Source organism: Lynx rufus, unplaced genomic scaffold (genome assembly GCF_022079265.1).
Source record: "Lynx rufus isolate CCGP_SWC_20201006 ecotype Redwood Valley unplaced genomic scaffold, mLynRuf1.p SCAF_6, whole genome shotgun sequence".
Taxonomy (NCBI): domain Eukaryota; kingdom Metazoa; phylum Chordata; class Mammalia; order Carnivora; family Felidae; genus Lynx; species Lynx rufus.
In genome coordinates, this window is record NW_025814878.1 from 99,650,246 (window position 1) to 99,722,334 (window position 72,089).

The following is a 72,089-nucleotide window of genomic DNA, read 5'->3' on the forward strand; positions in this document are numbered from 1 at the left end:
TCTTTCATAAATGTTCTCGTGTTGGGTAAAATATGACAAGTGATAAATTTGTTATTAAGACATGCATGCCATCAACACAACCTCTTTTCAAATAGTGAGATATAACTCCAGCTGCTTGGAAATTTTCTAAACTTATCACAGAGAAACTGAGAATAACTATGGTAGATCTGTTAAATATTTCATAAAGACAAGGCAAATAAATAGAAATTACCTACTGGAAATATAGGATACCCTCAAACTGCCAGAGGTTCTCATCAATATCTGCTTTGAATAATTTATTTTTCTGAAATCATCCAGAATATAAAAATATGTTCAAAGTCTCCAAAACATTTTAACCTTAATAAAAGCAGATCAAAAATCAAGCTTTATTAGTGAGTACTTAATTTTGGTTTAACAATGTACTGCATAAATTTAAGGTAATATCTTTTAATTCTTCCTTTCAATTAAATTCAATTCTTTCATCTTCTTCTACAAGGTAAAATATCTTCTACAATACAACATATTCAGAACCTTGTTCTGTACACAATTTTTTTTAATTCCCGAATAATAATAATTTGTTTCAGGTGCAAAGTGTTCATATTTCAGGTGCACATTGTATATATCACACAGTTTGGCTTAGGTTTTAAAAGACACAGTCTCTTAAGACATCTTTTTTTTTTCCTTTTATAGTTTCTTCTTTGTTGTTGTTGGAACACCTTATCTATTTCTGCCTTTTGCTCCCTCTCTTTCTCTCTCTTTGTCTCTTTCTTATACACACACACACACACACACACACACACACATCTAAGATCCATGTAGACACTGGATCCTTTCCTGTGACAGTTTCAGGTTTATTCCAAGTTAACCTCATCCTCTAACTACACAACTAATTTGTTCATATCTCCTGAGCTCTTGTCCAGTGTATAGTTGACCCTTGAAGAGCACAGGTTTGGACTGTGTGGGCCCACTTATACATAGATATTTTAGGTAAATACAGTTCAGTATTTTAAATATATTTTCTCTTCTTTAAAGTTTTCTTAGTAACTTTTCTTTATTGTAAGAATACAATATATAATACACATCACAGCTAAGATTAATTTATTCTTGGGATGAAAGTTTGGTTTAACATTTGAAAATCAATGTCGTTCTCCACATTAACATACTCAATGAGAAAAATCATGATAGCATATTTAGAATAAAAAGTCTTTGATAAAATTTAAAGTCCATTCATGATAAAAAAAAGTTTTAGTAACTTTGAAACATAAAAGAGCTTTCTAATTTGGTGAAGTAAAGGATATTATAAAAAAATGTTGTTAGCTTAGAAATGAGACAATAATGACAGCTTCTTCATTTCTACTCTGCAATACAGGGGGTTACTAACTAATTTACTAAGTCAAAGGAAAGGAATAAAAACTATGAAAGACCAGAAAGCAAGAAATATCATATTCACCTATAACATAAATGTGTATGAATAAAATCTAAATTATCCACAGATATATAGAATTTATAGTTTAATAAGACTGCTGATGGGGTGCCTGGGTGACTCAGTCGGTTAAGCATCCAACTTCAGCTCAGATCACGATCTCACAGTTCATAAGTTCAAGCCCACATCAGGCTCTGTGCTGACAGCTCAGAGCCTAGCGTCTGATTCTCTCTCTCTGCCCCTCTCCCACTCGTGCTCTGTTTCTCTCTCTCTCAAAAGTATACATTAAAAAAAAATTAAAAACACAAGCAAACTAAGACTGCTAGATTTAGTGTAAGACAAGAATCTATTTAGATTAGCATAAATAATTTTAAAAAATTAATCTCAAAATTACTCACAATATCAAAAAAATTGAGTAAAAACGAATCTGTTGTAAACAACACTTACACCTAAAACTATGAAACACTATTAAGAGAAGCTAAAGATTACTTAAATAAGTGAAAGAATGTGTAATATTTATAGTTTGGAAGACTCAATATGGTGATAAAGTCAATTCCTCCTAAACTGATCTATAAAACTAATAAAATCCTAACCAATATTTCAGCATGTTTCTCTTTATCATAATTGACATGCTGACTCCAAGTTTATGAATATGCAAGGCAATTTTGAAGAATAAGGTAGGAGGAATCACTCTATTGGATATCAAGCTTTATCATACAGTTACAGTGAGAGTGTGATAATTGTGTAAAAGTTGCAAAGCAGACCAGTCACAAGAACGGAGCTTCCAAATATAGACTCATACAAATATAATAGTCTGATTTGTTACAAAGTTGGCTCTACAAATCTATAGCAAAATAATGGTGTCTCAACAAAAGTGGTTGTTCAGTTGGATATGCATAGGGAGAGGGAAAAAAGCTTCTTAAACTCTCCTTCATACTAGAAGCAATTTCAGGTGCATTGTAGATCTTAATTTGCATGACAAAATAATATGTATGTCCTATAAGAAAATATTTTTTTAAATCTTCAAGATGTTTAGTTTTATAAACAAAGTCTTAATCATAAAGGATACTTGATATTTTGGTCTATATTAAAATAAGAATTTATGGGGGCGCCTGGGTGGCTCAGTCGGTTAAGTGGCCGACTACAGCTCAGGTCATGATCTCACAGTTTGTGAGTTCGAGCCCTGCGTTGGGCTCTGTGCTGACTGCTCAGAGCCTGGAGCCTGCTTCAGATTCTGTGTCTCTCTCTCTCTCTCTCTCTCTCTCTCTCTCTCTCTGCCCCTCCCCCACTCATGCTCTGTCTCTCTGTCTCTCAAGAACAAATAAACATTTTTAAAAAACTAAAAAAAAAATTAAAAAATAAATAAAATAAAATAAGAATTTATGTTCATCAAAAGACCACTTCAGCTGAGTGAAAAGGCACAACATCTGCAAAACATACAGCAAACAGGATTCGTGTTTAGCATATATACAGATTTCCTACACATCAGCGGAAATAATTTGGGAATGAAACTTGATTCAGTGCTTAAATAAAGAATTTATTTAATGACCATGAAAAATAAAAAAGTACTCAATATCATTAGTCACCCTAGAAATACATATGCAAACTAAAACCACAGTGAGAAAACACTATGCACTAGTCAGAATATTAAATTATTTTACTATATCTAGTATTGGTGATAATGAAGAGAAATTGGAATGATTAGCTTAGAGGTCTAAATTGTTCCTACTAATTTGGAAATTTGCCTAGTAGTATTTACCTCAGCAATACCACTTCTAGTCGCATTTACACAAAAATACATTCATATGCCCAAGAAAGACCATGCATGCAAGCAATATTCCTAATAATCCTAGATTGAAAACTACCTAAATGTCCATCAAGAGAAAAATGGATGAAAGTTGTGAAATATTTGCACAATGGCATATTATAGAGCACAAAAATACACTATTGCTAACAATAAAATGAATCTCATAAACATTCTTTTGAGCAAAAATGGCCAGACCACAAAATATGTATGCTAGGTGATTCCACTTTTACAAAGTTAAAAGAGGTATAAGAATATTTAATATAGTATAAGAAGTCATTATATTGGTAACCATTGGATGATGAAGAGAAGAGGGTAGAGATAGAGAGCTTGACTGAGGTTTTGGGTTGGCAGTGCTATTCCCTTCTAGATCTGTGTAGATGTTACATAGATGTGTTCTTTTTATGTGAAATGAACCAAAAAGTGAATAAACAAAAAGCAGAATGAGACCTATAAATACAGAAAACAAACTGATGGTTGCTAGAGGGGAGGGAGATAGAGGGAAACAGGCTGAATGTGTGAAAGGCAGTGGGAGATACAGGTTTCCAGTTATGGAATAAGTAAGTCATGGGAACAAAAGGTACAGTATAGGGAATATAGTCAGTGGTCCTATAATAGAGTTGCATGGTGACAGGTGACTTGTGAGCATAGATTAATGTATACAGTTGTTGTGTACTGAAACTAACACCATGTGTCAACTATACTCAAAAAAATAAAAGCAAAATTAAAACCAACATTTCACCTACCTCTGAAAACAATTTATTAAAGAAGTAGTTATTTCTTCTTATCCCAAGAAAGTTACTTCCATTGAAAATTTTAAGATATAAATGTTCCCAGATGATTATAATATGAAGTCAATGTTGAAAACAGCTGCTCTGGGTAATAGTGCCTCTCTTGTCAGTCTTAATGACACTGATCATAATCAATTGATACTAAGTTCAATCTACATAATTTTGTGAAAGCTCTGAAAACCAATAAGTATTAATCTGTGTGGCTTATGTCCATCTTTGTGGTCAACAGTTAAAATAGCTTTGAGAAATCCTCTGACTTCTTCTGATTCTCTTGCTCCCTCTGAAAACTTACTGTGTCTCCTCTCCATTCCACTGTTCTTTCTATGCTCTATAACCCTGTGTTTCTAGCTTCACTCAGCCCTACCTCCCCAAACCATCCCCCTTTATTTACTCCCTGCCTAAATATCTCCACACCTTTTGTTAATTTTGTGTCTCCTAAACTATAACATAATCTGTAGTATAGTTCCTAGCCAAGTAGAATATTTTCTTCCCCGTTTCCCTTGCAGCAAAACCTAATTTCCTATGCTTAGTCTTTCAGACATAGGTGGGTGAATGATTATGTGGTACACTAATTCCAGTCAGAGTTTATAATCTTTTTTGGTGATAATCTTTTATTTTATATTTTCTGTCTCAATCAAAATCAGTAAATAGGAGTAGTAGTAATTCCAAATAGAGTTAGAACATTGGGAAAGAATTTCTACAGGAGAACCTTTTGATAAGAATCAAATCATATTTATTAGAGATCTTTTAAGATAGGTCTATCCCTGTATCTGGAAAATGGACAGGTACAAAACATATTCAAACTGTCCCCCAGAATTTTACAGGCTAGGTTAGAGAATACTATAATATGTCTTGTAATATTGGATCCTAAAGTTTAAAGTATGATTAGATTTTTGATGTGTTATAGATTTTGCTGAACTTGTACAGCTCACATTCTATTTATATAGAAATAGTTTTAGAGTGAGATTTGCCTAAGCCATCCTTTTCTAAAATATGGCTTGGGGTACCTGGGGGCCATATCGGGCTCTGCACTGACAGCACGGAGCCTGCTTTGGATTTTCTGTCTCCCTCTTTCTCTGCCTTTCCCCCCTCTCTCTTTATCTTAAAAATAAATAAACATTAAATAAAGAATGCATAACTCTTTTACCCTAAAAACATTGACATGGAAATTAAGTGCATTTCGTGTTCTTGGTTCAAAAGCCATTTGGATTACCAATTTGTATCAGTAATAACATTTGCCTGTGGATTTGTCAATCAATTTTAGAAAACAGGGTGGCTTTTATGGTAATTGAAATATGGATCATCCTGAGAGAAGTATTCTAAGATTATTTATAGTCCATTCTCTCATATGATTTTGTGAGTTACTGCTCATGGTAAAAGCGAGCTAGCATTTACACTGATCTTAGACCTGGTCTAGGTATTTTATGAACCCTCAAGACAACCTGTGAATTAAATACTATTATCACTTATTTTGCAGATAAGGAAACTGAGACAAAGACAAGGCATATAACTTGTTCAATTTTGCACAGATGGTAAATGCTGAGCCAGGGCTCAAATCTGCAATCAGTTTTTGAACATCAAGTGCATTACTGCTTCAAAACACTGTTCATCTGATACCTGATAGAACCTCCATGCTCTTTGGAAGCAGGTTGCTATTTAAGCTTATGTGCTGACTAATAAGAAGGCGATACAGCAGAAAAATCCAAAACTGAAATAGACAGAGTAGATGAGTTAACTGTAAATCTCACTTTGGGGGGAAAAGACTTAATGTACAAAATCATAAAACAGTATAGTGTTAGGAAAGCATCTTATACGTTTTCTTCTTTTTTCTATAAAATAACATATGAGAACATATTTATCAGTTTCCTTCCAAAGACATTTCCTAAATTCTTACTTACTTCTTTTGGAGATAAGAAGAAAAGGCCTGGAAGTCAGAAACATGAGAACCTACTTGACACCTTAATTTAATTGTGTGCATGTGATACACTTGTCATGCAGAACAAACACTGGCCATGCCTACACTCTATCTGGCAATATACTGAGGAAGGTGTAGGACAAGGAATGACACGGCATGGTGGTGGGTTTTCTATGACATAAATGTTTTATTACTCCAGAAAAAATTCAATTGTACAGTGTAAGAGAAGCCCGATAACCATTATCTTCATCTATTCCAGAAGGTAGTTAAATTTACAAATTCATTTTCATAGCTTAAACTCTTCTCACTCAGTGAAAGAACATATTTTCCCAACCTGATTCTATATATATTTTTTTACATTTGCTTCATAAAGTTTATAGATTTGCCTTTTATATTTAAGTATTATAAAAAATAGTTAATTGCATGTAATTAAATACACATTTAATAAAGTTAATAATTTTAATAATGCATTTTAATAAAAATCTATTACAGAATCAGTCATTCAATAAATTTTGGTGGCTGCTCAGCTTTAAATTAAGCTTTCACATGTACAAGCATCAGTTTCTAGGTTATATATTCCTATAGTTTATCTTCATGTCAAAAGTCTCTATGTTTATTACCATAAATCTTGTTATAGGAGACAGAATTCTACTCACATTTAATATTCATTAGGAACTGAATTAGCTATTGTACCTACTCTGATATTAAGATTGCTGCCTTGGGGCACCTGGGTGGCTTTGTTGATTAAGCATCCGACTCTTGATACTGGCTCAGGTCATGATCTCATGGTTCGTGAGTTCAAGCCCCTCCTTGGTTTCTGTGCTGACAGTGAAGAGCCTGCTTGGGACTCTCTCTCTCTTTCTCTCTCCCTCCCTCTCTCTCTGCCCTTCCTGTGCTCTCTCTCTCTCAAAGTAAGTAAAATAAACTTAAAAATTATTTAAAAACAGGATTTCTGCCTCTGCTTTACTTAAATATGCATTTTCTTGGAGTACTTCCACTTACTTTCATTTTCAACTTTTTTGAATCATGCTGCTTAGATTATGATGCTTGTTTATATAAATAACTGGGCTCTGCTTTTTGGTTCAGTGTTTAATTAGGGAGATAGGCCCATTTATATTAGATGAGATAACATATGGGGCTTATCTCCATTCTGACATTGTGTTTCTTGTTTGGATTTTTTTTTTAAATTCTTTCCCAAGTGGTTTTTGTTTTTTTTTGTTTTTTTTTTTTTTTTTAATGTGTGTGTGTTCAGGTGCATGTATATAATAGGTGCTTGGTTCCTTGGACATTTAAGAAAATAAGTATATGGTCAGAAGAGTTAAGATGGCAGAGGAGTAGGGGGTACTGGGATTTCCCTTGTCCCTCAAACACAGCTATATTGAAGTCAGAACTCTTGAAACACCCAGGAAATCGACTGATTTCCACAGGTGGAAGTGTGTGACAGAATGGAATGTGGACAGACAGACAGAATGTGGAAGTGTGTGACAGAGTGACAGAATGATTTCCACAGGTGGAGGGAGATAGCTTGGTAGGACAGAGGTGCAGGTATATGAGTTGTGGGAGATAAAACAGCATAGGCATGGAGGAGAGGGAACCCCTTCTGTGGAGAGACAAAAAGGAGAAAAAGAGAGGCTGTGGATTGCAGTATTGAGTTAGTACAAGACAAACACCTTTCCAGACCACAGACTGGGGAATGGGAAATACGGCAAGTGCCAGTTTCTACTTTGCAAACAGCTTTAGGAGCTGAAGATTGGAATTTTCAAAAGTGCATGACTTTCTCCAGAACCAAGCCTGGCCATGTGCATTGTGCCTTGGTGGGAAGGAGCCAGCCCCTGGGCATGGTAGCAGTCTCAGGGGCACACTGGGAGAGAACAGTCCCCTCCCTCCAGTACTATGGGAAGAGGGTTTATTGTCCTCCCTCCCCCAGGACAAAAGACCATTCAGACACCAGCCAAAGGCCCTTTATTGGCAGGGCTGAGTGGCACTACACCAGAACAGAATCTGCATGGTGCTGGGCCCCTTAAGACCTCCAGTTTTGAATCCCAACCAAATGCCTAAGAGGTGAGGGAGACTGTGGAGCAGGACAAGCGCTACTCTGTGAGGATTGCCTGAATAGCATGGTTTGAGACACCCGCTCTGGGGAGGAGAGAATGGGGTGTCACCATTTTTCTCCCCATCACCAACACAGTGGGGTTTCAGTGAAGAGGATAGCAGCCCCCAGTGGAGGCGGACTTGCGTACACCAAAACCTGCCCTTCCATGCCTAGTAACTGCTTATCTACTGGAGTGAGATTGACACTGACCAAACCAGATGACTCCTCTTCCAGACCAGCACAGCCACCAGTCCCAGGCACCAATAGACAACTGTCCTGTGGTTTTGTGTTAATCTGTTTCTCTTTTTTTCCTCTCCCTCTTTTCTTCTCTTTTCTTTCTACCCCCTTCTTCTTTTTTTTTTTCCTTTGAAATCAGACTCATAGTTTATGATTTGATTATTGGTCAATTCTTACCATATATATGTATTTTTTTCTCTGTTTTGCTTGTTTGTTTAATCAGGCATTTTTACTCTATTCTTTTTACACCTTTTCTATATCTCTTCCTTCTTTATTTTTCTTTCTTTCTCTCTGGATTAAGCCTTAGAGTTCCTTTGATTCCCTGCTTGGTCTTTGTTTTGCCCCTTTTGTTTTTCTCTTTGTGTGGGATCAGGCTCCCTGCCCCTTTTTTTTCCCCCAGGGTTCCTCAACAAACAAATCAAAGCACACCTGATGGGAGATCCAAACAATCCACCATTACAAGCAAGGAGAGGCTTTGTAGAGGACTGACCAGTGGGATAGAGCAGCCAAATATGCACCAACAGAGTGCACATAAAACACTCCAAAAACACTTCCTGAAGTACCAGGCCCTGGACAGTGCATGATCCTTTTAATATAGTAGTACTGGCAGGTGCAAGACACATAACAAGCTATTAAAGCAGATAAAAGACAGAAACCTAGCCAAAATGATGAAACAGGAGAATTATCCTCAAAAGAAAATCCAGGAAGAAATCACGGACAGAGAATTGCTCAAAACATATATAAACAATATATATGAACAAGAATCTAGAATAACAGTCATAAGACTAATAGCTGGGCTTGAAAAAAGCATAAAAGACAACAGATAATCTATGGATACAGAGATCAAAGACCTAAGAAATAGTCACAATGAATTAAGAAATGCTGTAAATGAGATGTAAAATAGACTAGATACATTGACAGCCAAGATGGAAGAAAAAGAGGAGAGAATAAGTGAAATAGGAGATAAAATTATGGAAAATGATGAAGCTGAAAAAAAAGAGGGAAAGGAAATTACTAGACCATGAGGGGAGAATGAGAGATCCAAGTGATTCAATCAAATGAAATAATATCCATATCATAGGAGTTCCAGAAGAAGAAGAGAGAGCAAAGAGCAAAGGGTTTATTTGAATAAATTATAGCTGAGAATTTCAATAATCTGGGGATGGAAGCAGACATCCAAATCCAAAAGGCACAGAGAACTCCCTTCAAAATCAACAAAAACAGATCAACATCATGACATATCATAGTGAAACTGACAAAATACAAATATAAACAGATAATTCTGAAAGCAGCTAGGGAAAAATGGTCCTTAGCCTACAAGGGTAGACACATAATGTTGGTAGCAGACCTGTTCACTGACATTTAGCAGGCCAGAAGGGAGTGGCAGGAAATATTCAATGTGCTGAATGAGAAAAATATGCAGCCAAGAATTCTTTATCCAGCAAAGCTGTCATTCAGAATAGAAAGAGAAATAAATGCTTTCCCAGACAAACAAAGCTAAAGGAGTTCATGACCACTAAACCAGCCCTGCAGGAGATCCTAAAGGGATTCTGTGAGTGGAAAGCAGAAAGACTACAAAGCACTAGATATATCAACACAAGCAAAAAAACCCCAAAACTACAGATAACACAATGACCCTAAATCCCTATTCAGTAATCACTCTGAATGTAAATGGATTAAATGCCCCAATCAAAAGACATAGGATATCAGAATGTATCAACAAACAAAACAAAACAAAACAAAACAAGATCCATCTAAATGCTGCCATACAAGAGACTCATTTTAGACCTGAGGACACATGCAGATTGAAAGTGAGGGGATGGAAAACCATCTATCATGCCACTGGAAGTAAAACAAAAACAAAATAAAACAACAAAAAAATATCTGGAGTAGCCATACTTATATCAGACAAATTAGATTTCAAAACAAAGACTGTAACAAGAGATGGAGAAGAGCATTATATATCATAATTGAGTGGTCTATCCATCAAGAAGAGCTAACAATTGTAAATGTTTATGCCCCCAACATGGCACACCCAATATATAAGTCAATTAATCATAAACGTAAATAAATGTATAGATAATAATACCATGATTGTAGGGGACTTTAATACTCCATGTACAACAATGGACAGATCATGTAGGCAGAAATCAATAAGAAAACAATGTTTCTGAATGACATATTGGACCAGATGGACTTAACACATATATTCAGAACTTTTCATTCTAAAGCAGCAGAATACACATTCTTCTTGAGTGCGCATGGAACTTTCTCCAAAATAGATCACATACTGGGTCACAAAAGAGCTCTCAATAAGTATAAAAGGATTGAGATCATACCATGCATATTTTCAGATTACAATGCTATGAAACTTGAAATAAACCATGAGAAAATATTTGGAAAGCCCCCAAATACATGGAGATTAATGAAAATTCTCCTAAAGAATGAGTGAGCCAACCAGGAAATTAAAGAAGAAATTAAAAATTATATGGAAGCAAATTAAAATGAAAACATAACAGTACAAACCCTTTGGGATGCAGCAAAGGCAGTCCTAAGGGAAAAATACATTGCAATTCAGGCCTAGCCCAAGAATCAAGAAAACTCCCAAATAAACAACCTAACCCCACACCAAAAGGAACTAGAAAGGCAGCAGTGAAGAAAACCCAAAGCCAGAAGAAGAAGAGAAATAATAAAGATTAGAGCAGAAATAAACAATATAGAATAAACACACACACACACACACACACACACACAAACAAGAACAACAACAAACCAATAGAACAGATTGATGAATCCAAGAACTGGTTATTTTAAAGAATAAACCAAATTAATAACCCCCTAGCCAGACTTCTCAAAAAGAAAAGAGAGAGGATCCAAATAAATAAAATCACCAGTGAAAGAGGAGATATCACAACCAGCACCATAGAAATACAACAATTATTACAGAATACTATGAAAAATATTGTGCCAATAAACTGCACAATATGGAAGAAGTGGACAAATTCCTAGACACCCACATACTACAAAAACTCAAATGGGAAAAAATAGAAAATTTGAACAGACCCATAACTAGTGAAGAAATTGAATCAGTTATCAAAAATCTCTCACCAAATAAGACTCCTGGCCAGAGGGCTTACCAGAGGAATTCTACCAGACATTTAAAGCAGAGTTAATACCTATTCTTCTCAAGCTGTTCCAAAAAAAATAGAAACTGAAGGAAAGCTTCTGGACTCATTCTATGAAGCCAGCATTACTTTGATTCCAAAATCAGACAAAGCCCCCGCTAAAAAGGAGAATTACAAGCCAATATCCCTGATGAACATCAATGCAAAAATTCCCAACAAGATACTAGCAAATCAAATTCAACAGTATATTAAAAGAATTATTCACCATGATCAAGTAGGATTCATTCCTGGGATACAGGGCTGGTTCAATATTTGCAAATCAACCAACATGATACATCACATTAATAGAAGAAAAGATAAGAGAAATATGATTCTGTCAATAGATGAAGAAAAAGCATTTGACAAAATACAGCAGCCTTTCTTAATAAAACCCTCAAGAAAGTTGGGATAAAAGGAACATACCTTAACATCCAAAAGCCATATATGAAAGGCCCATAGCTAATATCATCCTCAATGTGGAAAAACTGAGAGCTTTCCCCCTGAGATCAGGAACACAACAGGGATGTCCACTCTCACCACTGTTGTTTAACATGGTATTGGAAGTCACAGCATCAGCAATCAGACAACAAAATGAAATAAAAGGCATCCAAATTTGCAAAGAATTCAAACTTTCACTCATCACAGATGACATGATACTGTACATGGAAAACCTGAAAGACTCCACAAAAAAAAACTGCTAGAGCTGATCCATGAATTCAGCAAAGTCACAGGATGTAAAATCAATGTACAGAAATCTGTTGCATTTCCATACACCAATAGTGAAGCAACAGAAAGAGGTATCAAGGCACTGGTCCTATTTACAATTGCACCAAGAACCATAAAATACCTAAGAATAAACTAGCCATGGAGGTAAGGGATCTATATGCTGAAAACTATAGAAAGCTTATGAAAGAAATTAAAGAAGATACAAAGAAATGGGGAAACACTCAATGCTCATGGATTGGAAGGATAAATATTGTTAAAATGTCGATACTACCCAAAGCAATCTACACATTCAATACAATCTCAATCAAAATAGCACCAGCATTCCTTACAGAACTGGAACAAACACTCCTAAAATTTGTATGGAACCACAAAGACCCTGAATAGCCAAAGTAATGTTGAAATGAAACCAAAGCTGGAGACATCACAATCCCAGACTTTAGCCTGTATTACAAAGCTGTAGTCATCAAGACAGTATGGTATTGGCACAAAAACAGACCCATAGATTAATGGAATAGAATAGAGAACCCAGAAATGGACCCACAAATATATGGCCAACTAATCTTCAACAAAGCAGGAAAGAGTATCCAATGGAAAAAAGACAGTCTCTTTAGCAAATGTTGCTGGGAGAACTGGACAGCATCATGCAGAAGAATGAAACTGACTACGTCCTTACACCATACACAAAAATAACTTCAAAATGGATGAAAACCTAAATGTCAGACAAGAAACCATCAAAATCCTACAGGAGAAAACAGGCTGCAACCTCTTTGACCTCAGCCATAGCAACTTCTTACTTGACGTGTCTCCGAAGGCAAGGGAAATAAAAGCAAAAATGAACTATTTGGACCTCATCAAAAAAAGCTTCTTCACAGCAAAGGAAACAATAAAACCAAAAGGCAACTGATGGAATGGGAGAAGATATTTGCAAATTACAAATTGGATAAAGGGTTAGTATCCAAAATCTATAAAGACCTTACCAAAGTCAACACCCAAAAAAACAATCCAGTGAAGAAATGGGCAGAATACATGAATAGACACTTTTCCAAAGAAGACATCCAGATGGCCAACAGACACATGAAAAGATGCTCAACATCGCTCATGATCAGGGAAATACAAATCAAAACCACATTGAGATACCACCTCACACCAGAGTAGCTAAAATTAAAAACTGAGGAAACAACAGGTGTTGGCAAGGATGTGGAGAAAGAGGAAACTTCTCGCACTGTTGGTGGGATATAAACTGATGCAGCCATTCTGGAAAACAGTGTGGAGGGTTCCTCAAAAATTTAAAAATAGATTTACCTTATGACCCAGATATGTATGTATGTATGTATGTATGTACATTGTATATATACATTGTATATATACATACATATATAATTTTCCATTGTATGTATGTATGTACATTGTATATATACATGTATGTATGTACATGTATACATACATGTATGTATGTACATTGTATATATACATGTATGTATGTACATGTATATATACATGTATGTAAGTACATGTATATACACACGTATGTATGTACATTGTATATACATGTATGTATGTACATGTATATATACATGTATGTATGTATGTATGTACATTGTATATATACATTGTATATATACATTGTATATATACATACATACATACATACAATGGAAAACTACTTGGTAATGAAAAATAATGAAATCTTGCTATTTGCAACAATGTGGATGGAACCGGAAGGTATTATGTTAAGAAAAATGTCAGTCAGAGAAAGACAGATATTGTATGATTTCACTCATATGTGGAATATAACAAACTTAACAGATGACCATAAGGGAAGGGAAGGAAAAATAAGATAAAAACAGAGAGGAAGGCAAACCATGAGTCTTAAATACAGAGATCAAACTGAGGATTGATGGGGGTGGGGATTTGTGGGGGTGGGGGAAATGGGTGATGGGCATTGAAGAGGGCACTTGTTGGTTTGAGCACTGGGTGTTACGTGTAAGTGATGAATCATAGAAATCTACTCCTGAAGCCAAGACTATACTGAATGTTACATAACTTGAGAATAAATAAATAAATAAATAGGAAGTATATTTATGCTAGTGGTTAACTTTAAGATTCCCTTTATATTGTGGAAGTACCTGTGTACATATGTGTGTGGGTATGTAATTTATATTAACTCTTTTATATAACATATGTATGCATGTATATAGTAACATGCATATATTATCCTTTTTGTATTATATATGCATTTATATATTTCTTACTCTATAGTTTTTCTAAGGATGTTTCATATAAACAATAATGAAATGAGACTTTCCTCCTTGTCCCCTCTCTTCTTTCCTCAAATCTTAGTACTAATGGCTAAAGTTATATTATATATATTTTTTAAATTTTAATTTCAGTATAATTAATATACAGTGTTATATTAGTTTAAGGTGTACAGTATAGTAATTTGACAATTCCGCATATAACTCAGTGCTCATTATAAGTATACTTCTGATCTCCTTCACCTATTTCACCCATCCTGCCACCTACCACCCCTCTGGTAACCATCAATTCTCAAGAGTTAAGAGTCTGTTTTTTGGTTTGTCTCTTTTTTATTTGTTACTTTGTTTTGTTTCTTAAATTCCACATGTAAGTGAAACATATGTTTGTCTTTCTCTGGCTTATTTTACTTAGCATAGTGGTCACTAGTTCCATCCATGTTGTTGCAAAAGACAATATTTCATTCATTTTTATGGTTGAGCAATATTCCAGTGTGTGTGTGTGTGTGTGTGTGTGTGTGTGTGTGTGTGTGTGTGTATCTTACATCTTTATCCATTCATCTATTGATGGGCAGTTCAGCTGATACATAATTTAGCTATTGTAAATAATTCTGCAATAAACATCAGGGTGCATATATTTCAAATCAGTGTTTTTGTATCCTTTGGGTAAATACCTAGTAGTGTGATTTCTGGATCATAGGATAGTTCTATTTTTAAGCTTTTGAGGAATGTCCATAATGTCTTCAGAGGGGTTACACCAGTTTGCATTCCTACCAACAGTGCATGAGGGTTCCTTTTACTCCGTATCCTCACCAACACTTGTTTCCTGTTTTTATTTTAGCCATTCTGAAAAGTGTGAGGTGATAGCTCATTGTTGTTTTGATTTGCATTTCCCTCATGATCAGTGATATTGAGCATCTTTTCGTGTGTCCGTTGGCCATTTGCATTATTATGTGTCTGTTGGATTATTTGTATATTGGGTGTTGAGTTGTAGAAGTTCTTTACTTATTATGGATACTAACACTTTATCAGATATGCGATTTGCAAATATCTTCTCTCATTCAGTAGGTTGTCTTTTTGTTTTGTTGAATGTTTTCTTTGCTGTGCAGAAGGCTTTTCTTTTGATGTAGTCCCAGTAGTTCATTTTTGCATTTGTTTCCCTTGCCTCAGGACACATACCTAGAAAAATACTGCTATGGCTGATTTCAAAGAAGTTACGTTCCATGTTCTCTTTTAAGATTTTTATGGTTTCACGTTTCATACTTAGGTTCTTAACCCATTTTGTGTTTATTTTTGCATATGGTGTGAGAAAGTAGTCCAGTTTCCCCAACACCATTTGTTGAAGAGACCATCTTTTTCCCTGTTGTATGTTTATTCTTTCTTCATCCTAACTTAATTGACCATATAATTGCGGGTTTGTTTCTGGGCCAATTATTCTTTTCTATTCTTCTATGTGTCTCTTCTGTGCCAATTCCATGCTGTGTTAATTACTACATCTCTATAGTATATCTTGATATCTGGGATTATGATACCTCTGGTTTATTATTCTTTTTCAAGATTGCTTTGGATATTCAGGGTCTTTTCTGGTTCCATACAAATTTTAGGATTATATTTTCTAGTTCTGTGAAGAATGTTGTTGGTATTTTGATAGGGATTGCCTTAAATGTGTAGATTTCTTTGTACAGTATAGACATCTCACAATATTTGTTTTTCCAACCCATGAGCATGGAATGTCTTTCCATTTCTTTGTGTCATTTTCAATTTCTTTAATCACTTTTTTATAGTTTTCAGAATACAGGTCTTTCACCTCTGGTTAGGTTTATTCCTAGGAGTCTTACTGTTTTTGGTGTAATTGCAAGTGCATTTGATTCCTTATTTTCTCTTTCTGCTGCTTCGTTGTTGGTGTATAGAAATACAACAGGTTTCTCTATGTTGATTTTATATCCTGCAACTTTATTGAATTCATTTATCCGTCTAGCAGTTTTTTGGTGAAGTTTCTTGAGTTTTTTATATCTTGTTTCAAATCTGCAAGTAGTGGCTTTAGCTGCGGGTTTTTCATATCTGTGTTTGTTATTATGTTGAAGTATGTTCCCTTTAAACCTGCTTTATTGGGGGTTTTTATCATGAATGTATGCAGTACTTTGTCAAATGCTTTTTCTGTGCCTATTGAAATGATCATATGGTTCTTTTATTAATGTGATGTTTGATATTTATCGATTTGCAAATATTGAACCACACTTGAAATCCACGAATAAATCCCACTTGTTCATGATGATTTTTTGAAATATATTGTCAGATTCAGTTTGCTAGTATTTTATTGAAAATTTTTTCATCTACTTCTTGGTTGCCACTTTGGATGCCTTTTTTTTCTTGTTTTTGCTGTAGGTAGTACTTCCAATACTATGTTAAATAATAGAGGTGAAAGTGGACATCCTGTCTTATGTATGACCTTAGGGGAGAAGCTCTCAATTTTTTCCTATTGAGGATGATATTAGCTGTAGGGTTTTTTGTATATGTTCTTCATTATGTTGAGGTATGTTCCCTCCAACCCTATATTCTGTTGAGGATTTTTATCATGAATGGATGTGGTTCTTTGTCAAGTGCTTTCTCTGCATCTATTGAGAGGATCATACAGTTCTCCTTTCTTTTATTAATGTGGTATATCATATTGATTGATTTGTGAATATTGAGGCACTCTTGCAGCCCAGGAATAAATTCACACTTGATCATGGTGAATGATTCTTTAATGTAGTGTTGCCTTCATTTTTGCTAGTATTTTATTGAGAATTTTTGAACCCATGTTTATTAGGTCTATTGGCCTGTAGTTTTCTTTTTTAGTGAAGTACTTACCTGGTTTGGGTATCAAGGTAATGCTGGCCTCATAGAATGAATTTGGAAGTTTTCCTTTCTTTTTTTCTTTTACTTTTCTTTTTTGAATAGTTGAGATGAATAGGCATTAACTCTTCTGGAAATGTTTAATACAATTCATCTGTAAAGCCATTTGGCCCTGAACTTTTATTTGTTAGGAAATTTTGATTACTGATTCAATTTATTTGCTGGTTATCAGTCTGTTCAAGTTTTCTGTTTCTTCCTGTTTCAGTTTTAGAATTTATACATTTCTAGGAATTTATCCATTTCCTCCAGATTGCCCAATTTCTTGTCATATAGTTTTTCATAATATTCACTTATGATTATTTGTATTTCTATGGTGTTAGTTGTTCTTCCTCCTATCTCACTTGTGATTTCATTTATTTGGGTCCTTTCTCTTTGTTTTTTTTTGTTAAGTCTGGCTAGGGATTTATCAATTTTCTTACTTTTTTTTTTTTCAAAAAGCCAGTTCCTTGTTTCATTAATCTGTTCTGTTTTCTTTTCTAGTTTCTATATCATTTATTTTTGCTCTAATCTTTATCATTCCACCCTTCTGCTGGTTTAGACATCATTTGTTTCTTTTATCTGGCTCCTTTAAGTGTGAGGTTAGGTTGTTTATTTGAGATTTTTCTTGCTTCTTCAGGTAGGCCTGTATTGTATATACTTCCCTCTTAGAACTGCTTTTGCTGCATCTCAAAGTTTTGGACCATTGTGTTTTCATTTTCATTGTATCCATGTTTTTTTTTAATTTCTTCTTTGATTTCCTCATTGACCCATTCATTTTTACTGGCATGTTGTTTATCCTTCATGTATTTTCATCTTTCAATATTTTTTCCCCTTGTGGTTGACTTCTAGTTTTGTAGTGTTGTGGTCAGAAAATGTGCATGGTGTGACTTCAGTCTTTGTGTATTTGTTGAGGCCTGTTTTGTGACCTAATATACAATCTATTCTGGAGAATGTTCCATCTGCACTTCAAAAGAAAGTTCAGTGTATTCTGCTGTTTTAGGATGGAATGTTCTGAATATATCTGTTAAGTCCATCTGGTCCAGTGTGTTGTTCAAAGTCCTTGTTTGCTTGTTTCCTTCTTTATTTTCTGTTTAGATAATCCTTCTGTTGATGTAATTAGGGTGTTATAACCCTTTACTATCATTGCATGATTATCAATTAGTTACTTTGTTTGTTATTAATTGTTTTAAATATTTGGGTGAATCCACGTTGGGTGTGTAAATATTTACAATTGTTAGATCTTCTTGTTGGATTGTCCCCTTTCTGATTATATAGTATCCTTTTTGTTTCTTTTTACAGTCTTTCTTTTAAAATCTAGTTTGTCCAAATAAGTATTGCTACTCCATCTTTCTTTTCACATCAATTTGCATGATAAATTCTTCTCCATCCTTTCACCTTCAGTCTGCATGTATCTTCGGGTCTGAAATGAGTCTCTTGTAGGCAGCATCTTGATTAGTCTTGGTTTTTTCATGTATTCTGTCACACTATGTCTTTTGATTGGAGCATTTAGTCAATTTAAGTTATAGCAATTATTTGTAGTTATGTATTTATTACCATTTTGTTACTTGTTTTATAGTTGTTTTTGTAGCTCTGTTCCTTTTTTGTCTTCTTTCATGGTTTGCTACCTTTCTGTTACCAACTTTTGATTTGTGGTTACCATTAGGTTTGTATATAACATCTTATCCATCTAGCAGTCTATGTGAAGTTAATGGTAGCTTAAGTTTGAATCCATTCATACCCACCCCCCATTTTACATATATGGTATCATACTTTATATCCTTTCATTTTATAAACTCCTGGAGTCATTTTTATAGATATACTTAATTTTACTGCTTTTTGCTTCTTACTTTTCTTACTCCCATGCATGCTCTTTTTTTTTCCACTCAAAGAGTTACATTTAACATGTCTCATAGAGTTGGTTTACTGGTGATCAATCCCTTTAACTTTTGTTTGTCTAGGAAACTCTTTATCTCTCGTTCTATTCTGAATGTTAGCTTTGCTGGATAGTGTATTCTTTTTTTTAATGTTTATTTATTTATTATTTTTGAGAGAGAGAGAGAGAGAGAGAGAGAATGAGAGAATAAGCAGGGGAAGGGGAGAGAGAGAGAGAGAGAGAGAGAGAGAGAGAGAGAGAGAGAAACACAGAATCTGAAGCAGGCTTCCAGGCTCCGTGCTGTGCTTTTAGTGTAGAGTACAATGCGGGGCTTGAACCCATGACCCATAAGATCATGATCTATGCTGAAGTCAGATGCTTAACTGACTGAACCACCCAGGCGCCCCTGAGTAGAGTATTCTTGACTGCAGGTTGTTTTCTTTCAGCACTTGACTATATCATGCCACTCCCTTCTAGCCTGCAACGTTTCTGCTGAAAAATCATCTGATAACCTTATGGGGTTTCTCTTGTCTTTCCTATTGTATTTTTCTCTTACTGCTGTAAAATTCTCCCTTTATACTACTTTTTGCCATTTTAATTCCTATGTGTCTTGGTGTGAGCCTCCTTGGTTTGATTTTGGTGAGGGCTCTTTATGCCTCCTGGATCTGGATTTCTGTGTCTTTGTTAAGGGTCTCACTGAGGTCCCCACTCTTTTCTCATAAAGAAAATAACCCAAAGGCTGGCAGAACCATTATGACCAATACTTTGGGTTTTCTACCAGGTATATTATTCATCTCTGATTCATTTAAGTCTCTTGCTGTGATTTTGTCCTGTTCTTTCATTTGGAACATATTCCTTTGTCTCCTCATTTTGTCTAACTCTCTGTGTCTGTTTCTATGTGTTAGAAAAGTCAACTATGTCTCCTGTTCAGCTGTCAGCACAGAGTCCGACACGGGGCTAGAACTCACGAGCCATGAGATCATGACCTGAGCTGGAGTGAGACTCTTAACTGACTGAGCCACCCAGGTGCCCCACTTCCCAGATTATCTTGAGACTTTCCCTAGTTTTATCAGAAAATATTTCCCATACTACACACACTTAAGAACTTTGTGTGTCAGTGTTTTCTTCTTATATCCTTTCCTTCAATGAAGTATTAATTGGTTGCCTACTATATATAGAACATTATTCTAAGTATCAAATGTAATTGAGAACCCAAAGAAACAATTCCTGAACACAGAGTGCATATTATTTAGTGAGGGAAATAAATAATTAGCGATTATCTCATTGTCAAGACATTTGAAGAAAACAGTGAGAAGGAAGAAAATAATTGTTTTAGTGTATATATTTTAGGGGATGTGTGGGTAAATTGACCTAAACAGTGTGCTAGTTTAGAATACCATATCTTATCCACTAGTTTATGTGATGAACATTTCTTTATTCCTCAAGACTCAGCTTATGTTACCTGCTCTATGTACCCTTTCTTAGTCCTAGAAGGACATTTCTAATTACAGTTTTGAGGAAGAGAGTGAGTGTGTGTGGACATATAGATAAATATATATTCTTGTATTAAAACTCTTTAGGTGGGGGGAAATCCAGATGATTAATTGTAAGCACTCACTGCAAGCCCAATATCTAGTAGACTATAAACTCATGTAAAATGTCCGTTAGTATATCTATAAAAGACAGAAATACGAATAGAATTTTGGTGTGTGGTAAGAACATTCTGCTAGGAAGATCTATGGTAAGTCCAGGCAATAGAAAATAACTCTATGTGATTAATTTATAGTATGTGTGGAAGTGTAATAATAATTTAGATAGAAAATTTCCTAACAGCAAACATATCTCATTGGTTGATTCAAAGGCACCTCAACCTCAGTCCATCTTCATACTCATGATTTTCTCCCACAAATATGATCTATTGTTAATGTTCTCTTTTGCAGAACAAGGCCTGCTAATCCCTCCGGTTGCACTAGCCAGATACCTAAGAATCAATCTTAACCCTTCTTTCCCTTTCACCTTTTATATTCAATCTATTATCAAGTTCTGTAGAATTTATTTTCTAAATCCTGCAGGTATTTCCTTTCCTACTAAATTAATTTCCTGTTGAATGAATCCAATATTCTATCTTTACTACCAGCAACCAAGATGTTGGTCCTGTGTCCTTATCAGCAATTGTTTCCTAATGGATACTTCCCTGTCTGCCCTTTAATCTGAACCAAACATCCTTAATATGGCCCCGAAGGCAACCCACATATCAATCTCTTGCTTACCTCTCCAGCCTCATCTTTACCATGTCCTTACCCCTCTTGTTCTCCCCATTCCAGATGAGATGAACCTCTTTCAGTTTCTTGTCCTTAAGTACCTGTGTCACAGGGCTTTTGCACCCACTCTTTTTTCTGCCTAAATGAAGGTACTCCTAACTTATTTAATTTCTATCAGTTATTCTTACCTGAGTTCTGGTTTCACTTTCCCAGGGCAGGCTTCAGTTGGCCCTTGAGTGCATAATCTCTCTCATAGATATTCTCAGAGCACTACATGCTAGTTATTTTCAGCAGTTATAATAATTGAAACTTCCTATTTTTTTTGCATCTGAAATTAATGACTGTTTTCCCTTTGGAAATAAACTCCATATAAGTCAGGATTTTATCTATGCTTACCATTATGTCCTTGGAGCTGAGACATAGAGGTGCTCAAGGACTTGTACTAATAAAATTAAGTTTTGGAGTCAAATTTGGGAGACAACATTAAATACCAAAATGAGGAATTTAAATAGTTATCAAATCATCTGCTTTGATAAGTATTAAAATTATTTTAAGTGTTTACAGCTGTAACTCTCTTGATTGGGTAAAATGAATTGGAGAGGTGAGATTTTGCTTTCAAGTACAAGCTAGGGCATTATCTGGAAAACAAAACAAAACAAAACAAAACAAAACAAAAGAAAACTATGGGAGCCTGAAATAAAACTGCTAGAGTCATAGCGAAACAGGTGGGAATGATGTGAGAGGAGTTGTCAAGTAGAAACCGCAGACTTTGTTGACTAATTGAATATAGAAGGAAAAATTTTAAAAGAAAGGACTAAAAATGACTCCAAACAGGTTTAGTGCATTTTACGAATAGAACAATGATGAACCTGTAACGTACATAGAGACTGTTCTTCTTTGGAACTTCATGCATCCTCACGTTTTATTTTCCTTTCTCATGCATTGTTCTGGTAAAAAGAGACTGCGAATCACCTAAAGCAAGCACCTGGTCTTTTGCTAAATTCCACATTCAGCAAGATTATTACTTCCCTGAGTTTGGATGGAAACTTGCTTAAGTGTGTAATTTAATGATGACTTAAACATATCTGAGTTTTATTTCTAAAATTAAAAACACGGTAAGCCCAATTAAGGATCTTGCCCTAAAGTGATAGATACGATTAATAGAGCACAAAATGTATCACCTAATATTTTCAAAAAAGATTTTTAAATTCATCATGTATATGAATAGTGTATAATTCTGTAAAGTCTAGAAATTAATATTGGATAAAGCAGAACTGGGATTAAACATTAGTTCTGGAGAGTATAATTCCTTCTGTGGTCTCAGGTCTGATCTCTTTCTACTCAAAGGTTCCTGAAATTTTCCCATTATCTGATTGCATATAGGGATTTTTAATTCAGTGACCTAGAGGAAAGAGGAACATTCAGCTTTGTGACCTGGGATACCATTAACAATATTTTCTTTATTTTTGTGGCCTACTGGTGATTAACTGCTGATTTTAGGAAGGAAGGAAAAGGAGGGAAGTGAGATGATTAATTTTTTTTTAGATTTATTTATTTTTGAGAGGCAGAGAGAGACAGAGCACAAGTGGGGGAGGGACAAAGAGAGAAGGAGACACAGAATCTGAAGACACAGGCTCCATCCAGGCTCTGTGCTGACAGCACAGAGCCCCACGCATGGCTTGAACCCACAAACTGTGAGATCATGACCTGAGCCGAAGTCTGATGCTTAACCGACTGAGCCAACCAGGCACCCCGAGATGGTTGATTTTTAATTTCCATTAGTTAGAACATAGAAAAAAGTCAACAGATTAAACTGGTAACATAGGAAAGTAGAGGGAAAGACATGGAGAAACCGCTACTCAAATATAAAGGTGGATTGTTAAAGGTGATTAGATCGATGCCTCAGGAAGAAAATGGATGAGCACTGGGTGTCATATGGAAGCCCATTTGACAATAAGTTACATAAAAAATAAATTAAAAATAAAATGGAGGCAAAGGGAGCAATTAGAAAAAAGGTGGGAGAAAGAGTGAGAGAGATGGAAGGAGGAGATTGGGAGAGGAATTGAGAGACTAAGAGAAAAGAGGAACCATTTCAGTCTCAGCTACTGTGCTGTTATGGATGTGCATCAGTGAAACGAACTTGCGGGCTTCATGCGTGACTAAGAGTCATCCCTAAAGAGATGACAAATAAATCAGTTTACGCTCCACTTGAAAAGTAACAAGTAAGCCCTTATTCTTTCTGGGTGGTCGTTACTGGTTCTAACTGCGTTATGGGTAATTATTAAAGAAGTGACAGTATTTTAGGAAAGATGGGATTGTACATTTCAAATAAGACAGTGGCTCTAAAGAAGAAAATGCCTTATGTGACTAGGGAATGTCTGTTGTATTCCTAGGTGAGGCATAAGGTGACTCTTTTGAGAATCAAGTGCCCCGTATCTTTTTAGGAATGTAGTCCAAGGTCCATGTTCACTTGAGGTTGTAACATGGGATCATAACCCACTCTCTCTCATTAAGTGATTTGTTATGTGATTAATGTATTTTCCAGGTCCTTTATTTTCAAAGCCCTTCTTAATCTTGAGCTTCTAAAACAGTAGGAGTAGACTCCCAGTTATGTGTAACAGAAAACAGAGGGACCAGGGACTGAGGAACTTTTGGCAATTCAAATACAAATTCTAAAATTACCCAATTTAAAATTTTATCAAATCAAATTATTTGTGGTCATTGTTACCTGAAAGTTCTACCTCAGAAAAAGTCTTAGTCGTTGTCTTAGAATCTCAGCAACCAAAAGGAGGAGCCTAATTGAGCCACTAGTAGCAGAATCATCTGTCAGAGTGTAAAACAGAATCCTGTGCTCAAGCATGGCTAACGAAGAGGAATATCAGGGAGCAGGACTAGAAATATGCATTTAAAAAAAAAATTTTTTTTCAACGTTTATTTATTTTTGGGACAGAGAGAGACAGAGCATGAACGGGGGAGGGACAGAGAGAGAGGGAGACACAGAATCGGAAACAGGCTCCAGGCTCCGAGCCATCAGCCCAGAGCCTGACGCGGGGCTCGAACTCACGGACTGCGAGATCGTGACCTGAGCTGAAGTCGGACGCTTAACCGACTGCGCCACCCAGGCGCCCCGAAATAATGCATTTTTTTAAAAAAGTACAAGAGGGTTTTGTTTTGTTTTGTTTTCTTGTTTTTTTTTTTTTTTTTAATTTTTTTGTAAATGCTTCTTTTGTTTAGGAACCAAGGTCTCAAACTGGAACTCTCTAAAGCTTTGGTTTTCACTTTTTAACAATTTTATTAAAAGCCTTTTCCTTCTATTGAACTCCTGTCTTTTCCTAATGTCCTGCCCTTTTCCTTCATTCTGTAAAACAAAAGCAAATAGAATCCCTCGTTAGCAAGATAATTCTTGAAATAATCACAACAATGTGATAATGTATCTTCTTCATTACTCTCACCTTCCAAACTGCTTCAATTATTCTCCATATGGCATGATTTATAGTGCCTTCAAGATTGCTTCTGACAATGTGAAAAGACTATACTTACCAATTTATGTTATAATCACGAACGTAGTTTGGTATACATGTTGGGAGTATGCTATAAATCTTCAATTTCCAATCTCAAATCCCATTAAATTATGCTCCTTCCACTATAATTTTCTTTTTTTTATTTTTTTTTTAATGTTTAGTTTTTATATTAGCGAGAGAGATAGAGAGAGAGAGAGACAGAGTGTGAGCAGGCGAGGGACAGAGAGACAGAGACAGAATCTGAATCAGGCTCCAGGATCTGAGCTGTGAGCTGTCAGCAAAGAGCCTGATGCAGGGCTCGAACTCGTGAGCAGTGAGATCACGACCTGAGCTGAAGTTGGACGCTTACAGGCACCCCTATAATTTTCTTTTTATATCATTTCACCACATTTGCATCTGGGAAACAAACACAGTTTTGCTGTATTCTATATTAAAAAAAAAAAAGTGTGGGGCACCTGAGTGGCTCAGTCAGTTGGGCATCTGAATTCATGTCCGGTGGTGATCTCACATTCCTTGAGTTCGAGCCCCATATCGGGGTCTGCACTGATAGCTCAGAGCCTGAAGCCCGCTTCAAATCCTGTGTCTCCCTTTCTCTCTGCCCCTCCCCTACTCACACTCTGTCTCTCTCAAAAATAAAAGAAAAACATTAAAAAATTAAAAAAAAAATAAGTGTGCTGTATAACAGTTTCTTTTGACACTTATTTTAAAGTATATGTTTGTCATTTTTGAGAATTAAAGGGGGAGTCATTCACTTCCTTTTTTATAAAACAGAGGCATTATCTAATTTTAAATAACGTTACACCTTCAAATACTCGCAAGTCACAAGGCTCTGTCCAATGTATAAAACATGATGGACCTAGATTGTAATTTTTAAATTATCACAAAACAGGGGCGACTTGGTGATGAGATGGAGCCTCTTATCGGGCTCCACGCTGACAGTGCAGAGCCTGCTTGGTATTCTCTCCTCTCTCTCTATCCCCACTCATGCTTGCTCTCTCTCTCTCTCAAAATAAAGAAACTTTAAAACAATCACAAAACAAATCACCTTATATATGTTTGTGGCCATAGTCTGAATGTTTGTGTCTTTCCCACATTCCTGTGTTGAAAGCCTAGTCTCAAACATGATGGTATTTGGAGGTAGGACATTTTGGAGGTGATTAGGTTATAAAGGCAGTGCTCGCGTGGATTAGATTAGTGCTGTTATAAAAGAGACCCCAGAAAGGAAGCCTCCCCCTTCCCCCATGTGAAGACACAGTCACCTATGGACCAGGAAGCAGGCTTTCACCAGGTAACAAATGTGCCTGTGCTTGGATCTTAGAATTTACAGCCTCCAGAACTATGAGGAATAAATTTCTGTTGTTTATAAGCAGCTACCCAGTCCATTCAGACTGACTCCATTTGTCAAATCAATCAATCTATCTATCTATCTATCTATCTATCTATCTATCTATCTATCCATCTATGTATCTATCTATGTATCTATCTCTCCATCCATCTATTCATTCATTCGATAGACATGTCTCAGTCATAGATAAGGAATTAGAAAAAGTTGTAGTTAGAACTATTAACAAAGTGACTTGGATTCTGTTTTCTATGTTTAGGGCATAGAGGGAGCACTTTAGTAAAATAAGGGAGAATAATAATTGTTTTGCTAAATATATACATACACACACACACACATATATATATATATATATATACATATACACACACATATAAATACACACATACATATATACATGTATACACATACATATATATATATATTTTAGTGAAAGGTTTTTTGGCCATTAATATGCATATTTTTTAAAATGATTATTATTCTTTTCTTCTGAAAATGTTTGATTTCTGCTAGACACTGCAGCAGGCAGGTAGCTAAGACTGGTATGGCAAATTTTCAGTCAGATTTTGTCACTGTAAATGTTTTGCCTGCGAGTTCATTAATAAATAAGGGAGCTGGATGACATCAAATGGATGCAAATATTTGTAAAGTAGTTAATCATTTTGTACTCCCGTTGCTCTCCAACCAGGAAAGCACTTTTAGGATTACTATAAACCACAAAAGTGGGAAGGGAAAATTACATAATGCATAAATTGGTTAAAGCATTTTTTACAGAACTACAGCAATTAGCTTTGTTCCCATTGTTTCAGTTTCTGGCCTAATTAGCCAAAGTGGCTAAAGAAAAAGAAATTATCATCAGTAGCCCTGCATCAAATAAACACAATAAATTCTAAAAGCTTTGACAGAGAGCCCTATATTTAGGGAAAGCCGAGAAAAGGAGAGGTGAACTGGAACTCACACTTGGGCAACCAGTGTTTCCCTCACCCTAATCATAACTTTGACCTGAAAGCTAGATTCCCCAATCTCCACCCTGAGATTTGGATTTTATATGGTAGAGCCAGGATATTGGAATCTTTAAAAATCTCCCCAAGAGATCGTAGAGTACAGCCACATTAAATGAACTGACAAATGATTAGTTATTTAGCTTAGGGATTCCAGAAGGAAACAAATAAATAACCACCTCACAGCACTTGTCATACATCAAATTACAAATATGAAGTATCTCCACATATTTAGACATATAAGCAATCTTGGATACTTTTATCATATCAGTAATTTTTATTGGTTAGTCATGAAGGGGGGGATCATTACTATTTCATAGGATGACTTGAAAATCAAGCTTTTCTGGGGCCCCTGGGTGACTCAGTTGGTTAAGCAGCCAACTCTTGGTTTCAGCTCAGGTCATGATTTTGTGGTTCCTGAGATTGAGCCTCATGTCAGTCTTGCCCTGACAACAGGGAACCTGCTTGGGATCCCCTCTTTCCTCTCTCTCTCCCACTCCCCCTGCTAGTGTGTGTGCTCTCTCAAAATAAGTAAGTAAATAAATAAATAAATAAATATTCTTTAAAAATAAAATTAAATTAAGCTTTTCTTATTTATATAATTCTGTGGTAAACATAGATTTAGTTTATCTCAAATTATTCCAGTTATTGTTGGGAAGAAAAGAGGGCATGTTAACCTGGAAGGTATTTATGACTCTGTCCAAAGCAATTTATATTAAAATATAATGATGTTAGAATTACATTAGATAAAGATACTAATAGAATTTAAAAGTTAGGCCCGTCTTCTATGGTCTACATCAAGAGTTGGCAAATGTTTTCTGTAAAGAGCCAGAGAGTAACTGTTGTGTGTTTTGTGGGTTGTAGGGTCTCCATCACTGATCAGCCCTGCCATTGTAGCATAAAGTTGGCATAAATGAGTGAGCATGGCCATGTTCCCATTCAGCTGTATTTATTATTTATAAAAAAACAGATGGTGGACTGGTTTTGGACCACAGGCCAGGCCATATTTTGCCAAACCCTAATTTACATTAGTTGAACTCTCCCTCATTTTTGAGTCTGGTAGTAAATGTTTAAATAGCAGAAATGTGTATTGAAGGCATCATTTGTGATCTTTTGGGGCTGGTCCAGCTAGAGTGACACTGGTGAGTGGAGTGGGGCACTGGCATCAGGCACAAATTTCAGGAACACCCCCTCAAAAAAAAACTTAGTAACTAAGATAGGTAATATTTATGCTATATTAAAACAAAGCAAAACAGAAAGACAAAAAATGGCAAGCTGCAGCCCAAAGGTCCACTGTCTGCTGTTGTAAACAAAGTTTTTATTTGAACCAGGGCTAGGATTAAGTTGAGGTTAGAGGAGCAGGGTCGTGCACGTGAAGAGTGAGATCATGTCTTTATAAAATTTTGATATTTTGTACATTATGGCTTTTTTGCATTGATGTTGATTAATCTTTTTAAGTTTATTTTTTTTTTATTTTGAGGTGGAAGCAGATAGAGAAGGAGAGAGAGAGAATCCCAAGTAGACTCCATGTTGTCACCACGGAGCCTGACGTGGGGTTTAGTCTCATGGTTCATGTGATTGTGACCTGAGCTGAAATTAAGAGTTGGATGCTTAACTGACTGAGTCACCCAGGAGCCCCTTGTTTTTTTTTTTTTTTTTTTTTTTTTTAATAGAGCAATAAATGTTATTTATCTTAAGTACTCAGTTTGGCTCTTCAGATTTTGTTTCCAAGGCAAGTTCTTCACTTCCATTACCCTGCTTGCGACCCGGTTTTGGTTGACATACTTTAGTATCACCAACATAATTTCTTAAAATATTTACAAACGACCTTAATACATTTACTTATGATCATAGTCTGTGATAGTTCTAGACTATTTAAAGTATTTCCCTTCTAATAGGTCTTGATTGAGAGGTTCCCAGTGTGCTGAAAATGAGTTGCAGGTTTGCCTTTGAGAAAGTTAGATATTGCCTGGCATACAAACAGTATAATGTTGTTACGTGCCTGCCACAAAATATGTTAGAAAACTCAGGCTACGTGACTGATTTGACACTTCCACTAACCACTACTAGCTTTATGAGAAGATCTGGTTTTTTGTTACATTTTGTTTTAACTTATTTTTTAACTTACTTGTATTCTATTTTCAATTGATATATCATGTGTTCATTGATGTTCAAAACTCTATACCTAATACACTTGTTAAATCTCTGTGTTGTACAACTGAAACTAATGTAACATTGTGTCAACTATACTTCGACAGATCATATATATATGTATATTTATATATATATACTTACCTATATATACATATATATAGGTATGTGTGTGTGTGTGTATATATATATATATATGTGTATATATATATATATATATATATAATACATTATGTATAATCTATACCTAGATATTTTTAGGTACCCAAAGAAGGAAAAGATCCTCATTCTTGGTTCTTACACTGTGTTTACTGTGTAGAGAATATGTATTCAGTAAATACCTGAGTCAATTAACAAACGTTTATTCTGTGGCCACTATTGACTGGGCAAGATACAGTGCTGGGTGACCTCTAAGAAGAAGAAAAACTGTTCAGTAGTCATAGTGAGCATTACATTAAAGAGAGAAATGCCTATTAGTAGGTAAATACCATAAAAAAAAAGCCTATTGCTATACTTGATTTTAGGAGGGGGGCATGAGAGGGCTATAGTTGGTGCCAGTCCATGTTCACCAACCACACTGGGGAAAGATAAAGAAGGTAAAAGGTTCTAATACCAATTCAATATGTGTGGGGGTAAGCATTTTCCCATGTCCAACAATTCTCATGAAATCAACTGGGTGTCCTAGAATTCAACTTAATTTTGACACTAACTACCTGGAGATAGCATCAGAGTCCACAGGTTAAGGGTTCAGTCCCTCAGGGAATCCTCCCTCACGCCCCGCCCTCCAGCCACACACACAGGCCCACGTGCACGCGCGCGTGCTCACGCACGCACACACACACACACACACACACACTTAAGAGGCCAATTGCAAGTCCAGGTTATAACCTCTGCTTCTGACCCAATGTGCTAGAGATGACCAGTTCCAATTACCCCCTCCTTAGATTCAATTAATTTGCAAGAACAGCTCATAGAATTTAAATAAACATTTTACTTGCTAGAATACTGGGTTTTTCTAGAATTCTGGGCTATATACTGGGATATAATTCAGTAACACTCAGATGAAAGAGGTCATAAGGCAAGGTATGGGGAGAGGGTAGGGAGCTTCTATGCCCTCCCCAGGTGTGCCTTTCTCCCCAAATCTACATGTGTTCACTAACTGGGAAGCCCTCTGAACCCCGTCTTTTTGAGTTTTTAAGGGAGGCTTTATTATATAGGCATGATCACTTAGATCATTGGTCATTGGCGATTCAATCTGGAAATCAGGGAATGAGACCGAAGGTTCCAACCCTCTATACCAAATACCATCTGGTATTCAGGGCGGGATCCCTTGTCAATAGGCCTGCATGCTTAGGTGCTTTCCAAAAGTCACCTCATGAACATAACCCGGTTGTGGGGTAGCGTGGCTTGTTATAAATAACAAGACACCTATTTCACCTTTATGGTTCAGAAACAATTTCAACTGAGGACAAGAGACCAAATATTAGGACTGTCAACCTTAAGAAACAGTACAGTCATTTTAGCGGCAAAATGAGTTTCTTTGGGAATAGCAGAAGAATGGCAACTTGGGAGAAGCAAGCTGTGATGAAGCATAGACATGTCCGAAGAGACAAGGGGAAGGTCGGCTTTTATTAGATTTTAGGAGGAAATTGATGAGAATCCTTTGAACAGAAGTTTACTGCAGAAGAACAAGAGTTTGAAGTTCTGATGGTTTCTCACTGGCTGCCAGCAGTTGTTAGCAGGAGATACAATTCTTATGGAAAAATATCCTCCCTTTGTAAAATAATTTTCTGCTTCTCTTCCTTCCGGTGGTTGTCCAGGCTGCAACGAGAGGTATGTGCACTTCTTCGGGCCTCCCCCGCTCCATTTTAAATAATGTTTCTTTTACACATTTTGATAAGACAAAAGATGCTCCCAGGCTCAGGAAGTTCCAAGGATTTGGGAGTTGTGAGCCAGGAAGCACAGACAAAGACCAAATATATAAGAAATATACTTTGGTCATCTGGCCAATGATATCATTGCTATAAACCACAGTATTTCAGAAGGGCACACACTTACTGCATACCTGACTCTACCATCATTTCTTTTAGCTGGCTTCCCGAAAAGGGCAACTCTTCTCTTTATAGACTCCTTGAGGAATTGTGGCTTCTTTATGCCACATAAATTGTAGTAGAGTTGTCAGTATTATGTTTTAATTTATTTCCCTAAATATAGAAAGAAAAACCCAGGGAAGTTAGGAGAACTGGCAATGCCACTAAAATATAAACTACCGTTTTGACTCTAGTGGTGACTCAGGTAAGTCTCCATGCTAGTATAGTGACACGATTTTGTGCAGCTCATAGGAATGAGTTCTGAAGAATGTGAATCTTCCTAATTTTCTCCACCAAGACTAAGACCCGTATATAATTTCAAGTAGACTTTATTAAAGGTTAGGCATAAAGTAAGTAAAACAGACAACCTAATGGAAATAAAACAGTTGCTAGAGTTTATTCTAATATTCCATAGACTGAATTCAGAATCTCTTACCAATTCAGTTTCTGGCTTAGCAATTACTTGCTCCTGTTTCAATTGCTAACTCACTTCCATCACCAGAAATGTTCCCACATTGCTATCCCTCAGAGTTCTACTTCAACTTGACCTACCCTTCAGAAAGATTTTCTTTCATACTTGAGTTAGCATTTTATATCCGGCTCCAGGATTAAGATATTCTGAGGAAGACAAACAGTGGATTATCCTTCCCATTCTTTAGAATGTTTAATTCTCGAAAGTGTCAGTTAGTGCTCTATCTTAAATCGTAATTAATCAAGTATCTTAATTATAACAGTGCATTTCACATTATTTGGACATTTTACTTAGTCTTTGAAAACAGCAAGAGGATAGTCTAGATTCTGATGCACCAAATACCATCTGGCTCTTATATTCTTTTTTCCAGTGTCAGTGACTAGAATTCCCAAGTCTTTCCTTTATAGATCAGTCTACAAGAATAATTATAAAAACATCTGGATTAGATTAAGAAAATAAATTCACCATCTTTGTAGAGGGGTACATCTGCCACAGTAACATTCAATTTACACCACGAAATAGAAAGTATTCCTTCATTCTGAATCATGTACTTTTGTAGGACTTCTGTGAATTCATGGTTTTCATGAAAATAGTGATAGATATATAACTGCATAACCAAAATGTTCACTAAAGTGTTGACTATAAAGTAGACTAAGAATCAGCTCCAAGGCAAATTTCAGTTTTTTCACTGAATGCATAAATGGTACTAGTAGAAAAACATATGTTTTTTTTCCAGTGTACCCAACAAAAAGTTTGGTATTTCTATATCTTACACAGATTATAATTAGGTTATGATGACTGGCCTGTGTCCCCTCTATGCTATATCCTTGAATAAATTTTGATGATTTTTAAAAAGTGTTTATTTATTTATTTTGAGAGAGGGGAGGGGCAGAGAGAAGGAGAGAAAACCCCCAAGCAGGTTCCATGCTGCCAGTGCAGAGTTCCCCGGGGCTTGACCTCACAAACCATGAGATCATGACCTGAACTGAAATCAAGAGTTGGATGCTTAACCGACTGAGCCACCCAGGTGCCCATGATGATATTTTTAAGTAAGAATGAAGAGATAAAATTTAATTTGGATGTTAATACTTTACTTACACAATGTTAATGATATTTATTAGAACTTAAATTACAAAATCTAGTAAAATAAAGAACTCTAAAGTAGAGTTTACTGCCTCTAACATTTGGGCTGTAATATAATCTTTGGATGTGGATATATTTTTTTCCAGATTAATTATGGTTTATGTCAAATGCCTTCCCCACCCAAAATAATATATTTACGAGATAGATGTTTTTTAATAGCCCCTATTTAAACGTTAGAGAAGAAATCTAGAAAGAAAAATTGCATCCTTTATGTTCTTAAATTAAATAATAAATAGTGCCTGTTGTAGTAATTTATTGCTGCATAAAACACTACCCCAACTAAGTGGCTTAAAACAGCAACAATGACTTATTTTGCTCATAAATCTGCAATTTGGGCAGAGCTCACCAAGGAAAGCTCTCTTCTTTTCCATGCAGAAGCTGCTCAGAGGCTGGTGGTAACTCATTTTGTAGGGGCTGAAATAATCTGAAGGCTCTTTTATTCACATATCTGGCAATTAATGGTAGCTATTGGCTAGAACCTCAGCTGATACATGAGGCTTTTCCTTGTGAACATGACCTTCTCACACCACAGTAATTGGGTTCTGATAGTAAGTGTCTGTAGAGGAGGAAAATAATTTTTCCTCTACATTTCTAGGTTCTTGGCTAAGCTCCCCCCCCACCCCTGTGTAATAAACAGATTAACAGGAAAAAAAATAAGTTTAATGACATGTATACCTCCTGTGTACCTGGGAGGTACCCAGGAAAATTGAGTAACTCTCCAACTTAGCTGAAGCCACCACCATAAATAGCATCTCCAGCTAAAGACAAAAGAAGATGTTGGGAAGTGGGGAGGACAGTTATGGGAGGGTACCAGGAAAAAACACAATAAACACAGGTAAGGTTGTTAAGCAGATCTAAGTTGTTGCCTTCTTCATAATTGTTGATAAATCTTTCTAGAGAGTTAGTTATTCTTCTCTTCCTAATACAGAGAAGGAGACATCCTTAGACATGGAGATTTCCCTTATAAATGTAAATGTGTCTTATAAAAGGCTAATTTGTATTGTTTTCTGAGCTTCTCCTGTGTTTGCAGTTTCATAAAAATGATCATCTTGGAATAATTCTTGTGTCAAAGAGAGACTTGGGGGTGGCAAATTCTGCTCCTCTTCTCGTCCTAAGAGGAAAAACTAGAAGCGAATGGGAACCACTTCTGCCATATTCTATTGGTCAAGTTAGTTACAAAACTCAACCTAGTTTCAAAGGCAGGGTAGACAGACACCACTACTCTATGGTTATAGAGCTCCCCCTAATATTTTAACACTACAGTAAAAAAAAACAAAAACAAAAACAAAAACAAAACACACTCCAAATTCCCAGAGATGTCAAGCAACCATTGTAGAAGTTATTTCGCAATAAAAAATAGCAAGTAACGATCATCTTAAGACTAACCATCTAAGATTGGTGCTAAAATAACTAGCCATATCATCCAAGTTTTGGAAAATAAAATATATGAATTTTTTTTACAAATATTACAATATTATGCGGGATGAAATTTTTAGATGGTATATACATAAAATGTGAAATAGTTGTATTTTGTTAAATGTGATTGAGGGAACTCAAAATTCAGCTGATAGTAGTGCCTTTTACAACTTCAGCAGCTGACCCCTATAAAGAAAATTATCTTTTGACCGTTAGAGATTATTATATTTGACTAAGAGTTTTTACATTTTCATTGGTCATTTCATTATTCAGAGCCATTGTAATCTCTGTAATATTTGAAAACTACTACAAAAAAACCACGTGCAATTATTTATTTATTTTTAATTGAAGAGACAAAATGAATATCACTTAATCATGGCGAGAAACAAGAATTTGATGGTCACATGGCTGCATCCAATCTAGATTTTTCATTAAACTGCTAAAGAAGAGAATAGAAAAGAAAAATATCACTGCCTAAAGAGATCTAAGTTCTGAACCAGGGATACTATTTTTCCTAGTCACTAATGTCAAAGCAAAAGAAGTAATTATTTATTTATACTACTCCAAAGTTTCTGTATTCAGTGCTTCTTAGTTAGGATTTGTGCTGATTCTTCTTTTCTCTCTGTCCTTGTTTTCAAAAATGTTCATGCCACATGTCAGATAAGAGGAATAAGACTTTGAAAGGAGTAGAAAACATAATGTATAAAAATGTTGGTTTCCTATCACTTATATCTATCATTTATTATTCCAAGAATTCAAAAAATATTTTTGAAACGCTTTTATATGCTAAGCCTTGGGCGCATGTTGAGTAACAGTAAACAATACAGCCATAATCTCTGCTCCTTGGGGTTTATGCTTTAGTTGAAAAAAAAAAAACAAAACAGGTATTACACAAGAAACAACTTGTCCTACAAGCAAGTGATTGATGATAATTAAGGAAAGGGGCAATGAACAAATAATATCCCATAACAAAGATCTTAAAGACTTTTCCTGTTTTTCAACCTTTAATTCCTGCCACTGGTGCAGGAGATTGAATGGATTAGCAAAAAATGGTACTGCTCTTGTCTATTTTCTAAAGAGAAACTTTTATGGAAGCAACTTTTCTGAAGGGTAGAGTATAGTAACATACATCTTTGGCCAAAACAAGAACTGGGAGCCACATTTAAAGAGGGGCTTAGATTTGTATTGCAGCACAGAGGATGTCACTCAAATTGCTTCGAAAATGAGGTCCTCTGAATTTATGCTGAGGTCCTAAGGGATATCTAGCACCATTATAAAAAAGGACGAATGACCTCTGAGATTCATGTATGAAATACAACGAGTAGGCCATACTTCAACGTGAGCCCATTACACAAGTAAGCCCTGTTAGCCCTGTTTGAGTTAATTGAACTCCGTGGTAATTTGCAAAGCAGTGAACTGCTCCATAGTAGCCAGAACATTGTGCTAAAGCAATGTACAACGTAGAGACAACCTTATATTCTTGGCCTTCAGGAGAAAAGATGAAAAAAAGGTGGTTATCATGGAGTGGCTAGAAGGTCTATGTTAACCTATGGGACATCTCCAACTAGTTTGTGACACTTTGCTGCCCCCATTTGTAATGTTATAATTCTATAAGAGTTACATAAACATGTTTTCTAGGAGAAAAGAATGGGGTTTGTTAATTAATTTGAATATAACATGTAAAAGACAAGGTAAAAATTGTATTGACAATTACGTATATTTCTAAGCAAATACGTGTTTATTATATACGATTAAGAGGGAAGGACTGAATTAAACATAAATGTATATTGCTAATGCTTCTCTAACACTGAGCAACAAAAAGTGAGAGCTAAACATGCATAAATAGTTTAGGGGTATAATAAAGTATACATAAAGTTAATATGACATAATATACACATCATGCACTACCTGCGAATTGGCATTGCTGGTATGCAATTCACATTAATGATAATTTGTTTTGCTTTTGCAAATCAAAAGAAATTTCTTTTTGTATTCTCTCTATGGTAGGTCAAAATCAGCATCTCTATCAGTTCTCTTTTTTTGGTTCACATCACATTTACAATTTAAGTATCTACCCATTATTATTATCAGATAGAAGATATTTATTTGCCTCTGACCTTCTCCCAGGTCACAATCCCTTCCTCACCATAGAGACACTTTATGGATCTTCGAGTGCATGCTCCTTGTTTCCTATGTGTCAGTATCCTGTTTTTAGAGGACTTGAACATGAAAGATTAAGCCATAATTACATTCCTGTTATTTTCTTTTAGAATTATAGCACACTTAAGCATTTTGTACATGTGCAGTTTCTGTTCTCTTTATCACTGTATCCTTAATTTTATTGTCAATCAGTGTCCAGTTATATATATGCAGGTTTATAGTTCCAACTGAGATCATGAGTCAATATATAACCTGTTCTCATCTAGACAACCAACAAAGCCTCCACATAATTTTATACTTATGATAGTAGCAAAAGGAAGTTCTGTGGTTTTTTTAAAAAAATTTTTAACCTTTATTATTATTTTTGAGACAGAGAGAGACAGAGCATGAATGGGGGGAGGGTCAGAGAGAGAGGGAGACACAGAATCAAAAACAGGCTCCAGGCTCTGAGCTGTTGGCACAGAGCCTGGCGCAGGGCTTGAACTCACAGACCCTGAGATCATGACCTGAGCCAAAGTCGGATGCTCAACTGACTAAGCCACCCAAGCACCTTGGAAGTTCTGTGGTTTTATCAATACCAGTGTCTCCCATTTCCATGGGGAAGGGTTCATACTTATATGGACTCTCTTCTGCTTGGGTCTTATGGTAGGCTCAGTTTCTTTGAGTCCCCATCCTTTGATGGCACTAGAGCCTACTAGGGCACCTCTGATCTGTACCAACAGCTGTTTTTCTACTTCCATACTTCTAGATACATCCTATAATTGGTTCCCAATTCCTCTGTTCTTCTGCTTTGGTTTCAGATTAAGAGAAAACTTTGTGGGTGCCTGGGAGGCTGAGTTGGTTAAGCCTCTGACCTCGGCTCAGGTCATGATCTCGTGGTCTGGGAGTTCGAGTCCCACGTCAGGCTCTGTGCTGACAGCTCAGAGCCTAGAGCCTGCTTCAAATTCTGTGTCTCCCTCTCTCTCTCTGCCCCTCCCCCTCTCACACTCTGTCTCTCTCTCTCTCTCTCAAAAATAAATATAAATTACTCAAAGACTAGGAAATTTTTTTTGAACCTCTAGCCATGTATTGATTCATTCATTTATTTATTCAATAGATACTTATTAAGGAAACACTTAAGAGGGTAATAATGGTACTGGGCGAAAAAGATAATGTTAAAAATGTTATACATTATGTCCACATCCCTAGAATAATACCTAGCAAATAAAAATCAAAAGAGTTTATCTTAAATCTTCCCTCTACTAATAGTGAATTAGTGTTCACTGTTGATACTGATTTATCATCAATCATGTATATGGATTATTGTTTAGTCAATAAACAGAAAGCTCCCTAGATAGTTCAAGCAGGGGAATTGAATGCAGGAAATATAGGGAAGGAAAAAAAAATGGGATAGCTGGTACAGAAAAGGGAGCAACAGCTCAATATCAGGAAGTTTCTATTTCTCCAGGAAAGAAGGAAGAAAGAGAGATGATGGCATCCATCAGAAAATACAGTGACACTATCTCCCCTTGAAATAAATGCATGAGTCACACTTGCCCTGGCTGCTGCTGCAACTCCAGCCCCTGCTACTCAGTAAGAAGCTCCATGGCTGCTTTCGACTGTGTTGGGCTCACTCCCACCAAAGCTACTGCAGGATCGGTTCTCATCTGAACGATCTTTCCACAGAGATCAACCATAAACGTATCTATGCACAAACCCCAAAACAAATACAGCTACCTGAAAGCCCTGGAGAGTGAACAGAAATAGGCAGATACTGGAGGAGAGTCAACACTTAGAAGAAAGAAACCACACGGGGTAAGATTCCTATTGGTCACCTTTTTGGCCAGGGCAGTGCCACATGTGGCAGCTTTGACTCTAGCATAAAAAACACCTTCTTGCTGCTTTGGAGAAACTAGGGGGCAGGTCAGGGCGGCCACAACTGCTGGAAAGTAAGGGGAAAATGGAAGAAAAAGAGAGCACTGCAGAGCTTCAAAGTATGTAAATAAACACCACCTATATTTCTGGGGAACCCTGAACTAGACACATGTGAGGCAAATATCAAGCAGCCCAGCTAAGTCTAAAAGAACAACTAAGATTTCAGCTGCTGCTCAAAAGTGCAGAAGCAGAGTTTGCAGGTTGGATTTAATGGCATGAACTGCCTATTGCCTATGTGGTTTTTGTTGTTGTTGTATACAGAAACATAAACCACAGAATATCATCATTACTGCCCCAGGATGCAATCCAAAATTACTCAGTAAGTGAAAAAAATAGAAGCATAAGCACAGGAGTTGGGAAACTTTTTCTGTGAAGGATGATATAGTGGATATTTTAGGCTTTGAGACTATGCAGTCTGTCTTGCAAATATTTAACTCTGCCGATTGTCGTGTGAAAGCAGCCATAGACAACAGGTAAATGAAGGGGCATAGATGTGTTCTAATAAATATTATTTAGAAAAGCATGTGGAAAATTGAATTTGACCTGTGGGGTACAGTTTACTGGCACCTGGTTGAGAACTCAATGGAGAGACCCAGAGATGACAGAGATGTTAGAGTTTGCATACAATGGTTTTAGATGGCTTTTATAATTAGGCTAAAAGACAAAGAAAAAACATAAGCATAAGGAATTAAAAGTAGAAAATTTCAGCAAAGGAATAAAAGCAATTTTTAAAAGAATCAAGTGGAGATACAAAAAGTTATATATATATATATATATATATATATATATGTGTGTGTGTGTGTGTGTGTGTGTGTGTGTATATATATATAAAATCTGATATTGGAAGCAAATCACCTAATGGGTTTAAAAGCAAAGGGGAGAAACAGAAGAGTTCATAATCTTGAAGACAGATTAACAGAAATTATTATCTAGTATGAAGAAAAAAGATTGAAACAATAATTAATAAAGCCTCAGGAAACAAATGGACAATATCAAGCAGTAGAACATATGGTTAATTAGAATCCTGGAAAGAGTTGGGGAACTGTAAGTTGCTCACATACAAAAGAAACAAACAAACAACAAGTAAACAAAATGCCAAGGTACCATCACATCAAACTGCTATAAACCAAAGACAAAAAGAAAATCTTGAAAGTAGTCTTAGAAAAATAAGCCATTATATTCAGGGTAATATTTTTTTTTCTTCCAATATTTTATTTAAATTCAAATTACTTAACATATAGTGGAGTATTGGTTTCAGGAGCAGAATTCACTGATTCAACACTTACATATTAAAGTGCTCATCAAAACAAGTGCCCTCCTTAATCCCCATCACCTATTTAGCCCATCTGCCATCCACCTCTCCCTATCAACCCTCAGTTTGTTCTCTGTATTTAAGAGTCTCTTATGGTATGTCTCACTCTCTGTTTTTTTGAAGTGTGTTTTAATTGATTTTGAGAGAGAGAGAGAGAGAGAGAGAGAGAGAGAGAGAGAGAGAACACACAAGCAGGAGAGAGGCAGAGAGAGATACAGACAAAATCCCAGGCAGGCTCCGCACTGTCAGCACAGAGCCCGGTGTAGTATTTGAACTCAAGAACTGAGATCATGACCTGAGCTGAAATCAAGAGTTGGATGCTTAACCAACTGAGAGCTACCCAGGCATATCTCTGTTTTTATCTTATTTTTCTTCCCTTCCCCTATGTTCATATGTTTTGTTTCTTAAATTCCACATATGAGTGAAATCATATGGTATTTGTCTTGCTCTGACTGACTTATTGAACTTTTTCCACCCATGTTGTTGCAAGTGACAAGATTTAATTCTCTTTTGATGGCTGAGTAATATTCCATTATATGTACAGACACACACGCTACCTCTTCTTTATCCATTCATCAGTTGATGGGAATTTGGGCTCTTGCCATACTCTGGCTATTATTGATAATGCTGCTGTAACCACTGGATGCATGTACCCCTTCAAATCAGTATTTTTGTATCCTGGATAAATACCTAGTAGTGCAGTTGCTGGATTGTAGGATAGTTCTATCTTTAAATTTCTGAGGAAACTCCATACTGTTTTCCAGAGTGACTACCAGTTTGCATTCCTACCAACAGTGTAAGAGGGTTCTCCTTCCTCTGCATCCTTGCCAACATCTGTTGTTTCCTGAGTTGTTAATTTTAGTAATTTTGACAGATGTGAGGCAGTTTTGTAGTTTTGATTTGTATTTCCCTAATGATAAGTAATGTTATCCCAGTGACTACTAAATTCATACCGGAAACAATAGAAAGAATAGAGTAAAACACATATTAAAATGCTGACAGAAAAAAAAAATCCTTTCCAGAATTTTGTATCTAATGAAATATCCCTCAAGGATAAAAACAAAATAAGACTTATTTACAAAATAATCTTGGATAATTTGCTAGCTGTAAACTTTCAATATAAGATATGATCACAGCAATTCTTCAGACTCAAGGGAAATATTACCAGGTAGAAATTCACAGTCTCAGGAAGGAATAAAGGGCATCAGAAATTACAAATTTGTTGATTAACATAAAATATTACTTTCCTTTTAATGTTTTCAAATGCAGATGATATTTTAAAACAAACTTTTAGGGATGCCTGGTGGCTCAGTCAGTTAAGCATCCAACCTCATCTCAGGTCATGATCTCACAGTTCGTGGGTTGGAAGCCCACACCAGGTTCTGTGCTGATAGCTCGGAACCTGAAGCCTACTTCAGATTCTGTCTTCCTCTCTCTCTGCTCTTTCCATGCTCAAGCTCTCTCTCTCTCTCTCAAAAATAAACATTAAAAAAATAAAACAAACTTTTAGCATTTTACTATAGAGTTGATAATGCTTATAGATGTCATACATAAGAAAATCATTGCATAAAGAATGTGGGTTATTGAGTAGACCCACATCTCTACATTTTGCATATTAATTGTAAGTAGAATGTAAAATTTAGGAATGGATATTGTAATCCCTAAAACAATCACTAAACATAATCAACATGGTTTAGCAAAAAAGAACAAAAAGCAGAACATAAAAAGAAAACAAATAGTAAAATGGTAGACCTAAGTTCAGCCATATGATAATTACAATAAATATTAATCAACTAAATACCCCAATTCAAAGATAGAAATTATTCAAATTGAAAATAGAAATAATTCACAACTGTATGCTCTCTACAAAAGATGTACCTTTAATAAAAATATATAGATAAATTGAAAATAAATGGACAGAAAAATAGATATTCAAATAGTAAGCATAAGAATTCTACAGTGTCTATATTAGTATCAGATCAACTGACTTTTAATAGAGAATTATCATTAGAAATAGTTTCATAATGGTAAAAATATCAATCTATCAGGGTGACAAATTATACATGTGTATGTTCCCAATAACAGTGTTTAAGAATACATGTTTCATATATGCTTTCCTCACCTATTTTTTTTTTTAATTTATTTATTTAAATTCAAGTTAGTTAACATACAGTGTAGTATTGGTTTCAGGAGTAGAACCCAGTGATTCATCACTTACATGCAACACCCAGTGTTCATCCCAGCAAGTGCCCTCCTTAATGCCCATCACCCATTTAGCCCACCCACCTCGTGGGTCTCAGGGATGATTCAATATTCACAAATTAATCAGCATGATACACCACATTAATAAAAGAAAGATTAAGAACCATGTGACCTTTTCAATAGATACAGAAAAAGCATTTGGCAAAATACAGCACCCTTTCCTGATAAAAACCCTCAACAAAGTAGGGATAGAGAGAATATTCCTCAACATCATGAAGGCCATATATGAAAGGCTCACAGCTGATATCATCCTTAGTGGGGAAAGACTGAGAGCTTTCCACCTAAGATCAGGAACATGACAGGGATGTCTGCTCTCATCACTGTTGTTCAACATAGTACTGGAAGTCCTAGCCTCAGTGATCAGACAGCAAAAAGAAATAAGAGGTATCCAAAATGTCAAAAAAGTCAAACTTCTGCTTTTTGCAAATGACATGATACTCTACATGGAAAACCCAAAAGACTCCACCAAAAAACTGCTAGAACTGATATGGGAATTCAGCAAAGTCACAGGATATAAAATCAGGGAATTCAGCAAAGTCGCAGGATATGAAATCAACATACAGAAACCGGTTGCATTTCTATATACCAATAATGAAGCAGCAGAAAGAGAAATCAAGGAATTCATTTTATTTACAACTGCACCATAAATTATAAGGTACCTAGGAATAAACCTAACCAGGGAGGTAAGAAAACTGTAGAAAGCTTATAAAAGAAATTGAAGAAGACACAAAGAAATGGAGGAGTATTCCAAGCTCATGGATTGGAAGAATATTGTTAAAATGTTGATACTACCTAAAGTGATCTACACATTCAATGAAATCCTTATCCAAATAACGCCAGCGTTCTTCACAGAGCTGGAGCAAACAATCCTAAAATTTGTGTGGAACCAAAAAAGACTCCAAATAGACAAAGTAATGTTTAGAAAGAAGACATCACAATTCTGGACTTCAAGCTGTATTAATAAGCTGTAATCATCAAGACAGTATGGTACTGGCACAAAAACAGATACATAGATCAATGGAACAGAATAGACAACCCAGAAGTGGACCCACAAATATATGGCTAACTAATCTTTGACAAAGCAGTAAAGAGTATCCAATGGAAAAAAGTCTTTTCAGTAAATGGTGCTGGGAGAACTGGACAATGCAGAAGAATGAAACTGGACCACTTTCTTACACCATACACAAAAATAAATTGAAAATGGATGAAATACCTAAATGTAAGACACAAAACCATCAAAATCCTAGAGGAGAAAACAGGCAGCAACCTCTTTGACCTCAGCTGTGGCAACTTCTTACCAGACATGCTTCACCTATTAATACTTTAATTGACAGAATTAAAGAAAGAAACAATTCCACAGAATTGAAAATTTAATTCTCCTGTCAACTACTGATATTTCCCCCAAAAATAAAAAAGCAGGGTGAAATCCTAAAATATCAAAACAACACTATCAACCATGTTGACCTAAGGAGCATTATGGAACACTAAAGCCAAGAATTCCATAGTTCACATCTGTTTCAAGTACACATGTACATTCACCAATGCTACTTAGGATTGTAGTAGCTGCTTCTGTGCATAAACTACCACTGCCACTGCTAGACTAGCAGTTTCCTTCTGCGTATGGTGCCAGAGCCTCCATTGCCAGCATTGGTGCATCCCTGAGCCACTGCTGCTAATGCGACTGGAATCTCAGCCACCAAAGCAGAGTAACTACTGCTGCTTTCATAGATGACCCCTAGAAACAAAACAGCATGACTTCTCTCTTCAGCCTTCAGATATGTCTTGAGTTATTCCCCTTGGTAGAACCTAACCAGAATCCAAGTGGCAGGGGAACCTACATAATACAGCGTGTCAGCCTCTGTGTTAGACGTCCAGAGAAAAAATACGTAAAAACAAATTGTTCCGGTAAATTACAGTTCCATTAAATTACAACATCTTTTTACTTGCATTTATTTATTTTTTGTTTCTTATTTTTTGAGAGAGACAGATCAAGACAAAGAGAAAGTATGCATGAGTAGTAGAGGGAGAGAGAGAGAATCCCAAGCAGGGTCCATCCCACGACCCTGAGATCATGACCTGAAATCAAGAGGCTGACACTTAACCAACTGAACCCCTCAGGTGCCCAATATCCGTTTTATTGCTGGTGAAGCTTAATGGAAAAATATGACTTAGCCAAAAAACAAAATTTGACTTTTAACCCTCTCTCATTTCCTGTCCCCAAACTAGAACTTAAAACTCACTCTAGGGAATAGTGGATCTTAATGTAGAAATTTACCTGGCCAGCTCCTTTGAAGAACGTGTCCTGACTCATATTCCTTGAATGCAGGATAGAAAAAGCCAATAAGAATGTCAGTCTTATAAGTGAAAGACACATACCTGCACCTGTGAGCTATACACACACATACGTCAGGAGGAAAAAGAGCTGAAAGTCCATAATTTGACACATTGCAAAACATGGCAGCAACAGTTTTGACACTTATCCCAGCAAAAAGTACAGACGACATTTCCTCCTCTTGGATTATGAGCAGTTTTATGACTTCTTTGGTTATTAGAGAATGGCAGAAGTAATGCAATATGTCTTCTGAGGTGAGGTCATAAAAGTCCATTCAGGTTCCCTTTTGTTCACTGGAAACTCACTTTTAGAGTCCTGTTATGATGTGTAAGAATTCTCGCTATCCTGGGGCACCTGGCTAGCTAGCTCAATTGATAAAGCCCACGACTCTTGATCTTGCGGTTGAGTATTGGAGCCCTGCGTTGGGTGTAGACATTACTTTAAAAAGCAGTTCCAGCTATCCTGTGGCCAACGTCGTGTGAGAAGTCCAAATTACATAGGCTTGTTAACAGTGCCAGCTGAACTCAGCTTTCAAGAATCCTCTCCTAGGCACCACATATGTGAGCAAAATAGCTTCTGTATATCCAAGTTGTCCTCAGCCCATTGGGTCTTTCTGGCTGGAGGCCCAAGACCTTGTAGAGCAGATACAAACCATGACCAACAGAACCAGCACACGTGACAAAGTAGTGTTGTTTTAAGTCACTAAGTGTGAAGTCTGTTAAGCAACAATAAATAATGGGAGGGATAGATGAGTTAGAGAGTTTGAGCTAGAGGGTGGGCCAGCAGGATCAATAAGCTTTCCTTCAGTTTTCTCAATCAGATGAATGATTTCCTCCTGTGAAAAATAGCGGAGCTATCTTCCCTTGTACCTTAACACAGGTTCCTTTTCTAAGGGCTGAGCAAAAACTCAAGGCGGAAAAGATGACAATCTACAAATGGGAAGATAAAATGAAGGAAGGAATGTGTAAAATGTAAATTCTGTGTTCTTAAGATATTAAGCATTATTTTAGTGAATACTTACATCTGGCTAAAAATGCATATATTTAGGGGCACCTGGGTGGCTCAGTCAGTTAAGCATCCGACTTCAGCTCAGGTCATGATCTCACAGTTCGTGGGCTAGAACTCCACGTGGGGCTCTGTGCTGACAGCTCAGAGCCTGGAGACTGCTTTGGATTCTGTATCTCCCTCTCTCTCTCTGCCCCTCCCCCGCTCTTGCTCTGTCTCTCTCTCTCTGTCTCTCTCAAAAAATAAGCATTAAAAATTTTTTTTTTAAAATAATTCCAACGGAATGAAGCAAATCTCTTTGGGAGAATGCAAATCTGGATAAATGTTCAAGAAAGCTCAGAGAAACATAAACATGTTGAGTTCCTCTATGTCATGTTTGTTTTTTTCCATATACAAATGTATAATCATTTAGATTCTTGACATTTTTTTCAGATTCTTCACTTTTTAAAGAAACAAAATCATTGTCTATACATAGCACGAACAATTTTATTGTAAATGAAAGTATTTTAATTGTCTATTTTTATTGCCCTTTGTAGAAAAAAATATATTTTTTAGACATGTTGTGGGCATTTTCACATTATGGCAGTGCAAGAAAAAAGCCCATCTACATTTTTTATGAAATGGTGTTGGTCTATCTACCACAACCGTACATCTTTTTAACTTGTTTTTCAACTGCTTCAAATTATTGGTCTTCAAGCTGCTGCCTCCCTTAATAGTCCTATTAAAATTAAACCACCTGCTTTCCTATGACCAAGTGAAGCTCATATTTAATAATTATGACCTCATTCCAAATGGCACCTTCTTGAAAGAAAGACTTTCATTGAAACGGAAAAATCAAGTGTTAGCAATAATGGAAATGTCTCCTGTTTTTCAATTGCTAGTTTATTTTTCTATTCAAGGTTACATGGTAGGTGTTAAAAAAATAGCACAACAAATCCCCAAATATTGAATACATATTATAAACAAAGCACTAATCTAAGGTGTTATCTTAACTAAGAAGCCTACAGGACAAAAAAATACTGTCATTACCACTTTGCAGGTAAGGAACTGAGGCTCATGTTCTTAAGATGATTGGTCAAAATCACTCACATAGCTGGAAGTGCCAGGTCCAGGATTCAAATTTAGGTATTCTGGCGACACAGTCTGCAGTCCTAATTGCCATGTTGATATCCTGTCGTATTATAAAATTCAAATATGTTTCATTATAGAGCACTGAGTGCCTAGGTTGGTTGATTTGAGCTGAAATCTTGATCAGCTCAGGTCATGATCTCAGGGTGGTGGGATCAAGCCCTGTATCAGGCTTGGCACTGAGCATGGAGCCTGCTTAAGATTCAATCTCTCTCTCTCTGCCCCTCTCCCCCACTCCCAAGTTCATTGTCTCTCTTTAAAATATATATACATATGTATATATGTATATATATACATAAATATACACATATACATATATATGTGTGTGTGTTTCATTATAATTATTATATTTTATATTTATAATAATTATAATTATTAAGTACAAATGTAATACTACTACAACTATTTATATATGACCTTCATAAGTGTGCTCATTTTGGAGCAAAGAAACACCTGATATAATTGGAGGGCATGATCTGAATCACAACGGCTCTGTGACAATATTAATAAAATATATTTTAAAGCTGTTTTATATTTATACATGTACAGTTCATTGGTGAAGTTTTGAATGAACAAAGATACGTGTTTGACTTTAAGTAGACACAACTCAAACTTTTCTTGGAATGCACAGAAATTAAACAGCTTATCACTCATTCCAAATTTAATTCCCCAAGAAGCTTGCTAATGTTCAGATTATGAGATGAAACAAATATATGTTGAAAGCGTAGTGTCAGTATTCTACTTAAATACATAATATGCTCATGCCACATCAAGGATAGGTATGTATTTAGGAAATTCTCCAGAATACTGATTATCACAGTAAGAAGTTACATAGTTACAAATAAAATGTTTCTGATTTAGTACAAATCTTTCATGAAACCAATATTAATTTCTCTATAGAATTTAACTATCATCTCATAGCTCCTAAAATGCCTCATCAAATGATTTACAACATTTTCCTGGTTCTTGTGTTATTTATTCATTTGTGGTATTTGCTCATTTACCTATTCTTACATATATTTACATACATCATCTCTGTTACTAGGACACAAAGGGCCTAGAGGTTAAGATTATATTTGCGTTCCCAGCACCAAGACATAGTGCCTGACATAAAGCAAGTACTTAGGAAGTCTTTTTGAATCAGTTTTTGGTATTTCCTTTGTAGATGATAGACACTGCTGATTATAAGCCAAGGAAATACCTTGCAGAGAATATTCCAGGCAGAGGAAAGAGGAAGTAAAAATTCTGGAGGAAGGACTGAGCTTGAAGTATTCAAAATCATCAAGGAGTAGGGAGTATAATTAGTGAGAGGGTAATATTTGGCATTGAAGTCCAAGAATTAGCCAGGGTCACTCTTGTGCATGGCTTTGTGGATCCTAAAAAGAACACTGGATGCCATTCCAGAGTTTAGAATGTAGGAAAACATATGGCAAAAAATGATATGTCTGCATATCTGCTTTGGGAATATATATATATATATATATAACCACTTAAATATGTATGTATATATACATATGCATAGAGAGAGTATGTACGTACATATATGTACATATATATATATAGAGAGAGAGAGAGGGAGGGGGAGAAACAGTGGGACCAAATATAAGACCTTCGTATTATTTCAAGAGACAATTAATTAATGGTAATATAGTCTAGGATGTTAAAAGTGGATATCATAAGAAATATTTATTTTCTAGTTATATTTCAGAAGTAGAGTACTACATGGGTTTATTGATGGAAATAGCGAAGCTTATAAAATGATTTAGAGATAGCTTCTCATTTTTAGAGTTGTGAATCTGGGTGGATTGAGGTGCTATATCATGAGATAGAATAGAGATCAAATTTAATTTTAAACATAGTTTTGTGGTGGCAAGAAAACCCATATGTAAGATAGATTAATTACAGTAGTAAACTCCACTGATTTCCTAATAAGGCTGCCATTTATTTAAAAATAATCTATTTTAATTTCTTCTGAGACTATTTTTTAATTTTTTTTAAGGTTTATTTATTTTTGAGAGAGACAGAGACAGAATATGAATGGGTTAGGGGCAGAGAGAGGAAGACACAGAACCTGAAGCAGGCTCCAGGCTCCGAGCTGTCAGCACAGAGCCTGATGTGGGGCTTAAACCCACGAGCTGTGAGATCAGAACCTGAGGCGAAGTTGGATGCTTAACCGACTGAGCCACCCAGGCACCCCTGAGATTATTTTTATTAGGGGTTTGTTAGAATACTGCTGGAAATTCTATAGTTAAATCATATAGTGGAATATTGCCATAATTACTCATTTACTGTTTTATCTGTAATATTTATTAAACAGTTATTTTAACCTGACCCTGTATTAGAACTTCCTGAAGTAGTTCATTATGCTGTGTATGATTAATAATATAGGAAAATTGCAAGTGTTTTTTGTTGAGCAGATTATCACTTATCAATCCTAAGGGAGTAGGGCACTGTGTCCCAGTTACATATCCCAGGGGAGATATGTACATGGGGGATAGCAAAGATTGTCAAATACCAGGAATGTAGTCCAAACACTTCTGCCCACTGTATCTTAGTATTGAAGCAACAAGAACACAGTCAAGTACTGGATGGAACAATGCTTTACTCATATAGAGAAGAAACAGGGTAAGATCATCTTCAGTAGTGAGCATTAGTCCCCCTTGGCCGGTGAGTCAATCCTAGCAGCCAACAAAGAACAAATTGCCTATGCACACCCCTCTTGTGCCACAGTACAAGGATCCTACCCCCTTCTCTTTGAGGGCAGATATAACATCGGGATTGGCTAGGTTTCATATGGCACATATGCTTTGAGCAAAAGAACATTTATTGAACCCAAAACAGGCAAATATATTCCCATGCATGTGCTAAACCTGGCACAGGCTGAATGGTCTCCCTACTTTGGGGAAACTGTTCCAAGTCACAGGCCCATGCTTATGTGGTCAAATGGGGGCAGAAAGACTTGTAGGCATGAGACTGACTTTCCCGAAAGTTTTCTATAGGCTTCTGTAGGAAATAGATTAAATCAGGTAAGAGGTCCAGTGGAGAAAGGGTAACTTGAACTGAACTAGAAGGGCTAAGTGAAACTGGAGCCTGATGAAATGTAAGGAAGGAACAATGGAATGAAGAGACATACTGGGAAATACATTATAACATGTAGGAAGAGAAAATTTAGGACATATATGGTGTATATTTTAATGGTGGTTAAAGATAAGACAGAAAGGATAAGCTGAGAGTGGCATTTTGAATGCCAGGAGAAGAAAGTTTATCTTTTGTTGTTGTTATTGGTGCCACTTGTTAATTTTGCTTAAAAAAGAATAAGAAGGTAATAATAGTTTAAAACTATCCATTAGAAGAGGGTATACAGACACTAGCTAAAAGACAAAATGGATAATTAAAATCCAGAGAGTCTCCAGGAAATCTGGTACTGCAATGCTTTTCTGCTCATGATTTATGAAATATTTAGTTAGTTCCTTTAAGCTCTTCCCATAATTCTTCCCATAGCTGCTACAGAGATAGAAGGATTTACTGAATTAAATTACTTCAGCTTCATATTTCTGCTAAGAATGAGGGACATCATCAATAAACTAAAAAACACAAGAACTACGACCAAAATATATTTGAAGTAATTGTTTCATTGTCGTTGCTGTTGTTTTATTGTTTGTTTTTTTTTTTTTTTTTTTTTTTTTTTTTTTTTTTTTTTTTTTACTGAGATACTCCATTCTTCAAGCAGAATGCACTTGTTAGGAGACTAAGTACTTTTAAAACATAATTTTCAAAACAAAGTAAAATCATGACTTTGATCATGATTTTGAACAATGTAAAATAATTACTCATATAAACCTAAAATAAATATGTCAAAGATATTACTTAACTCAATGATTGAATGAGGAAACCAGACAGATATAACTGGATCAGTGGAGAATCCAAAGAATAGATAACGTTTATAGACCAGGAATATGAAATGAACTTGCAAATGGTTGCAAGACTGGCTTTTGCACAGGAGGGTAAATTGTTCTACAGCTGAATACAATCCGTTTGTGTTGCCGTCAATTCTCTACAATTTAGCTCTAATCTCTACAGAGTTGTAAAATAGCTGAAAAAAGACAATCCTGAATAGGCTGTAGAATCAGATAATCTTCAGAGGCTCCAGTATTGCTCTTAAAGGATATCCAATAATCCTCTTATTTCAAACTCTTAAATTTCCCGTCACCTGTGAAAACTTCAATTAGAAAAGATTTTATTCGCATCTTCAGATATTCATGTTCTCTTGTGTGCTAGGCCAACAAAGAGACCAGCCAGTAAAATAACAGTGGATATCTCTGAAAATATTTCTATGAATATATCATAAATCCAAAGGTAGAATGTAGTACAAAAGAGAAATGTAATGGAAGTAAATGACTTTAAATTTGCACATTCAGAATGTTTTTTTCAATTGTTAAAATTACCTGCCTTGTGTAAGGTTTTGTGAGATATAGACAAGGACTAGAGAAATACCTTTTTTTTTTTAAGTTTATTTATTTATTTGGGAGAAAGTATGAGCAGGAGAGGGGCAGAGAGAAGGAGAGGGAGAGGGAGAGAGAGAGAGAGAGAGAGAGATAGAGAGAGACAGAGAGAGAGAGAGAGAGAATCCTAAGCAGATTCTGCACCAGCAGTTCAGAGCCCAATGCAGGGCTTGAACTCACAAATCATGAGATCATGACCTGAGCTGCAATCAAGTCAGACTCTTAACCAACTGAGTGACCCAGATGCCCCAAGAATAGCCCTGCTTTAAGCCCATTATATTCTCACTTGAGATATAACATATACTTGAAAAATAATGTAAGTTCCTAGTAAAATCAATGCCAAATTAGAGAGATTGAAACAAAAATGTGTTTTGAAAGCTAAGAAAGAGGAGTAATTAAGTGGTTTATGGTGAACTGGGAAGGCCTTATTAGACAAGATAGATATAGTTGAATATTTAGTTTGGGTTAAAGTTCACATATATTAAGGACTGGAAGGCAAAGCTCTCTAAACTTTCAATATTAATGAGGAAAAAACCAACAACCCTAGTTTGCCATTTTTCCTCTTGAGCTTGATGTACTGAACCTAAAATCATCTTATTCTGGATGTAATATATTCAGGTTTTCTCTAAAGAAAAACTATTTGGATAGAAAATGTTTCTCATGATAAGAATAAGCAAATATGATGGGAAGAGTTGGAAGAGAGTAATATTTATTGAGCGCTCAATATATATTTATTTAAAATAAAAATAAAAATTCATACATGTTAATTATTTTTAATTAGGAAATCTTTAAAAATTTCTTTTTCTTAAATGTTTATTTTTTTTTTATTTTTTGAAAGAGAGAGAGAGAAGAAGAAAGAGAGAGAAAGGAAGCATGAACAGGGTAGGGACAGAGACAGAGGGAGACAAAGAATCCCAGACAGGTCTGTGCTGTCAGTGCAGAACCTGACGAGGGACTTGATTTCAGGAACCGTGAGATCGTGACCTGAGGTGAAATCAAGAGTTGGATGCGTAACCAACTGAGTGACTCAGGTGCCCCAGGAAGTCTTTAAAAATTTTTAAGATATAGGTATTGGTCAAATAAAGCAATCTTGTCAACAGAACACCTCTCTGTACCAATATAGAAGAAAGAAGAAATTATTTAATATTGAATAAGCATTATCAGATCAACATGCATGAAGGTGACTACAGTTCTGGACAGAAATTCACATAAACTTAAAACAATTAAATTTCTCTTCGATGAGAGATAAATAGATGTATCTTATGATTGTCTTCTATGAACCTCATAAGAAAATTAATTTCAGAGATACGTGTTTGCAGTTCCAAGGGTCAGAAGGCCCATGACCTTCACATTGTTAAGTGAAAAGGTTGAGTCTCTTACTGGGATTGTTAAGTTGTCAAAGAGAAACGCTACAGATAATAGGATGGAGAGGCAGTTGCTTCAATCCCTACAGAAAATTTTGTCATACTAACCTTACATAGGAAGATGTCTAATATATCTAAGATCTTCTCTGTAGCTCTTTACTTCCCTATAAATATTCTGGTATTTTTCTACTGACAATTAGGAAATATCATAAAATGAGATAGATTTATAATCCACAGGGAACTAGATCATCACCCAGAACAAAGCAGCTCCAGGGCTCTTCCATCATTCCAGAAGCAGGGCATTAAATTAGGAATGCAGTATTTAGAAACAAGCCATCCAGGCACATATCTGTACCTAAATCTGTAGTAAATATCTGCACCAAGTGATAAAATCCCAATTTGGGGGATTAAGATTTTATTTTATTATAATTTGTTAAAAGTTTATTTATTTATTTATTTAGAGTGAGTGAGAGTGGGACAGGAGAAGAGAGACAGAGAGAGAGAGAGAGAAAGAGAGAGAGAGAGAGAGAGAGAGAGAGAGAGAGAGAGAGAGAATCCCAAGCTGACTCCATGCTGTCAACACAGAGCCTAACATGGGGCTCAATCCCAGGAACCATGAGATCATGACCTGAGCTGAAACCAAGAGTCAGACACTTAACCAACTAAGCCATCCAGGTGTGCCCAAAGGAGATGAAGATTTCTAAAAATGGCTTTCAGAACTAAAGAATAACTTAATTATATGTTGGAATCATGACACAGGCAGAAAAACTCTGATAGGGAGGTCAGTAAGATGTTTGAGAAAGGAGTGCAGGTGTCCCAGAAGGAAGCCCCCCCCCCAAAAGAAGCATATCCTAAGACAGGCTACAAATAAGAGAACTGCAGACCCCTCTGCCACCAGGACTGAGTCATGGGCTCCATCATGCTTTCTTAGGTTAATTCTAATCGGAGGACGGGGATACTGCCAGAGCCTGCCTGTCAGGTTTGCAAGAACCACTGTGGCACTGAATCTGAAGCAGGAAAGAAGAACAGATTTAGCACACCTGTGAGGAGTCAGAAGGGGGGGGGCAAAGTTAACAAGGACAAGCACATCAGTGTAGTGAGGTGATGGAAAGCCTAATTAAATCTTCATTGTCTGAAGAGTTTTTCTATTTATTTGCACTAATTCCTAATCAATCCCAAGAATTATTCTGCTCAAATAGTGTTTCATTTGAAAACATCAGCAGTAGCATTTGTCTGACTGCACGAGCTTTCCTTATCCCTTGACATACCAACTTGCTGCCAATCAGTTTCTGTTTGTAGACATCCAGACATGTTGTTAAGTGGGTGTCTTACACAAAACACGTGGCTTGCGATCCACTACGTGGTTTATCATCTACTCTCAGTTTCACTTATAAAACAGTTACTTTTAATAGCCATTTCCTACAAACCACAATATGAAATACTTTTAGTTTGGCACAAGAATGACAACATTTGAGGCGGCTTGGTGTTTGTAGCTGTAATTTGCCGTTGCCATTTTTAAATGCTGGAAAAATTATCATTTTGTAAAAAGCAAATCAGAATGTGTTCTCATATTAAATAACGTTACATAGACAAGAATGGCAATTGCATTGTTAAATAGACTTCTTTCTCACCATATTATAGTGTCTTGGAACAAAGTGTTCCTGACAGAGAGCAGTTTTGGATTAAAGGACCATTTTTTCCCATTCTACTACTGTACTTCATGTAATTAGAAACCTGATAAGGACAGACGATATGAAACAATTAGGGAGGGATAAATTGTGAATACAAAAATTGGAGCAAAGAAGCTCTCCTTATCCTAACTTGTTATCCATAAGCAATGCAGATATTTTTTAGTTGAAGCAGCAAAAATCAAGTTATGATGTTCCCGTCACGGCAATGCTTGCATACGAACAAAATTTTAACTATGAAAACAGGGTAGGCTAGGGAATATTAGAGAATCACAGCAGCAGCAAAGAAAAAAAATATAATTAAACATGGCAAAATGATCTTACATGGAATATGCCACTTATTGTCATGTATATATATGACATATGTACAAGTTTGTTTACTTTGAGGGAGTGAGAGCGGGAGAGGGACAGAGAGAGGAGAGGGAGAGAATCCCAAGAAGGCTCTGCACTGCTAGTGTGGAGCCCAACGCAGGGCTCAAACCTATGAACCATGAGATCATGACCTGAGCCCAAATTGAGTCCCACACTTAACCAACTGAGCCACTCCGATCCCCTAAAATATATATTCTTAAAAAACTTGTCTGCCATATGGAAGGAAAACTATTTTTCCCTTTAGCGACATGTGGCATCTTACAAAGTGAGAAGAGATTAATCTCGCGTTGTCAAGTGACTAGCAGAAATCAATCAGTCTGTCAATAAAGCGCCCCAGAGCCCCTAACTCACTGATATATGTGCAGGAATACAGTCCTCAATTTCAACTTTATAATTTTGCAAGACAAATGGACAGACGAAACATCATAAAAATCTTAGATAAGTCATTATGTAATCATTTGTGAAACTGAGTGCAATTGCTTTAGCTCAGAAAAAAAGTATTGTGAGGGGAAGGAGGGTTGTGACTTTATTGGATAAGACTGGTAGAAAGACTGAGTTGATCTTGAGAGACAGATTACATTCTACATAGCAATGAGTAAAAGGGTTCAGGCAATTCCAAAGCTAAGGCAATAGCAACAGCAAAGACCTCAAAGTGGAAATAGAAATGGATCTTACGTGTGACATGAAGAAAACCAGGACGAGTACAGTGAGAACTGTATGTTAGAGGTTGGAGTAAAGTTCTTCATGAATGATTAAGGGGGTAACTGTGACAGCCAGACAAAAGCACGTGGGTTTCCAAACAGGAGTCCTTGACTAGGATTCTAACCAAAGTCAAAAGAAACTCTACTTCTCCTGACTGGAAAGGAGTTGCTTGAAATTTCTCTCTCTCTCTCTCCCTCTCTCTCTCTCTCTCTCTCTCTCTCTCCCCCTCCCCCCCCCCCCACACACACGCACACACAACACCTCAATCTTTGGAAAAAGTAGATTAGGAGGTTATCTAGAAGCTGATGAAGGTTAAACTGTGGAAAGTGGTGCAAATAAAATGTATTACCTACAAGGGATGTGCTTCCATTCTAAGAATTCTGAGGAAATGGGCTACTGCTTCCTGAGATGCCTAAATTATCTGATTTTGTCTCAAGGTCATTTCAGAATAAAGACAAATCAAAGGAAACCAATAAATACTCACCTTAGGTTATAGATTCCTAAGGTGCCTCCTCCTGCAAAGAATATCACTGACCTAAGAGTTAAGGTAATTCACTACCTCTCCCCTCAACTTCCACCACTTCTTGGCACAGCAAAATTGATTGATTAAAGAGGCTGTCTGGTTCTCCTTTAATGACCAGAAGCACAGATGGATTGATTGTCACATTAGCTGCAACTCCCTCAGAGGAAAAAAGTTGAAATAAGAAGCTCTGGGCAGTTGCAGCCGAGCAGAAATAGCATCCACTGTCCATATGTTATTTTGTTTGTTTTCTCAGTAGCTTAGTTACCAAAAGTGGGAAATGATTATATGAGGCTATTGAACAAAGTTTGACCTTGAAGTGTTTGCTTCCTAACAAACCTATGGCACTAGAATTCTAAAAATAGTATAATTAATAAAATTAGCTACAGAATCCTTTCATATTAGGAAGATACATATTAATGATCATTTATATCTCCAGAAGACTATACAGCATACTCAGGCTTTTCCAATGACTTAATGACTTTAGCGTCATTCAAAAGAGACTCTAAGTAAATATATTTTCAATGTTTTAAACATTACTGCCAGAAATTTTATTAAAAAGCTTCTGAGGGGCGCCTGGGTGGCGCAGTCGGTTAAGCGTCCGACTTCAGCCAGGTCATGATCTCGCGGTCCGGGAGTTCGAGCCCCGAGTCAGGCTCTGGGCTGATGGCTCGGAGGCTGGAGCCTGTTTCCGATTCTGTGTCTCCCTCTCTCTCTGCCCCTCCCCCGTTCATGCTCTGTCTCTCTCTGTCCCAAAAATAAATAAAAACGTTGAAAAAAAAAAGCTTCTGAAACTAATATATATGTATATATATATATATATATATATATATGTATATATATATATATATGTATATATATATATATATGTATATATATATATTTTTTTTTTGAGAGACAGAGAGAGAAAAAGTGCAGGAGGGACACAGAGAAACAGTATCCCAAGCAGGCTCTGCACCATCAGAGACAGAGCCCAATGTGGATCTTGAGCTCACCAACATTGAGATCATGACCTGAGCCAAAATCAAGAGTCCGATGCTTAACCAACTGAACCACCCAGGTGCCCCTGAAACTAAAATAATTTTAAATAGTTCACTACGTATTTTAAAAAGTATTCTCTTAAAAATATGAAGTAAAACCACAGTGAACATTTCCACCACTCAGGTGACTGGTAATGGATATCAATTTGTGGGTTGACATCTCCTTTGTAACAATCCTCTATATTAGATATATTTTCTCAACCCAGTGGAGTGCATGCTCACAAAAGAAAGCCAATCTTATTAGAATCAGATTATATTCTAACTGAAATGCTGATCTGATAGAAATGCAATATCATATGTTTTCACATCTTTATGATGCTGTATGTGTGTGTAATTCCTTTCAGTGACACAGCAAATTTCATATAGTTACAATAAACTTAAAAAAAGAAGGAACAATGAAGGAAAACTTCCATTGTATTGTAGGTAGGTTTTCTATCACCTACCAAATTACCTACACAAATTTCATTGTGTAAAAATATGTACAAATCCATTTAAATAAATCTAATTATAACATATTTTAAAAGAAAAATGTTACAGTTAACCTTTGAACCTTTGAACTGCATGGGTCCACTTATGCCTCGATTTTTTACTGTAAGGTACTGTAACTATTTCCTGTGCCTTATGATTTTCTTAACATTTTCTTTAGCTTATTTTAAGAATACAGTATACAATACATCGAATATGCAAACTATGTGTTTACAGACCATTTATGTTATTAGTAAGGCTTCTGGTCAACGGTAGACTAGTAGTAGTTTTGTGGGAGTCAAAATTTTGTGGGTTTTCCACTGTGCAGATGGTCAGTGCCCCTAACCCCCACGTCGTTTGAGAGTCAACTGTGTGTTTAAAATGGCCCATCACCCCACCCTTCAGCTAGCTCTGTGCTCCAGAAAAATAGGCTAAGTTTCTAAGCTTAGAAGGACAGTGCATGACCCTTCTATAAATTAGTTCACAGTTACAATAATTAGTTTTGTGACTAGCTTTATATTATGTGGCAATGTACGATTTATCTAAAATATTTCATCATGAATTAATATAGACATTTATAGTTGCTTTTAGACATGATTAAAATTATCCTAAATACTTTTAGGATACATGTGATTAAGGTTTTGATCAGGCTGGGGTCTTACAGCAAGTATTTTATGTGCTCTTTAAAAAAGCAATAGAATAATGGGGCAAAAACTCTGCCAAATTATACTTCCTCAGTTCAGTTTGAAAAATAGTTTTCTATGACACTCCAGTAACAGGCTGTTACCACTTGTAGTAGATTTCTGCAAAGAGGACTACCGACACTTCCTCCCACACCTATATGCACCTGCTGCTCTCCCTGTCAAATCAATCTTTTACTCTTCCTTTGAAATCCAAGCTCTCTTGCACCTTCTTTTGATTCACAGAATATGGTGAAAGTGACAGTGAAGTCTTAAGAGGCCTTACAGCTTCCTTTTTTGTTTTTTTTTTTTTTGGTTTTTTGTCTTTGTTATTTTTGTGTTTGTTTTTGTTTTTTGTTTTTGTTTTTGTTTTCAAAACAGCCACCACATCAAGAACAACTAACTTGCTGGAGAGAATTCCCATGAAGGGAAGGTGGCTTTGGAGGATAAGAATACAAAGGGAGATAGAGTAACCCAGCCAGGTCCTACCTTTTCCTGCCATCCAAGCTAAGAGGCCAAACATATGAGGAGAGCCATCTTGGAGTCTCTAGCTCCAAACAAACTCTCAGCCAATACAACATAGAGCAAAAATCATCAGTCTCTGCTCAGTTCTATACAAATCGAAAATTATGCACAAATAGATAACTAGGTATTGGTTTTAGTCACTACATTTTAAGGAATTTTGTTATGCAGCAATAAATAGTTGAAACAATCTCTTTCCAGATTTTTATCCTAGTACCATTATTCTTCTTACCATTTCTTTCCTTTATTGTGTTTTCTTCCTTTTTACCCTCCTCTCTTCCTCCCTCCCTCCCTTCCTTCCTTATTCCTTGAACTTTAGTGCTAGAAGCTCTGTCCTGGAGGCCATAAAAAATATAGATCGCAAAGCACAGTCTTTGCTCAAATGAACTTTATAGTACGGTAAAGAGAAATATGCTTATAAATGTCTAACTACAATGCAGCAATGATAACAAGAATAAAAGCAGGGTTACACTTCAGGGGGCATTTAATAGTCTTCTGTACATAGAGTACTTCCTTTCTCTCACTGATGTTTCTCTGGCAAAGGAATGTGGTGAGAAAATAACTGTATTATACCATTACTAAAACATGGATCATTTAATAATAATAATAATAATAATAATAGTAATAATAAACATTTATTGAGACTGAATTCTTAATATTCAGTATAAATTAGTTGAATATATTCATTTTTCCACCAGGAACAAAAGGAGAAATAGTAAGCACGAATGATTAACTGAATATTGTTCTTGAAATTACCTAAGGCAATGAAAAGTATGCTTCCTTTACCACAATGATACCTATGCTCAGTGGTCCCTAGGGACATGTATACTGACTTGCTGCTATTTAAAAAGCTGTATATCTGAAGAAGGAGGAGGAAAAGGAGGGGGAGGAAAAAGAGGCAATGATAACTTTTGAATGTTTAATAATTTTATAAATCAATCTCTTTACAAAGAGACTATTTAATAACACATGATATAAATTTACAATGACAAATGTGTATTTTAAGAAAAAAAAACAACAATTTTGAATGCGGCTCTGTGGAATGAGATAGAGAATAAATTTATGCTGTGTATATGACTTGCAAATCACCAAAAACATTCCGCTGCCCCCATGAGGGCTAGAGTGGATACTTTCTCTGGCTACTGCTATTCTTATCCTGAAACTATTCAAGTAGTCATAGGGCTGGGAATCAGGCCTCAAAAATCTCCCAAATCATCACAATGTAATGAAAACATTTTCTTAAATTTAGTATCACCATTTGTTTTGATGACTTAAGCAACATAAATAATTTTTGATATTCATTTTCTTGAGTTTGTTCATTTATTTGTAGCATCCCAATAGGCTAAAAATTACTCATTAGAAAATTTTTACAATATGATTCTGTTGTATCCATTCTCTTTCAAGTTTTGAAACTACTTGCAAAGGTAGGAAATTTCATTTTGTTATGTGTATATTAAAATATAAAATATACTATGAAATAATGTTTGTATCACTTATTTTAAGCTAATTATTTTTAAGGAACAGAAAACTCAAGTTTAATTTTTGCCTCTTCCCTACCTCCACAACTGCATAAAAGAACTTAGAGAACTTATTTCAGGAAGGGAGTTATCACTATAAATAACTATGGTATAATATGAATTAAGTATGGTAGACAGGGAAGAACATAGCAAGGCCTGTTGGATCAAAGTCCTCTCTATTTTCCATCGTTTTCTGGATGACCTGGCAAACATTGGTTTCCCAAACATTTACTTTTTCCATGCTTCCTGTGAATTGCCTTCCTTTCCTTTCTGGCCCCAGATCCCTAACCCACTTGTCCTTAGCCAGAATGATATATATACCTAATTTTACCTGTATTTGGAATCCCTCATATTTATGTGGGTTCCACATACATAATTAATTTTGATTCTCTCCTGTTAATGACTCTATTATCAATTTAATTCTTAGACTAGCCAGAGGAATCATGAAGGATAGATAGAAATTTTTCCTTCTCAACAGATACGTTACTTTAAAAAGGCATCTAATTTTAATTGATTTTTATAGCAAAATATATGTGGCATTTAGTTATGTCAGAGCATGTTCTAAAATATTATGCTGCACTCAAATTTTTATCAGTAAATAATAACTCATTTGACATTGAATATTTTAAATTTCTGGAAAACCTCCAAATTTGTAACGTTTTTCCTCAAAAAGTAAGAAGAAAATAAAGCAACTTTAAGTGTCATTTGATTAATAAAATTTAGCTCTTATGCAGCTAAAAATTTACCTTAATTGGATTGCTGGCATTGCTGAACTCTGATTAAATGCATTTGGATCAATGTTAATTGACTTAACTATGAAGTATACATCATAGAGTCACTCATGGTTGGGTAAATTATATCTCTTGCTTTCTTAGGGCGAGTTTTTTTTTCTCCCTCCTACATCATTGGATAAAGCTTAAAATCAGTTATTGTTTTAAATGACAACCAGATTCCAAACTCAAAAGATTATGTAACTGTAAACAATCATATCCAATCACTCACATATGACAAATTTTCATTTAGATGAGATACAATTCATAGACTTTTAACTGTATTTCTGCCTCCTGTTTTGGTTTCTTTTATTTTTTCTGTATATAGTCAGGAAAAAATTTTTTTTTGATGTAGACACTCTTTAGTGTACTATGCCATGCCTCCCTTCAAAAGGAAAAAAAAAAGTGCCAAAGCCCACCCAAGCTGTCAGATCTGGGTTAAGGGAAATGCAAGCTTACTCTTTCACGGAAGAAGACAAGGTTAGCTCAGAAATGCATTAGTTCTTTTTGTTTATTTCACATAGTGGAAGCAGGGAAAACATGTTGCTAAAATAAAATGCATGGACACTTCAACCTCACCTATCCTCATTACTTACTGATGCTATTCTGTTGTCTTTATATATATTAATATGTAGTATGTACCAAAATATGTTATATACCACCAATCACGTTTAGATTAGGGAATTTATTGCCGTCATACCATTTAATATGATTAAATTCCTACTCTTTCCTCTAAAATAATTATTAATCTCATTTTGAAGCTAGAATTAAATGATATTCCCATGATTACACAACTAATAAGAGATGGTTTGTGACTACTCACCATGCTTTCACTCTAAAGCCTAGGTGTATTCACTTTTGCCCCATAGTCTTCAATCACAAAATGACATAGAATAAGTTTTGAATAGCTTTCCTTTTTACCAAATTATGGTTTATAAATTGAGGATACCAGACATCTTTTTTCTTGAAATGTATGTTTGTGTATGAATTCTGTGGCCAATTATGTATTTTACTCATAGTAGACTTAATAAAACAATTTTCCAAAGCTGGAATTACATTTTCCCATCCACAGTTTTAATAGTGAGACGTTTAGAATCAGAGAAAAGACACCTGAGTTCTGTCACACAACTGCTAAATGACATGGACTCTGACCCACATGCTTTTCCCATTCCTGGGGGGCAAGAGCTGTGCCATAAACCTGACATGTAGATCAGCATCGGTCACATGGTAGGGCCACAGAAAACTTCTAGTGAATGGAGAAAACTTTGTAAAAATAAAATATTGTTTTCTAAAGTTAAGATCAAGGGCTCAGACTCTTTTTCATATGGAAACATTGTTTTTATATTTACTTATTTATTTATTTATTCCCTAACACATGCTCTTTCTCATTCCATTCCTAGGCCTTCCAGATACAGTGTCTATGGAAGGAGAGTAGCTACTACCTCCTATGATCTAACAAAAGCCATACTTTCCTTTAAGCACTGAAAGTCACTGTCTTAATTTATTCATTACATTGCATTGTCCTAATACCCTTTGATTGGTAAATAAAGAAAGCAATTACAAGTTGATTGTTAATCAGAGACTTCTCCAGCTGGGAGGAAATTAGCCATTACCCCAGTTAAATCAGTTTACATTCGGTCTTACATAGTACAGTACTCCAAAGTAGTGTTTTCCTCTGAGGCACTGCTGTGGCAATGATCAAGCCCATCTTTAATATATAGGTAGCAGAAACCAAATACATTGCAATTTGTTGTCAGTTATATCTTTTTTCTGGCCAGAGGCAATTGATTATTGAACTCATTATGGAGTCAAGAATGTTTGAGGACCATCAAACACCAGGATCAACAAGAAAATGATATGCTGTGTGTATTCTCTGTGTTACTTACTTTTTCTGTTTATGCGAAAACAATAAAAGTTTCCTTGGTGATGACTGATGTAATCATCCTTTTATCATATATTCAAAATTAAGAACAGAGCCCAGCACACATAAAGAACAGTAGATAAATATTTAATGAATAAGTGTTATCATATGACTTATTTTGAGAGACGTGGTAATACAAAAATCCAAAACATGGCCCAAATCCAATTTAGGTTCAATTTCCATCAAGAAGTGGAGGATCTTTTTCTGTTCTTAAATCAATGTTTAGCATATCCTGGAGGAGAAAACAGAAATCCTTATTATTTCTCTATTTTAGACATAAAAGAAAACCAACAGTAACAGTAAATGCACACAAAAAAAAACATTAAAAGAAAAATAAATTAGGTCAAATTCACTTCAAGTGAAAAGCCAACACTTTAGAATGTGTATAGTTAAAAATAAGTGCATGACCTTACCTCTGATTTACATGAGACTGTGATTTTGAAAACAAGCCCAATGAAACATTGTAGGGGAGGAAAATCTTCCTTCTTCCTTTCTAGGTTCCTTGGCTCACCTAATAATTAAATTGAGACAAGGAGATTAGCGTGATAAAAACAAATTTAATTATGTACATACAGGGGCCTCATAAAGGTATGAGAGGCTCTCCAACAGCCAGGGAGCTAAGTTTTAAATGCCATTCTGAGCTAAAGAGAAGGGGAGTAGAAATATGGGATTTCAAAGGAGAATAAAATTCATAGGATGATTAGAAGAACAAAAGCTTGGGAAACAAAAGTTTGCCATGCCATGTGGAAAAGTCTGATGCAAAAAGTTATCTCTATAGCTCTTTCCTGGTGTAGGCCTTCGATCTAAATTCTTATATACAGTTGACAGGGAGGTAGAATGTTCTTTCTGAATGGGTTGGGCCTTAATTATTTTCAGCAAGCAACAAACCACATGCCAACATGGCCCAGTAGGGATGCCCTGTCCTGAATCCCCTCAATATCTTACTGGAAATCAGAAGACTCAAGTCTAAGGACTAACTTCTGAGAACACTTGTACTGTCAACATCTCTAAGGTTCCATTTACTCATTTCTTAAGTTTCTGATCTGTTGCACAATATTCCTATTTGTATGAAAGTATACCAGGAATGTGGAATTCATTTTACAAAGTATGATGTAAAGTGTTAGCTCTACTTTGTGTTGTACAGTGAAACTGCACAACTGATTGACTGAGAACTCCTGAGTTCTAGCCATTGGCTGGGAAAAATGACTTAATGACTTGGCACAATTCGTTTGCCATCACTTAAATGAGGACAAGCATTTATTTAGCAGTTCCTTTTAGTAATGGTACTCAGATTCTGGCTGGGGTTAGGATTTTGAAACTTAAAACCAAATATCCCTAAACCTAATCTAGTCCATGGAACTCTCTGGATTCATTTTAAACATCAGCTTTAGTATCTCTTCAACAAAAGTTCTTCCCCAGAGAGTCACAGAGTAATTTTAGAATTTTTATCTGGTTTAGTAGCCACTCCTGGGGGTCGGGGTGGAAGAACCCATTGACAAGAAAGGACTGTTGAATAGCCTGTTTAGTTTTTATTCTTTACCTTTACTTCCTCTGAATATAGCCTGTACATTATGGATTATTTATTGGAACCTAAAATACTAGGCTCAGTAGATTCTTTCAATAAAAGCTAGAGTTAAATTATTTTCAAGATAAAAGCCAGGATAAATAAGGTTTATTTTCAATAAGTAGCATAAAATAAAAAGGAAATTGCAGTCTTATAAAGTTCTTAAGATAATTAGAAAAGTAAAAGAAAGAAGAATCTTCTATCACAAGGAAGGAATTGGGTTGATAGTAAAAAAAAATACCTTTTAGAGAAGAGAAAATGAGGTGTTGAAGAAGACTGGTCTATGAGTGGTTGCTGCTAATGTATTCCAGCTCTGTAACATTTACTACCACTGTCATAAAGCTGATTAACTATAATCAGGAATCTAATGTTTGCCAAGTTATTACAGGGCCCTTTTACTAGTGTGCTTTATTTAATGGATTAAATAAGTATTGGGCCACTGCTTACACATTTAAACTGAAAAAGAAAATTTTAAATTTTAAATATCCAGTATAGCAAGCATTTTCCCTACCATTGTCATATATTTAAGCACTTATTTAATTAGATTCATCCTGTGTGTGTGTGTAATTTTCCCTGAATTTATATATCATTGGTTAACGTTTTAGTGCAGAGTTTCTTTTTAGCCAAATTGTCCGTTCTTTTCTTTAAAAACTTTATTAAAATATAATTCATATACCATATAATTTACCCATTTTAATTCTACAATTCATCAGTTTTTAGTATGTTCACAGAACTGAGAAAACATGAGAACAATCATTTTTTGAACATTTCGCCTTACCCATCAATAGCCATTGACCATTTCCCACCAAACCATCTAGGCTTAGGCACTCACTAATGAACTTCCTGTGTCTGTAGATGTGCCTGTTATGGACACTTCATGTAAATGGAATCGTATTATTGTGGTTTTTGTTGTTGTTTTTTGTGACTTCTTTCAATTATCCTAATGTTTTCAAGGCTTATCCCATGTTGTAGTGTTATCAATTCTTTTATTTTTATTGTTTAATATTATTCAATTGTGTGGATATACTACATTTTGTTTCATTCATTAATTGATGAACATATGGGTTGTTTCCACTTTGGGACTATTACAAATAATGCTTCTATTTTAGAACTGATCTGCACTCTTGAAGTTAAAATTGAACCACTTAACCTGGACTATATGAACCTAACTCACTCTCTTGTGACTAAACATTTGTTAACTCCAATGTCTTGGGCTCCTTTATATCTGGGGTTGAGAGATCAGATTAAAATGCTCTGTAAATTGCTGTAAAAATAATTGGTGTTCTTTGAGGGCATTATAGTGTCTGAGGTTAAGAAGTGGCTGTTTTTCTGGTCACAAAGTGAAGATTTATCTTCCGTGAGTATCCATATACTTGAGATAACAAATGTGAAGATTGGGAAGGCTCTGAGGTTCTTTATGAATATAGAAAAAGTCCCCAAAACAATAGTTAAGTCTATCACCTCATAAATGTATTGCAAAAACCATAAATTTCAACAATAAAAAGACAGGCACTATGGATGGACCATGTAAATGAGGGCACATCCCATGCTAACTAAAACAGGAGGGGACATGCTCTTTTTGTAGTATCTAGTATTTATTCACTAATCAGCATTACAAATATTCTAAAGAGAAGAATCTGCCTCTAAAAGATCTGAAACTCTCAAGTCACTTCCAAAGACCATTTTATTATTATTATTATTAATTATTATTATTATTATTATTATTATTTTGTTGTCTTTTTTTAATTCAGTGTTACATTAGTTCCAGATGCACAATATGGTGATTCAACACTTCCATATATCACTTAGGGCTCATTAAAGGTAACTGTACTCTTAGTCCCCTTCACCTATTTCACCCATCCACCCACCCACCTCCCCTCTGATAACCATCAATTTGGTATCTATAGTTAAAAGTCTGTTTCTTGGTTTGCCTATCTCTTTTTCTTCCCTTTTGTTTGTTTTGTGTCTTAAATTCCACATGTGTGAAATCAGTTGTCTTTCTCTTACTGACTTATTTCACTTAGCATTATGCTCTCTAGATCTATCCATGTTGTTGCAAATGGCAAGATTTCATTCTTTTTAAGGCTGAATAATAATCTATTGTATATGTATACCATATCTTCTTTATCCATTCATCTACCAATGGATACTTAGGCTGCTTCCATAATTTGGCTATTGTAAATAATGCAGTAAACATAGAAGTGCATATATTCCTTTAAATTAGTGTTTTCATATTTTGGATGTCAGTATCCAGTAGTGTAATTCCTGGATAAAAGGATACTTCTATTTTTTAATTTGTTTATTTATTTTTTTTTGAGGTGACATATTTTATTTTATTTTTTTTCAATATATGAAATTTATTGTCAAATTGTTTCCATACAACACCCAGTGCTCATCCCAAAAGGTGCCCTCCTCAATACCCATCACCCACCCTCCCCTCCCTCCCACCCCCCATCAACCCTCAGTTTGTTCTCAGTTTTTAAGAGTCTCTTATGCTTTGGCTCTCTCTCCCACTCTAACCTCTTTTTTTTCTTTTTCTTTTTCCTTCCCCTCCCCCATGGGTTTCTGTTAAGTTTCTCAGGATCCACATAAGAGTGAAAACATATGGTATCTGTCTTTCTCTGTATGGCTTATTTCACTTAGCATCACACTCTCCAGTTCCATCCACGTTGCTACAAAGGGCCATATTTTGTTCTTTCTCATTGCCACATAGTACTCCATTGTGTATATAAACCAAAATTTCTTTATCCATTCATTAGTTGATGGACATTTAGGCTCTTTCCATAATTTGGCTATTGTTGAGAGTGCTGCTATAAACATTGGGGTACAAATGCCCCTATGCATCAGTACTCCTGTATCCCGTGGGTAAATTCCTAGCAGTGCTATTGCTGGGTCATAGGATAGATCTATTTTTAATTTTTTGAGGAACCTCCACACTGTTTTCCAGAGTGGCTGTACCAATTTGCATTCCCACCAACAGTGCAAGAGGGTTCCCATTTCTCCACATCCTCGCCAGCATCTATAGTCTCCTGATTTGTGCATTTTGGCCACTCTGACTGGCGTGAGGTGATATCTGAGTGTGGTTTTGATTAGTATTTCCCTGATGAGGAGCGACATTGAGCATCTTTTCATGTGCCTGTTGGCCATCCGGATGTCTTCTTTAGAGAAGTGTCTATTCATGTTTTCTGCCCATTTCTTCACTGGGTTATTTGTTTTTCGGGTGTGGAGTTTGGTGAGCTCTTTATAGATTTTGGATACTAGCCCTTTGTCCGATAGGTCATTTGCAAATATCTTTTCCCATTCCGTTGGTTGCCTTTTAGTTTTGTTGGTTGTTTCCTTTGCTGTGCAGAAGCTTTTTATCTTCATAAGGTCCCAGTAGTTCATTTTTGCTTTCAATTCCCTTGCCTTTGGGGATGTGTCGAGTAAGAGATTGCTACGGCTGAGGTCAGAGAGGTCTTTTCCTGCTTTCTCCTCTAGGGTTTTGATGGTTTCCTGTCTCACATTCAGGTCCTTTATCCATTTTGAATTTATTTTTGTGAATGGTGTGAGAAAGTGGTCTAGTTTCAACCTTCTGCATGTTGCTGTCCAGTTCTCCCAGCACCATTTGTTAAAGAGATTGTCTTTTTTCCATTGGATGTTCTTTCCTGCTTTATCAAAGATGAGTTGGCCATACGTTTGTGGGTCTAGTTCTGGGGTTTCTATTCTATTCCATTGGTCTATGTGTCTGTTTTTGTGCCAATACCATGCTGTCTTGATGATGACAGCTTTGTAGTAGAGGCTAAAGTCTGGGATTGTGATGCCTCCTGCTTTGGTCTTCTTCTTCAAAATTCCTTTGGCTATTCGGGGCCTTTTGTGGTTCCATATGAATTTTAGGATTGCTTGTTCTAGTTTCCAGAAGAATGCTGGTGCAATTTTGATTGGGATTGCATTGAATGTGTAGATATCTTTGGGTAGCATTGACATTTTGACAATATTTATTCTTCCAATCCATGAGCATGGAATGTTTTTCCATTTCTTTATATCTTCTTCAATTTCCTTCATAAGCTTTCTATAATTTTCAGCATACAGATCTTTTACATCTTTGGTTAGATTTATTCCTAGGTATTTTATGCTTCTTGGTACAATTGTGAATGGGATCAGTTTCTTTATTTGTCTTTCTGTTGCTTCATTATTACTGTATAAGAATGCAACTGATTTCTGTACATTGATTTTGTATCCTGCAACTTTGCTGAATTCATGTATCAGTTCTAGCAGATTTCTGGTGGAGTCTATCGGATTTTCCATGTATAATATCATGTCATCTACAAAAAGTGAGAGCTTAACTTCATCTTTGCTAATTTTGATGCCTTTGATTTCCTTTTGTTGTCTGATTGCTGATGCTAGAACTTCCAACACTATGTTAAACAACAGCGGTGAGAGTGGACATCCCTGTTGTGTTCCTGAACTCAGGGAAAAAGCTCTCAGTTTTTCCCCATTGAGGATGATGTTACCTGTGGGCTTTTCATAAGTGGCTTTTATGATCTTTAAGTATGTTCCTTCTATCCCGACTTTCTCAAGGGTTTTTATTAAGAAAGGGTGCTGGATTTTGTCAAAGGCCTTTTCTGCATCGATTGACAGGATCATATGGTTCTTCTCTTTTTTTTGTTAATGTGATGTATCACGTTGATTGATTTGCGAATGTTGAACCAGCCCTGCATCCCAGGAATGAATCCCACTTGATCATGGTGAATAATTCTTTTTATATGCTGTTGAATTCGATTTGCTAGTATCTTATTGAGAATTTTTGCATCCATATTCATCAGGGATATTGGCCTATAGTTCTCTTTTTTTACTGGGTCTCTGTCTGGTTTCGGAATCAACGTAATACTGGCTTCATAGAAAGAGTCTGGAAGTTTTCCTTCCCTTTCTATTTCTTGGAATAGCTTGAGAAGGATAGGTATTATGTCTGCTTTAAACGTCTGGTAGAACTCCCCTGGGAAGCCATCTGGTCCTGGACTCTTATTTGTTGGGAGATTTTTGATAACCGATTCAATTTCTTCGCTGGTTATGGGTCTGTTCAAGCTTTCTATTTCCTCCTGATTGAGTTTTGGAAGAGTGTGGGTGTTCAGGAATTTGTCCATTTCTTCCAGGTTGCCCAGTTTGTTGGCATATAATTTTTCATAGTATTCCCTGATAATTGCTTGTATCTCTGAGGGATTGGCTGTAATAATTCCATTTTCATTCATGATTTTATCTATTTGGGTCATCTCCCTTTTCTTTTTGAGAAGCCTGGCTAGAGGTTTATCAATTTTGTTAATTTTTTCAAAAAACCAACTCTTGGTTTCGTTGATCTGCTCTACAGTTTTTTTTAGATTCTATATTGTTTATTTCTGCCCTGATCTTTATTATCTCTTCTTCTGCTGGGTTTAGGCTGTCTTTGCTGTTCTGCTTCTATTTCCTTTAGGTGTGCCGTTAGATTTTGTATTTGGGATTTTTCTTGTTTCTTGAGATAGGCCTGGATTGCAATGTATTTTCCTCTCAGGACTGCCTTCTCTGCATCCCAAAGCGTTTGGATTGTTGTATTTTCATTTTCTTTTCTTTGCATATATTTTTTAATTTCTTCTCTAATTGGCTGGTTGACCCATTCATGCTTTACTAGGGTGTTCTTTAACCTCCATGCTTTTGGAGGTTTTCCAGACTTTTTCCTGTGGTTGATTTCAAGCTTCATAGCATTGTGGTCTGAAAGTATGCATGGTATGATTTCAATTCTTGTATACTTATGAAGGGCTGTTTTGTGACCCAGTATGTGATCTATTTTGGAGAATGTTCCATGTGCACTCGAGAAGAAAGTATATTCTGTTGCTTTGGGATGCAGAGTTCTAAATATATCTGTCAAGTCCATCTGATCCAATGTATCATTCATGGCCCTTGTTTCTTTATTGATCATGTGTCTAGATGATCTATCCATTTCTGTAAGTGGAGTGTTACAGTCCCCTGCAGTTACCACATTCTTATCAGTAAGGTTGCTTATGTTTGTGAGTAATTGTTTTATATATTTGGGGGCTCCCGTATTTGGCGCATGGACATTTATAATTGTTAGCTCTTCCTGATTGATAGACCCTGTGATTATTATACAATGCCCTTCTTCATCTCTTGTTACAGCCTTTAATTTAAAGTCTAGTTTGTCTGATATAAGTATGGCTACTCCAGCTTTCTTTTGGCTTCCAGTAGCATGATAAATAGTTCTCCATCCCCTCACTCTCAATCTGAAGGTGTCCTCAGGTCTAAAATGAGTCTTTTGTAGACAGCAAATAGATGGGTCTTGTTTTTTTATCCATTCTGATACCCTATGTCTTTTGGTTGGCACATTTAGTCCACTTACATTCAGTGTTATTATAGAAAGATATGGGTTTAGAGTCATTGTGATGTCTGTATGTTTCATGCTTGTAGCGATGTCTCTGGTACTTTGTCTCACAGGATCCCCCTTAGGATCTCTCGTAAGGCTGGTTTAGTGGTGACAAATTCCTTCAGTTTTTGTTTGTTTGAGAAGACCTTTATCTCTCCTTCTATCCTAAATGACAGACTTGCTGGATAAAGGATTCTCGGCTGCATATTTTTTCTGTCTAGCACACTGAAAATCTCGTGCCAAGTCTTTCTGGCCTGCCAAGTTTCAAAAGAGAGATAAGTCACGAGTCTTATAGGTCTCCCTTTATAAGTTAGGGCACATTTATCCCTTGCTGCTTTCAGAATTTTCTCTTTATCCTTGTATTTTGCCAGTTTCACTATGATATGTCGTGCAGAAGATCAATTCAAGTTACGTCTGAAGGGAGTTATCTGTGTCTCTTGGATTTCAATGCCTTTTTCCTTCCTCAGATAGGGAAGTTCTCAGCTATTATTTCTTCAAGTATACCTTCAGCACCTTTCCCTCTCTCTTCCTCCTCTGGAATACCAATTAAGTGTATATTATTTCTCTTTAGTGCATCACTTAATTCTCTAATTTTCCCTTCATACTCCTGAATTTTTTTTATCTCTCTTTTTCTCAGCTTCTTCTTTTTCCATAATTTTATCTTCTAGTTCACCTATTCTCTCCTCTTCCTCTTCAATCCAAGCCGTGGTTGTTTCCATTTTATTTTGCAACTCGTTTATCGCATTTTTTTAGCTCCTCCTGACTATTCCTTAGTCCCTTGATCTCTGTAGCAATAGATTCTCTGCTGTACTCTATACTATTTTCAAGCCCAGCGATTAATTTTATGACTATTATTCTAAATTCACTTTCTTTTATATTGTTTAAATCCTTTTTGATCAGTTTGTTAACTGTTGTTATTTCCTAGAGATTCTTCTGAGGGGAATTCTTCCGCTTGGTCATTTTGGCTAGTCCCTGGAGTGGTGTGGAACTGCAAGGCATTTCCCCTGTGCTGTCTGGATAACTCGTGTTGGTGGGTGGGGCCTCAGTCAGACCTGATGTCTGCCCCCAGCCCACCGCTGGGGCCACAGTCAGACTGGTGTGTGCCTTCTCTTCCCCTCTCCTAGGGGCGGGATTCACTGTGGGGTGGCGTGGCCTGTCTGGGCTACTTGCACACTGCCAGGCTTGTGGTGTTGGGGATCTGGCATATTAGCTGGGGTGGATCGGCAAGGTACACAGTGGTGGGAGGGGCAGGCTCAGCTAGCTTTTTCTTCGGAGATCTGCTTTGGGAGGGGCCCTGTGGCACTGGGAGGGAGTCAGATCCACCGGAGGGATGGATCCACAGAAGCACAGCCTTGGGTGTTTGCGCGGTGCAGCAAGTTCCCTGGCAGGAACTGGTTCCCTTTGGTATTTTGGCTGGGGGATGGGCGACGGAGATGG